The following is a 72,089-nucleotide window of genomic DNA, read 5'->3' on the forward strand; positions in this document are numbered from 1 at the left end:
CCCTCCGCGTCGCTTCAGCTTATCGCACGGTATCAGAAGCAGCAGTACTCATTATTAGCGGCACGATACCTATAGATCGGCTAGCGAGAGAGCGAAAAGATCTATGGAATTTTAAAAAGAGCGAGACAAACGCCATAGGAGACCACACACGCGCCCGCACCAAAACGAGCGCAAAGCAGCAAATTAGAGCACATACACTACAAATATGGCAAGTGCGATGGGAGTCAGAGACGAAAGGCAGATGGACGAAGAGACTTATACCAAATCTAGACAAATGGTATAACAGACAGTTCGGCGAGGTAAACTATTATACCACACAGATGCTATCTGGACATGGATACTTTTACAAATACCTTAACCACATCCTCGTTGCCAACTTGTTTAACGGTTTTTACAGCATAACTATATCCAGTCTGTGCGGTTAAGGAACCTTATTAGGTTGTTAACGTCTAAGCCAGATAATTGTTCGAAATTCTCGAACAGCGATTGGCCCAGGGTTAACATTCTGTCCTTCCATAGGGCAGGGTATTCACAGAGGAAATGGAAGATTGTCTCCCTTTTCTCCGGTTGTTTACAACTGTGACAGTATGTATTGTGAGGGATACCCATTTTGGCTGCTTGTTCTCCGACAGACCAAAAGCCAGTTATGACTGCCGTGAGTCTCCAGGCGTCCCGTCGTTTCATTCTTATTAATGCCAACGATTGCTTGAGGTTGTAGGTGGGCCATAACGTTCTGCTAATTTTGCATTTCGTCTGGACTTTCCACCTACAGTCAGCGACTCGGAGGTATTTTTGGGAAATTGTGCTCTTGACTGCACCTAATGGTGTGAGTACCGATTCTGCAAGAGCGTTATTCATGGCAGATCCCCCTCTTGCCAGTTCATCTGCTTTTTCGTTACCTTCAATGTTCCGATGTCCCGGGACCCAGATTAAGGTAACTTTATGGTTTTCACTCAAGATGGGGAGGCTATTCCTACTTTGTTCCACCACTTTGGAGGTTGTTGTGGCCGAACCCAGTGCCTGGATTGCAGCTTGGCTATCCGAGAGAATAGCGATAATACCCTTAAAAGAGAAATCTGCGATTAGTAGCCTACAAGCTTCCCCAATCGCCAGTACTTCCGCCTGGAAGACACTGCTGGTATTAGGGAGACGCACAGATTTCTCAATTTTAAGTCTGTGAGAATATATACCAGCTCCAACACCGCAGCCCATTTTACTTCCATCCGTATAGACTGTAGTGTCGAAGTTGTTTAGAGAGAATCCCTTATTCCATTCTTCCTTAGTTGGAAAGAGAGTGACAAAATTCCTATTGAAAGTTACCGTCGGGACGATGTAGTCAGTTCTCACCGAGATTAACTGAGGCACCTTAGCGATGCGGAAAATCCAACGGATCGGTCGCTGTAAGCCGATGTTGAGCACGATGACCTTCTCACCATACGTTTCTATTTTGCTGCCGTTTGCAGCTTGAAGTCGAAACTGTGTTTGTGTTGTTTGGTCTTACCGCGAAGGTGATGTAACCGAAATATCCGCGCCGGTATCGACGAGGAATTTCGTACCTGTTGTACGGTCGTATACAAATAATCGACGAGGAATTGACTTGCCACCAGTATCCGCCGTGTCTACTGGCAGCGATTGGCGTTTCCCTGGAAAGTACAAGGCTGCGTGCACTTTTTGGCACGTTCGCCAAATCTCCGATGATAATAGCACGTGGATGTTGAGGTATTGTCGGTGGTGCTGCGAGATACGTTTGTCGAGTTGTTGAAGCGTTTCTGGCTGTCTTCGCCCACTGTCGCTCTGTTAAGTTTTTGTGATAGTTTCTCGATCTGCTTAGCTAGCTCGTCCAGTTGCTTCTGTATCCCACTGCATAAGCCTGTTTGCTGTCTGTGCGAGTTTAGCATTGTCCTGTTCACCAGTGGCGGCGAGTGCTAATTGAATCTGTAGAGGAATTCGATCCAGCCGCATCGATTAATTTCTGGCAACAGTTCAGTAGGACGTCGTTCCCAGCATTTTGAACCGGCGCTCCTGCGGAATTTCAAAACGGTGGACCAGAGCCTCCTTTAACGCAATATACTTATCTGATGAGGGTGGGTTCGCAACGATGTTCTCCACCATCATCAGCGCGTCTTGGTCAAGGCGGGCGACTACTGCATAGTATTTCGTTGCGTCCGCTTTGATCTTCCTGAGCTGGAACTGCGCCTCGATTGCGGCAAACCATACTTGGACTTGTTGGCTCCAAAACGGTGGCAGCTCCAATCGTTCGAACCGGTCAATGTGTGCGGCCAAGGGTGTTTGTGGCTGGGAGGTATTAATTGATTCAAAAATTTCTTCGTTGGACGCTCCACTGTGTACGACGGGGTCAGTATCGCCAGTTTTCTCAATGTCTGTTTGCCGTGTTTCCATGATGCGTGTTGGTAAATTGTAGGGGTCACCAATTATGTGGGGGAACAAAACTCCACATATACTTTTCTATTAAAATTAACACGCTTTATTTCCTATGAAAGCTCAAGATTAAGATGAAATATATAACTTGTAAAAGAACTCAATTTTTAAATGTCTTGTAGTTGCAAGAACGCTTCTCGAATGATCTATTTCTTCGAATTCATAACGACGTTAAATTCAGTTGAATAGTGAATAAAAATGAATAATGAAATCAGTGTGGCCTCACTGATAGGTATAGGTGTGTTCCCGTACGACACTCTCACCTGTGTTCCCACATTACAATGGAATGCATCAGCTGTTTTTTGTTTACATATTTACACTGATGGCGATTAAACGATGATTTTATAACTTGTGGTGTACACTGTCAATATTTTCCGCTGGTTAAACTTGCACTTCAATTTGATGTGTGTGGTTTGCTATTTTATTAATTTGGATTATTTCATATTGAATTTCAAAATAAAACTATTTTAGCTTACATACGTAATCATATAGCTTTGAGTGTAATATTTATGTAGCTAAACAAGCATTATTATCTAGGCATGGCGTAGTTTTTAAAGCTTTTTTTTTAACTAAAATTGATAATTCGCTTATTTTGATGGACTGTTTACTTACCGATAAAGCTTTACCAATAAGAGAATGCATTCAATTCAGCAATACCTCTATCGTTGATAATATAAATTCGTTTCTATTTCAAATGGTCTAACCCCCATTTTTCTCTAAGCTCATATTTTTTCTAGGAGTACTAAATACTAACTTCATTAAACTTTTTAAGAAATTTTGGTATTCTACCATAAATGCGTCCAGTGATATGCAGTATGATAAATCCCATTTGTATAGGAGGTGTCACGCCCCATTTCTAGCTATCACCAGTTTTCATGCAGGTGTTAGGTATTAACCTTATATTATATAATCTCTTAACAAATTTCAGTTGTCTAGCCCAAATACTTCCGGAGATATGGTCAATGAAAAATTGCATTTATATGGGAGGTGCAAGCCCCATTTTTCGTTTTTCTCAGTTTTCTTGGAGGTGTTAGAGATTAACTTCATATAACCCCTTCCCAAATTTCATTGGATTAACCTAAATACTTCCAGAGATATGGACTATAAAAAAATCCAGTTGAATGGGAGGAGCCACGCCCCCTTTTTCGTTATACGCAGTTTTTCTGGATGTGGTAGGGATTAATGTCACATAACCCTTTACCAAATTTCAGTAGTCTAAAGTAAATACTTCCAGAAATACGGACTGTTAAAAATTCTATTTGTATGGGAGGTGCCACGCCCCCTATATACATCAAAATATTTTTTAGGCCATGACCATTCCGGTAAGGTATCCAGTTCGTGTTTCAAATTTGGTTACGATCGGTTTATGCGTTTAGGACGCAAGTCGATCTATAGATACCTACATACATAATTTGAATTTTATATATGTATATAGATTATATTATATTATATTATATGTATTATATTATTGTATATTAAATTATATTATATTATATTATATTATATTATATTATATTATATTATATTATATTATATTATATTATATTATATTATATTATATTATATTATATTATATTATATTATATTATATTATATTATATTATATTATATTATATTATATTATATTATATTATATTATATTATATTATATTATATTATATTATATTATATTATATTATATTATATTATATTATATTATATTATATTATATTATATTATATTATATTATATAGGACTATGAATAAGTTCGTGCGGTTTTTTTTCGAAATTTGAAACTTTATTGACGTAAAATGGTTACAAATTTAATATTCAAAGTATTGTCCATCGCTTGCTACTACTTTTTCCCATCTTTCTGGCAATTCACGGATTCCCTTTGTGAAAAATTCGGTCGGTTTTGCCGCAATCCACGAATCGATCCATTTTTTGACTTCATCGTAATTACGGAAGTGCTGGTCAGCCAGGCCATGTTGCATCGATCGGAAGAGATAGTAATCGGATGGCGCAAGGTCTGGACTATACGGCGGGTGGGGTAGGACATCCCATTTGAGCGTTTCTAAGTATGTTTTGACCACTTGTGCAACATGTGGCCGAGCATTGTCATGTTGCAAAATAACTTTGTCGTGTCTATCGGCGTATTGCGGCCGTTTTTCTCGCAGTGCTCGGCTCAAACGCATCAATTGTCGTCGGTAGACATCCCCCGTAATCGTTTCATTCGGTTTCAGTAGCTCATAATACACAACACCCAGCTGGTCCCACCAGATACACAGCATAACCTTCAGGCCATGAATATTCTGCGCCGACGTCGATGTTGAAGCATGGCCAGGGTATCCATACGTTGCCCGACGTTTTGGATTGTCGTAATGGACCCACTTTTCATCGATGCAAAAAACCCTTTCTTTTGTGCCGTTGAAGCAGTTGTTCGCATGCCATAAAACGGCGTTCAACGTCTCTTGGCTTCAATTCATACGGCACCCAATGGCCTACCTTTCGGATCATTCCCATGGCTTTTAAACGTTTGGAAATGGTTGATTGATCAACTCCCAAAGTTTTTGCAACCTCTTCTTGCGTTTGAGCCGGATCTTGATCGAGCAATTCCTCCAATTCGGTATCCATGAACTTTGGCGGCGCACCCTCGCGTTCTTCGTCTTCCAAGCCAAAATCACCACTTTTAAAGCGTGCAAACCACTTCTGGCACGTTCGCTCAGCTAGAGCATGCTCACCATAAACTTCCACCAAGATACGATGACTTTCGGCTGCTTTTTTCTTCATATTAAAATAATGAAGGAGAATTCCCCGCAAAAACACATTATTTGGCACGAAATTCGACATTTTCAAGTGTGGTAAAAATATTGTTGTTTACGCTTCAAATAAAAAACTTATACTGACGTTTGTGCCTTACGACAGTAGCTCTCCAATGAATGTTTGGAAATGTGGATCGATGGAATAATAATCAAGTTACGCCATCTGTTGTAAAACCGCACGAACTTATCGATAGACCTATATTTAAATCTCAATTAGTAATTCCTCCTTAAAAGTAAAAAGACCCCTAATCAAATTTACCATTTCTCATTAAAAAAAATTCAATGAAAACAGCTTATTTCATTTCAAATGTTTTCATTGAATTCAACTGCTTATATAAAATCAACACAATAAATATAAATTATTAATTAATTAACTTAATAATAACTAAAATTAATTAAAAAATTTAGTTTGATCTATTAATTTAATAAATTCTTAATAACAACTATTTGAGTATAAAATATTTAAACTAAATTTAAAATTTAATAAAACATTTTAGTATTTCTTCCTTAAAAGTAAAGACCCCTAATCAAATTTACCGTTTCTCATTAAAAAAAATTCAATGAAAACAGCTTATTTCATTTCAAATATTTTCATTAAATTTAATAAATTAATAAAACTTAAATAATACAAATAATTAAATTAATAGAACTAATAAGTATAAAATAATTATATTTAATTTAAACTATTTAGCATAAAAAATAAAATTAAATTAATAATTAACAAAATAAAATTAAATTAATAATTAAGAATTTATTAAATAAATAGATCAAACTAAATTTTTTTTTTTTTTTTTAATTTTCATATTTATTAAATTTCAATATTTATTGATAAATAATCCTCTTATTTTTTAATTTTAAAAAAATTTTTTTTTTCTAAATAATGTATTTTATAATAATAAGACGTATACTAAGTTAGATCAATAAATATCTATATGTATATAAATATTTAATTAATTAATAGATGCCTATTAATTTTGTTAAAAAACCCCTTTAAATTAGAAAATGCAGAATTGTATATTAAATTTATAGGCACATACTTTGATCTAACGTTAGACATTTGTATAAATTAATAATAAAAATTAAATTTTTTATATTCATCTATATATTTATCTATGAGTTGTGATTTTAACTCTCGGAGATGTCTATATTGGAATTTTTAATTATCTAGATAAATAAAATATTGTAATAATTAATTTACTATATTTAATTATTATAATAAAATAGGTAAATTTAATTAAATTTATCCCGTTTTTAATAAATCAACTATTTAAAAAAAAAAAAAAAAATTCAATGAAAACAGCTTATTTCATTTCAAATAAGTTATTTTCCTTTAATGAATTGCCTGACAAAAAGGGTTACCTTGATAGGGTAAATTATGTAATAACTTTACATTCATTATATTTAATAGAATTAAACTATTTCTAAAAGTATCAAAAACTTTTGTGCATCATACACCAAAATATAAAACAATTATTAATAAAAATAATAATAAAATAAATCACAAATAGTTTGATCTATTTATTTAATAAAAAGAAAAAGATAAGCTAATTAAGCTACTGGGTTCATACCCCATTTATAAAGGTTTTAATCCTTTTCTTTTTAATTTTCAATAATTCTGCCAAAATCATATTTTTTTTTATTTTAATAGTAGGAACATTAATTACAGTATCATCTAATTCTTGATTAAGAGCTTGAATAGGTTTAGAAATTAATTTGTTATCTTTTATCCCCCTAATAAGAGATAACAACTTAATATCAACAGAAGCCTCTCTTAAGTATTTTTTAACTCAAGCAATAGCATCTGCTGTTTTATTATTTGCTATTATCATAATATACCTTAATAATTTCCCTATACTACATTCAAATTCAATATATAATGATATAATTATCTATTCTTCTCTTTTATTAAAAAGTGGGACAGCTCCTTTCCATTTTTGATTCCCTAACGTTATAGAGGGATTATCATGAATAAACGCTTTAGTATTAATAACATGACAAAAAATTGCCCCAATTATATTAATTTCATATATTACAATTCAACAAAATATTTTTATTTTTTCAATTATTATTCTATCAACAATTATTGGATCAATAGGAGGATTAAATCAAACATCTTTACGAAAATTAATAGCATTTTCATCAATTAATCATCTAGGATGAATATTAGCTGCAATACAAGTTAGTGAATCAATATGAATAATTTATTTTTGTTTTTATACATTTTTATCTTTTAGTTTAACATTTATCTTCAATAATTTTAAAATATATCATATTAATCAATTATTTAATTCATTTTTTAACTCAAAAATTTTAAAATTTATGTTATTTCTAAATTTATTATCCTTAGGTGGTCTTCCGCCATTTATTGGATTTCTACCAAAATGATTAGTTATTCAATTATTAGTTTTAAATAATCAATATACTCTTATAACAATTATAACCGTAATAACTTTAATCACATTATTTTTTTATTTACGCTTGTGTTTCGCTGCTTTTATATTAAACTATAATGAAAATAATTGAACAAATTATATGCAAGTCAACAAAATTTCATTTAAATGCATAATAATTTTATCTTTAATTTCCACATTTAGATTAATTTTAGTATCTATTATCTACATAACTTTATAATGTCCTTAAAAGCTAAATCAAAAATTTAATACTTTATAAAAATTTTAGTTTATTATAAAATAAAGAAAGGCTTTAAGTTAAATAAACTGATAACCTTCAAAGCTATAAATATAAGTTAAATCTTTTAAGCCTTAGTAATACTATATTTATACTCCTTTAGAATTGCAGTCTAATGTCATTATTGACTATAAAGCTCTAAATTTTAAATTTAGTTTGATCTATTTATTTAATAAATTCTTAATTATTAATTTAATTGTATTTTGTTATTTAAACTAAATTTATTATAGTTAAATTTTTGATTAAAAAGAATTTATTCTTATAAATAGATTTACAATCTATTGCCTAATCTTCAGCCATTTAATCTATTTATTACTTATTTAATAATAAAGAATATTTTAATTGTCTTAATCGCGACAATGATTATTCTCAACAAATCATAAAGATATTGGAACATTATATTTTATTTTTGGAGCATGAGCTGGAATAGTAGGAAGATCTCTTAGAATTCTAATCCGGACTGAATTAGGACATCCAGGAACCTTAATTGGAGATGATCAAATTTATAATGTAATTTAATTTGTAATAATTTTTTTTATAGTAATACCTATTATAATTGGGGGATTTGGAAATTGATTAGTACCTTTAATATTAGGAGCACCTGATATAGCATTCCCACGAATAAATAATATAAGATTTTGATTATTACCTCCTTCTCTTACACTATTACTAGTAAGTAGTATAGTAGAAAACGGAGCTGGTACAGGATGAACTGTTTATCCTCCATTATCATCTCTAATCGCTCATGGAGGGGCTTCAGTAGATTTAGCTATTTTTTCATTACATTTAGCTGGAATTTCATCAATTCTAGGAGCAGTAAATTTTATTACAACAGTAATTAATATACGATCTACTGGTATAACATTTGATCGAATGCCTTTATTTGTATGAGCTGTAGTATTAACAGCACTATTATTACTTTTATCTTTACCAGTACTAGCTGGTGCAATTACTATATTATTAACTGACCGAAACTTAAATACATCTTTTTTTGATCCTGCTGGAGGAGGAGACCCAATTTTATATCAACATTAATTTTGATTTTTTGGCCACCCAGAAGTTTATATTCTAATTTTACCTGGATTTGGAATAATTTCTCATATTATTAGTCAAGAATCAGGTAAAAAGGAAACATTTGGTTCTTTAGGAATAATTTATGCAATAATAGCAATTGGACTGTTAGGATTTATTGTATGAGCTCATCACATGTTTACTGTTGGAATAGACGTAGACACACGAGCATATTTTACATCAGCTACTATAATTATTGCAGTACCAACAGGAATTAAAATTTTCAGTTGATTAGCTACACTACATGGAACTCAATTAAATTACTCACCAGCAATATTATGAGCTCTAGGATTTGTTTTTTTATTTACAGTAGGAGGATTAACTGGAGTAATACTTGCTAATTCATCTGTAGATATTATTTTACATGATACTTATTATGTAGTAGCACACTTTCATTATGTATTATCTATAGGAGCAGTATTCGCAATTATAGCTGGATTCATTCACTGGTACCCTTTACTTACTGGATTAAATATAAACCCTAGATGACTAAAAAGTCAATTTATTATTATATTTATTGGAGTAAATTTAACATTCTTTCCCCAACATTTCTTAGGACTAGCAGGTATACCCCGACGATATTCAGATTATCCAGATGCATATACAACATGAAATATTATCTCAACTATTGGATCTTCTATTTCATTATTAGGAATTTTATTTTTCTTATTTATTATTTGAGAAAGCATAATTTCCCAACGACAAGTTATTTACCCTATACAACTAAGTTCATCAATTGAATGACTTCAGAATACCCCTCCCGCTGAACATAGTTATTCTGAATTGCCACTTTTAACTAATTTCTAATATGGCAGATTAGTGCAATGGATTTAAGCTCCATATATAAAGTATTTCACTTTTATTAGAATCATAAATATAAAATACTTATTTATTTAATAAATTCTTAATTATTAATATATGTATATAATAATATAATACACATATTTATACACATAATGACAACATGAGCAGCCCTTGGCCTTCAAGATAGTGCCTCTCCCTTAATAGAACAATTATCATTTTTTCACGATCATACCCTTATAATTTTAGTAATAATCACAACTTTAGTAGGTTACTTAATATTTATATAATTTTTTAATTCCTATACAAATCGAAATCTACTTCATGGACAAACTATTGAAGTAATTTGAACAATTTTGCCAGCTATTATTCTATTATTTATTGCTTTCCCTTCTTTACGACTTTTATATTTAATTGACGAAATTAATGAACCTTCAGTAACTCTAAAAGCTATTGGACACCAATGATACTGAAGTTATGAATATTCAGATTTTATAAATGTAGAGTTTGATTCATATATAATCCCAACAAATGAATTAACAGCAGATAGATTCCGATTACTAGATGTAGATAATCGTGTTATTTTACCAATAAATTCGCAAATTCGTATTTTAGTAACCGCCGCAGATGTAATCCATTCATGAACAGTACCCGCTCTTGGAGTAAAGGTAGATGGAACTCCTCGACGATTAAATCAAATTAATTTTTTAATAAATCGACCAGGATTATTCTACGGTCAATGTTCTGAAATTTGTGGTGCTAATCATAGTTTTATACCTATTGTCATTGAAAGTATTCCTGTTAACCATTTTATTAAATGAATTACAAATAGAGTAAATTCATCATTAGATGACTGAAAGCAAGTATTGGTCTCTTAAACCACTCAATAGTAAATTAGCACTTACTTCTAATGATTTATAAATTATATTTAATAATAATAAAAAAAAATTAGTTAAATACATAACAATAGTTTGTCAAACTAAAATTATTAAACTTATTAATATTTTTTAATCCCACAAATAGCCCCAATTGGTTGATTAAGTTTATTTAATATTTTTTCTATCACATTTATACTTTTTAGAATAATAAATTATTACTCTGACTCAACTAAAAAATCTTCAACTCAACCTCTTAATTGAAAATGATAACAAATTTATTCTCAGTTTTTGATCCCACCTCAAGTATTTTTAATTTATCTCTTATATTAATTGAATAAGAACTCTTTTAGGATTAATAGTAATCCCTTCAACATATTGATTAATACCTTCACGATATCATATTTTCTGAAATTCAATTTTATTAACTTTACACAAAGAATTTAAAACTTTATTAGGATCTACAGGACATTCAGGGTCAACTTTTACTTTCGTTTCTTTATTTTCACAAATTTTATTTAATAATTTTATAGGATTATTCCCTTATATTTTCACAAGTACAAGCCATTTAACATTAACTTTAACATTAGCTTTACCTTTATGATTATGTTTCATAATTTATGGTTGAATTAATCATACCCAACATATATTTGCACATTTAGTTCCTCAAGGAACGCCAGCAATTTTAATACCATTCATAGTATGTATTGAAACAATTAGAAATTTAATTCGACCAGGAACTTTAGCAGTACGATTAGCAGCTAATATAATTGCAGGTCACTTACTATTAACTCTTCTAGGAAATACACTTTCATATACTATTATTTCGCTATTAATTATTGCTCAAATTGCTTTATTAGTACTTGAGTCAGCTGTAGCAATTATTCAATCCTATGTATTCGCAGTATTAAGTACTTTATACTCTAGAGAAGTAAATTAATTTTAAATAATGTCAACACACGCTAATCATCCATTCCATTTAGTAGATTATAGTCCATGACCTTTAACAGGAGCTATTGGAGCAATAACATCAGTTTCAGGTTTAGTTAAATGATTCCATCAATATGATATTTCATTATTCTTATTGGGTAATATTATTACTATTTTAACTGTCTATCAATGATGACGAGATGTTTCTCGTGAAGGAACTTTCCAAGGATTGCACACCCTACCTGTAACATTAGGCCTACGATGAGGAATAATTTTATTTATTTTATCAGAAGTTTTATTTTTTGTATCATTTTTTTGAGCTTTTTTTCACAGTAGATTATCTCCAACAATTGAATTAGGAGCTTCATGACCACCAGCCGGAATTAAACCTTTCAACCCATTTCAAATTCCTTTATTAAATACAGCTATTTTATTAGCCTCAGGAGTAACTGTAACATGAGCTCATCATAGTTTAATAGAAGGTAATCATTCTCAAGCTACACAAGGGTTATTCTTCACAGTATTATTAGGAGTATATTTTACTATTTTACAAGCATATGAATACATTGAAGCACCATTCACAATTGCTGACTCAGTTTACGGATCTACGTTTTTTATAGCTACAGGATTTCATGGAATTCATGTATTAATTGGAAAAACTTTCTTATTAATCTGTTTAATCCGACATTTAAATAATCATTTTTCAAAAACACATCATTTCGGTTTTGAAGCAGCAGCTTGATACTGACATTTCGTTGATATTGTTTGATTATTTTTATATATTTCTATTTATTGATGAGGAGGATAATAAAATAATATATTAATATTTACAATATCTATATAATATATAAAGTATATTTGACTTCCAATCATAAAGTCTACTAATTAGTAGTATAGATAATTTTCTCAATTATTATTATAGCTCTAACCCTAATAACAATTACAAGTATTGTAATAATTTTAGCTTCTATTTTATCAAAAAAAAGTATAGCAGATCGTGAAAAATGTTCACCATTTGAATGTGGATTTGACCCAAAATCATCATCACGTCTTCCATTCTCTATACGATTCTTCCTAATTACAATTATTTTTTTAATTTTTGATGTAGAAATTGCATTAATTTTACCAATAATTTTAATTATTAATTTATCAAATATTATAATATGAACAATTACATCAATTATTTTTATTATAATCTTAATTATTGGTTTATATCACGAATGAAACCAAGGTATATTAAATTGATCTGACTAACATTATAAATAATATAAATAAAATAGGATTGTAGTTAATTATAACATTTGATTTGCATTCAAAAAGTATTGAATTCCGTAATTGAAATCCCTGGGGCTTAGGATATAAACTCGTGCTAAACAAGCTCGGACCAAGGCAGCCACCTCCTGAACTAAGCGAAGCCACTATGGAAAACATAGTGAATACACTCTTCCCCATACATGACCTCATGGCAGATAGAGTAGACGCTCTTCACGGTAGAGGAACTGAGAGAAGCAGCTGCAACTCTCAAAAATAACAAAGCGCCAGGTCCTGACGGGATTCCATCGGAGGTTTTGAAAATTATCGCAGTATAGCGCCTACAAGCGCTTCTCCACATGCACAATGCCTGCTTATAAGAAGGAACTTTTCCAGAAATTTGGAAGGGGCAAAAGTTAGTCCTCATAAGCAAAGGGAAAGGAGACCCTGAAACCCCATCAGCGTATCGCCCTCTGTGCATGCTCGACACGGCAGGGAAGCTGCTGGAAAAATTGCTGAAACCTCGAATGGTAGCAGCGATAAGCGAATCGGGAGGCCTCTCGGATAGGCAACCCGGCTTTAGACCGCGAAGGTTCACAATTGAGGATGTAATAAAGAGCATAGTAAAATCACGTAGCATAAATCATTTGTCCCGACCAATCGTGCTCCTCGCTACAATCAATGTAAAAAACGCTTCAACAGCACAAAGTGGAAAAATATGATAGACGTATTGGAGAAGCGGTTCAAAATACCCTAACACCTCATGAAGATGATCCGCAGCTACCTCAAAGATCGCGTACTCATTCATGGTACAAGAAGAGGACAACCGACAAAAATGATAACCTTTGGCGCGGCCCAAGGGTCCATACTAGGCCCCGATCTCTGGAGCGTCAGTTATGACGGCATCCTCACCATCGACATGCCCGACGATTGCTACCTAGTAGGATACGCGGACGATGTTGCAGGAGTAATTACCGCACGGGATTTAGACGCAGCAAGGCGGAAATTTACACAAACGATGACAAGAATCAAGACGTGGCTCGATTCGCAAGGCCTTAGCTTAGCTCCGGAAAAAACAGAACTGATCCTATTCACGAGAGCGCGCATACCTGTGGAAGTGACAATGCCAGTCTATACAGAGAACAAAACAACCTCAAACGTGGTGAAATATCTGGGCATCATACTGGACAACAAGCTGACATACTGGGCACATATCCAGTACGCTGCTGAAAAATCCACCAAAACAATCTCAACGCTATCACGACTAATTGCTAACATCGGAGGACCCATCGCAAGCAGGCGGAAGCTGCTCATGGACACGACGGTGTCCATTTTACTATACGGATGTGAAGTATGGGCGGACACACTTAAAACTGAGTGCCGCCGCAAGATCCTGGTCAAGGCCCAAAGAACCGCCGCCTTCCGCGTCGCTTCAGCTTTTCGCACGGTATCAGAAGCAGCAGTACTCATTATTAGCGGCACGATACCTATAGATCTGCTAGCGAGAGAGCGAAAAGAACTATGGAATTTTAAAAAGAGCGAGACAAACGCCATAGGAGACTACACACTAAAACGGTCGCAAAGCAGCAAATTAGAACCCATAAACTGCAAATATGGCAAGAGCGATGAGAGTCAGAGACGAAAGGCAGATGGACGAAGAGACTTATACCAAATCTAGACAAATGGTATAACAGACAGTTCGGCGAGGTAAACTATTATACTACACAGATACTATCTGGACATGGATATTTTTATAAATACCTACCTTAACAAAATAGGGATGTCAGAAACCACTAAATGCATCTTCGGAGATACACTTATTGATGACGGAGATCACACTTTCTTCAACTGTTAGAGATGGAAACTAGATCTCAAAGCTGTAGAAGGCAGACTAAGCCCCTTAAGAGCTGATAACATCACTGATGAAATGATAGAAAGTTGGCAAATTATTCGCACGTATATAGAGCGAGTCCTACGTGCCAAAAAACTTGACATGGACAGAGATGCTAATATACTTGACTAGAAGATAAGCCGACAACATCAAGCCCCGCAGATAGAGACAAAAGAAGACGAGCCTATAGCATGAATACTGGCTACAAATATGGTGGACCCAGACGTGGGTGAATAGAATTGGTCCTTTTCATGGACACCGTTCTGGGTCCCCCCGAAGTAATGCACAAAACAGTTCCGGAGTCTCCCCAGGAGAGGAGGAGGGACTGTTTTAGAGGCCACACCACACGACGCAGTAGACGACGGTCGCTGTAAGTGCGAAAGCATTTTGAACCCTACCTCACTCTCCACTATTCACCCACGTCTGGGTCCACCATATTTATAGCTAGAATTCATGCTATAGGCTCGTCTTCTCGTGTCTCTATTTGCGGGGCTTCATGTGGTTGGCTTATCTTCTAGTCAAGTATAGTAGCATGTCGGTTAGGCATCTCTGTTCATGTCAAGTTTTTTTGCACGTAGGACTCGCTCCATATACGTGGGAATAATTAGCCAATTTTCTGCGCTTTCTATTATTTCATCAGTGATGTTATCAGCTCTTAAGGGGCCTAGTCTGCCATTGACAGCTTTGAGATCTAGTTTCCATCTCTAACATTTGAAAAAAAGGGTGATCTGCGTCATCGATAAGTGCATCTCCGAAGATGCATTTAGTGGTTTCTGACATCCCTATTTTGTTAAGGTATTTCTAAAAATATCCATGTCCAGATAGTATCTGTGTAGTATAATAGTTTACGTCGCCGAACTGTCTGTTATACCATTTGTCTAGATTTGGTATAAGTCTCTTCGTCCATCTGCCTTTCGTCTCTGACTCCCATCGCTCTTGCCATATTTGCAGTTTATGGTTTCTAATTTGCTGCTTTGCGATCGTTTTAGTGTGTAGTCTCCTATGGCGTTTGTCTCGCTCTTTTTAAAATTCCATAGTTCTTTTCGCTCTCTCGCTAGCAGATCTATAGGTAGCGTGCCTTTAATAATGAGTACTGCTGCTTCTGATATCGTGCGATAAGCTGAAGCGACGCGGAGGGCGGCGGTTCTTTGGGCCTTAGCCAGGATCTTGCGGCGACACTCAGTTTTAAGAGTGTCCGCCCATACTTCACATCCGTATAGTAAAATGGACACCGTCGTGTCCATGAGCAGCTTCCGCCTGCTTGCGATGGGTCCTTCGATGTTAGCAATTAGTCGTGATAGCGTTGAGATTGTTTTGGTGGATTTTTCAGCAGCGTACTGGATATGTGCCCAGTATGTCAGCTTGTTGTCCAGTATGATGCCCAGATATTTCACCACGTTTGAGGCTGTTTTGTTTTCTGTATAGACTGGCATTGTCACTTCTACAGGTATGCGCGCTCTCGTGAAAAGTATCAGTTCTGGTTTTTCCGGAGCTAAGCTAAGGTCTTGCGAATCGAGCCACGTCTTGATTCTTGTCATCGTTTGTGTAAATTTCCGCCTTGCTGCGTCTAAATCCCGTGCGGTAATTACTCTTGCAACATCGTCCGCGTATCCTACTAGGTAGCAATCGTCGGGCATGTCGATGGTGAGGATGCCGTCATAACTGACGTTCCAGAGATCGGGGCCTAGTATGGACCCTTGGGCCGCGCCAAAGGTTATCATTTTTGTCGGTTATCCTCTTCTTGTACCATGAATGAGTACGCGATCTTTGAGGTAGCTGCGGATCATCTTCATGAGGTGTTAGGGTATTTTGAACCGCTTCTCCAATACGTCTATCATATTTTTCCACTTTGTGCTGTTGAAGCGTTTTTTACATTGATTGTAGCGAGGAGCACGATTGGTCGGGACAAATGATTTATGCTACGTGCTTTTACTATGCTCTTTATTACATTCTCAATTGTGAACCTTCGCGGTCTAAAGCCGGGTTGCCTATCCGAGAGGCCTCCCGATTCGCTTATCGCTGCTACCATTCGAGGTTTCAGCATTTTTTCCAGCAGCTTCCCTGCCGTGTCGAGCATGCACAGAGGCGATACGCTGATGGGGTTTCAGGGTCTCCTTTCCCTTTGCTTATGAGGACTAACTTTTGTCTCTTCCAAATTTCTGGAAAAGTTCCTTCTTATAAGCAGGCATTGTGCATGTGGAGAAGCGCTTGTAGGCGCTATACTGCGATAATTTTCAAAACCTCCGATGGAATCCCGTCAGGACCTGGCGCTTTGTTATTTTTGAGAGTTGCAGCTGCTTCTCTCAGTTCCTCTACCGTGAAGAGCGTCTACTCTATCTGCCATGAGGTCATGTATGGGGAAGAGTGTATTCACTATGTTTTCCATAGTGGCTTCGCTTAGTTCAGGAGGTGGCTGCCTTGGTCCGAGCTTGTTTAGCACGAGTTTATATCCTAAGCCCCAGGGATTTTGGTTTATATCTCGCCGAAGCTCCTCCCATTTTTCTTTCGTGCTTTTCAGGATGGCCGTCTTAAGGCAGCTTTTTGCAGCTTTGTATTCGGCGTGCTCTGTTGTGGCTAGGCTGGTTCTTCGTGCTCTTGTGTACTTCCTTCTTTTGCTGATGCACGTATGCCTCAGATCGCGGATTTCCTTTGTCCACCAGTACACGGACTTCTTTGGGTGTGCATTTTTTATCTTGGGCATTGCTGCTGATTACGCTTGCGTTATCCTTCTCAGCATCATCTCCACTTTGTGTCTGGTGCTACTTGGCTCTTCGTGGTGTGGCTGGCCCTCGCCAATTTAAGCGATAAGTCTTGCTTTGTCAAGTTTTGATGTATTCCATTTCCGCGAGCTTTTGATGCGTTTCGTTGCGTTTGCGTTTGTTTCTCCGGCGCAGTAGGTAATATACTGTTGGTCACAGCCATTGTAATCTTCCAGAACTGTCCATTCACGTATTTTGTTTGCCTAGCTTTCAGACACTAGAGCTATATCCGAAATTTTACCTTCACACCCTGGTTTTCGAAAGGTAGCTTTATTGCCCACGTTTGCAACGGCGAATCCTAGTCTAGCGGCCATGTCTATTATTCGCTGGCCTCTCGGGTTTCTTGTTTGACTGCCCCATTCCATGGCCTTAGAGTTAAAGTCTCTGGCGATGATAGTGTGCCAACAGTCTTTTACCCTTTCTTTTACTTTAGTCAAAGCACCGGTAGCATTTCGTTTTGTCAATACAGAGTCTCATTTTGCAGTTTATGCATTCTATTTTAACGAGTTCCTTCTGGAGAATTTTGTATGCGCTTTCTGATGATAGCGTCACATACGCTCTTGGTTGTTCTCGGCTGTTTGGTGCTGATAGTTTAACAGTGGTTTCCTCGTTGGTCTCGTCTAATTATTGCTTAACAGCCGTTGCAACTTCGTCTGCTGTGGTCAGTGAATCTAGGTCCCGTATCTGTATCGTTGTTTTATTTTTCAGCTCACTTTCGGAAGCGATATCTTTCATCTGGTTTCATCCTGGTTTTATACCTTTGTCTAGTTCAAGGAGGAGTGCGCCCGTTTTGGTTTTTCTGATTGCCCGAGCTTCCACACGGTTCTCGATATTTAACATATTGGCGGAGGCTTTGCAGAACTTCGCCGTAACTTCGTCCTTCCGCTGGTTTGAAGAGTACTGCTTCCGACAGCTGTTTGGGTTTTCTTTCGTCCTTTTTTGTCTGAGGTCTCTTGATTTGTGTTTCTGCGTATTGTTTCTTCGTCTTTTTTCTAGGCACTGTTTGCCAATCAGTTTTGCCAATCTCACATACTCTTTTCCCGTACCTTGCTCTGCCGGGTTCGAGGCCGTCCGTTTTGATAATACAGCTGTCGGAGTGAGCAAATTACTTGGGTCACTTTGGGCTTCTGCTGGTTTCACCGACCATACTTTTTGGCTTCTTGTTCCGCTTTAGTCCAGTTTCGTCTCAGGCTTTCGTTGTTGAAGAGCTCGTCTAGTTCGGATACACCGTTTTTTACGTCGATACTTATGTTTTTCTGCTTCAGCATTGCCAGTTTCATTTTCCCTAGCGTGAGGCGGCACTTCATGAGAGCTTCCTCTTCTCCTGTCCTCATCTTTGCTATAAACTTCTGCTTTGGTGAACTTTTCTCGGAGGGCAGGCCCTGTTCATCAGTAGGGCATCCTTTTTGTTTATTTCTGGTAAGGATGGGGTCAGAGAGGCATCAACTCTCTCGTTGCGTCCGATTTTTCCACCCAGAATTCGCGGCGGCGAATGTTTAATTTTGCTTCTTCTTCTGAACGCTTCCAGATAGCATAATTCAGGAATTTCTCATCTGAGCCTGTACCGCCAACTTTATGGCGAAGTAGTTTCGAACGTACTTGAAGACGCGCCACGGGTTTAACAGGACGGAGGCGGTCTACAACATTTACCTGTGAGCCATTTCCATAGGGTTTCACTCCTATGTACTAAGGTAACAGACTGTTGCAGCCGTCAGCCCAAAATCATCAAATCCAAAACGTTTGTTAAAATCTATATCCGTTTCATTGTCAAGTTCGTTTGTTTCATCACAATTTCTGTGTGATGATGTGGAAACAACCGCTCTAATTTGGAGAGCAGACGCTGACCAGGGAGTCGCTCGCTTTGAGTCATATGATTCTGGTTTTTTGTATGTTCATCATGCCCACGCATTTTTATTGTAGTGCTTTATAATATACAATGAGTTTTGTTTGATTACCTGTTGAACATACAAACAAATCTGATGGTTTTCCTCAATTCGCCTGTAATTTGTTCTTGAATTTGGAAATTTAATTCATTTACATCTATGTTTTTTGCAGCCATTATAGACCGTTCGCTCAACCAATCATGGTTTCTGTAATTTTGAGCAACATCTGGAAACACGTTTTGAATAAGTTCGTCCTTTGATCGAGTTAACTGACGAAAACTTTGAGGAAAGTTAATGCAACCAGTCAAGGTGTTTATAGGAAATTCGCCATTACCAATGCCAAAGAGTTGTTTAGAGAATATGTCTCCAAATTGGTCATTTTGCAACCCGACACGTATATTCTTGCTTAAGCGTAATACCTTGACATGATTTCACAAATTGGAGGACTTTAAACATGCATTGAGCTCATCAGCTGGCGTTGATCGTAGAATCCCTGGCAATGTTTGACGAAAATCTCTTGCTAATAAAATCATTGCACCCCCAAATGGGTTATGATTGCTCCGTAGATCTTGTAAGGTTCTATCTAAAGCCTCCAAAGATTTTTTATGTGGCATCGTGCATTCATCCCAAACAATCAATTCACATTGCTGCAAAACCATTGCCATTGCAGAGTTCTTCGAAATGTTGCAGGTTGGAGTTTCGATGATTTGTATGTGTAATGGCAATTTTAGTGCTGAATGAACCTTCAAGCAATGTTGCTGCGATTCCCGAAGAAGCGAGTGCAAGTGCAATTTTATTTTGTGAGCGAATTGTTGCTAATATTGGATCAATGAAATCAAAAATGTTTTTCCTGTACCACCAGGTGCATCTAAAAGTAAATCCCTCCAGTTTTATCATTTGTTACTTTCATAAGTGTATCAAATACATACTTCTGTTGTTCATTCAATAGTGGAAGATTTGTTTGAATTAATTCTTTCAAAGTGCTGAGATCATACAATTTTTCTCGGTGCAACTCTTGGTTAAAAGCATCATGCATTAGACGATTGGGCGTGGCCAGGCCTAATTGAAATAATAGTTTGTTTGACATCATCAAGCACATGCCCTCAATTGAAATCAATGCTTCATTGTAAATCTCTTCGCTTATTTACATATTTGGATTTCCCTTTCTAATCCGTATTTGATACAAAATATCATCACACATATTATCTTTGTACTTGATCAACAAGTCATTTGGGTTTGATGGGAAGAATGTAGATATGATTATAGAAAACAATGTTCGTATTTAATGAGCTTGTGATGATATTACAGCATGAGCGTAATTTCCTAGCAATTGCAAACGTTGGCAGGCAGGCTTCTCTGTATGATCCACACAAATCACCATCAACAGTTCGTAAATGTTATAATGATGTTGGGCCACGTACATTGACTAATAGCAGTCCTAAGTAAAAACATTCATCATTGCTTGGATGTACTGAATAAATTCGACCAATCGCATCGGTAGAATATACATCTCGTTATCCTGGAACTGGTTTTCCTTGTTTCCGTCGTATAAATCTCCTTGAGAATTGATTCCAAGTATAATATTTTAACATTTCAGAATATAACAATGTTTGAGCAAAAGCATCGTTTTGGAATATCTCAAAAAAGTGGTTAATGTAGTAGATGGTGGCTGAGCAGCTCTTTGTACTGCGTTCTGTGCTGTAAAATATACTCTTTGTACAGTGTTTTTCAATAGGTGCGCTTCAACTTTTTTCCGATAGGGAGGGCGAACGACGCAATATTTTTTATTTTTCGCTTGTCATTTGTAAACTTCATTAGTATACATTTCATCATTGAACGCTACACACTTGAGCAACGATTGCAAATCGTGCAAATTTTTTATGAAAATAATCGTTCTGTTGCTGCTACTTTAAGAGCATTACGGCCATTTTACGGATCTTCAGTGGTGAAGCTCACTTTTGGCTCAATGGCTTTGTCAACAAGCAAAATATGCATTACTGGGCAGAAAGCAATCCACACGTGATTCATGAGGCACCGTTGCATCCCGAAATAATCACTGTTTGGTGCGGTTTACATGCCGGCGGCGTAATTGGCCCATATTTTTTCGTTGACGAGAACGATCGCCACGTTACTGTGAATGGAAATCGATACCGCGACATGATAAACGATTATTTTTGGCGAAATGACGTTATTTGAAAGCAATTGTTATATTGTTGAATATTTTACAAAAAGTGTATGAAATCTGGTCCTATTCCGGAAACCAATGAGTACCATGGCTCTGGTGGTGGGTCCAATGGTATAAATTTCATTATTTGCGGAACACAATCCACTGGCTTCATTTTTGTATTTTAATGCCTTACAATGAGAGCAAACCAAGTTCATTGACAAATCGTAATTGAGAGCAGCTCGATTCAAACTTGCGCGATCATTAGTTGAATTTCTCGCTCTCGCTTCCCGCGTTCGTGATATATGAATTCTTTCACGTTCATTTCGGTCGTCACGTTCTTGTGCAGTATGATTATATCGGTAATTAGTTTGGTTTGTAGCATTTCGGGTTCTTCTACCTAAATTATTGTACTTCGTCTTATAGGAGTCATATCGAATATATTTACCTAAATTATGTCACATGCAATAATTATTAATCACAAATATTAAAACACTTTGCACAATACACGACATAAAACAATCAAAATTAATTATTAAAGATAATAAACGCTTTTTAATGCGTTAATTTACGTCGCGTTTTGAAACTAAAACAAAAGAAAGAATAAATCTATAGTTCTTACGTTTTTTGACTTTTCAATTTGGTCGGGTCCACGATATTATCACTTTTGTGTGAACGCATTAGATCCTCCAACGCGAACACGAACGCACACCCATATACGAGTACATTTGATTGAATTTGAACACACCTACATTGTTTAGACAACAAAGAATGCTTGTAATTTAATATCAACTTTATTGAATAGCAATAAAGTTGAAATTGACTCTACATTTAGTTAGAAAATATTTGTATGGGGAAAAGAAAAGGGCTGTTTTAGGGGTTTCCCGGAAATTATTCAAATTTTTGTCGCCGTAAAAACCATCCTTGGACTTCAAGGAACAAAACAAAAATTGTTAAGATTGGTCCATGCGTTGTTGAGTTACGCGCTTACCAACACATTTTGCGATTCATTTTTATATTATAGATATTGTATTGTATTATAATATATTATATATTTTATACCGGAGGTCCACGCTCCTTCTGGATCGGGCGGCTAAGCTGGGCCCCAAGCCACCGGGGGGGTCGGCAGGTTGTGGATCGCCGGAAGGCCTGCAATTGCAGGGTAGTTGTGAAAAAGTGTTAACAAGTTTGCAGGGTAATTGTGAATAAGTTTTAACAAATAAGCAACCCCCGACAAGGAGCGGCTGGAACAGAGGACGCGGTACAAAAGCTAGCTAGTCCGATGAAGTTTCAGTGACAAAGGCGAATAGACACCGCCTTTCCAAAATTATGTGTCCCCTTCATCACGCGTGGGCATGATGAACATACAAAAAACCAGAATCATATGACTCAAAGTGAGCGGCTCCCTGGTCAGCGTCTGCTCTCCAAAGTAGAGCGGCTGCCTCCACATCATCACACAGAAACTGTGATGAAAAAAACGAACCTGGCAATGAAACGGATGTAGATTTTAACAAACGATTTGGATTTGATGATTTTGGGCTGACGGCTGCAACAGTCTGTTACCTTAGTACACAGGAGTGAAATCCTGTGGAAACGGTTCTGAGGTAAATGTTGTAGACCGCCTCCGTCCTGTTAAACCCGTGGCGGGTCTTCAAGTACGTTGGAAGGTACGTCGCCATTAAGTTGGCGGTACAGGCTCAGATGAGAAATTCCTGACAAATGCCATCCTGGCTCTGAACGCAACAGCCCATAAGGTTTTGCGTCAACCCTTTGCGCGGCCTCCCTGCAATGCATAGATAACCGCTCGGAAAAAGCGGGGAAAAAGCAGGAGTTCATAGCAAAGATGAGGACAGGAGAAGAGGAAGCTCTCATGAAGTGCCGCCTCACGCTAGGGAAAATGAAACTGGCAATGCTGAAGCAGAAAAACATAAGTATCGACGTAAAAAACGGTGTGTCCGAACTAGACGAGCTCTTCGACATTATTGAAAGCCTGAGACGAAACTGGACTAAACCGGAACACGAAGCCAAAAAAGTAAGATCGGTGAAACCAGCAGAAGCCCAAAGTGACCCAAGTAATTTGATCATTCCGACGGCTGTATCATCGAAACGGGCGGCCTCGAACCCGGCAGAGCAAGGGACGGGGAAAAGAGTATGCGAGAGTGGCAAAACTGATTGGAAAACAGTGACTAGAAAAAAGACGAAAAAACAATACGCAGAAACACAAATCAAGCAGAGACCTCAGACAAAAAAGGACGAAAGAAAACCCGAACAGTGGTCGGAAGCAGTACTCCTCCAGCGGAAGGACGAAGTTACGCCGAAGTTCTGCAAAACCTCCGCCAATATGTTAAATCAGACGAGAACCGTGTGGAAGTTCGGGCAATAAGGAAAACCAAATCGGGCGCACTCCTCCTTGAACTAGACAAAGGTATAAAACTAGGACCAGAGTTCCATGAAGCTCTGAGGAGCAAGATGAAAGATATCGCTTCCGTTAGCGAGCTGAAAAATAAAACAACAATTGAGATACGGGACCTAGATTCACTGACTACAGCAGACGAAGTTGCAACGGCCGTTAACCAACTATTAGACGAGACCAACGAGGAAACCACTGTTAAACTATCAGCACCAAACAGCCGAGAACAACTAAGAGCGTATGTGACGCTATCATCAGAAAGCACAAACAAAATTCTCCAGAGGGAACGCATTAAAATAGGATGGATCAACTGCAAAATGAGACTCTGCATTGACAAAAAGAAATGCTACCGGTGCTTCGAAACCGGACACTTAGTATGGCAGTGTAAAGGGCCTGATAGAAAGGGTAAAGGACTGTGTAACCGATGCGGGAAGCCAGGACACAAAATTAAAGAGTGCAGCAGCCCACCGGATTGTTGTATATGCCGACGTAAAGGTGTTTCTGACACAGGACATATGCTAGGCTCAGTACGATGTGCGCTACAATGAAATCATGTCGAAATGATAAAGATTCTACAAGGAAACATGCACAGGAGCACTACGGCAGACTTACTCCTGCCGCAAATTATGCTGGAACAGGAAGCAGACATAGCGGTTCTAAGCGAACAGTACGCCTTTCCAAGTGTTGGATGGTTTACGGAAGATCCCCCTTCTACAGCAGCAATATGGCGCAAGGATAACACGAAACTCCAAGTGACGAACAGTGGAACCGGAAACGAGTACGTCTGGATGAGGAGCAAATGTCTCACAATTATTAGCTGCTACCTTACACCAAGCGATAACATTGCTGACTTCCAAACTAAACTGGACAATATTGAAGACACAGCTCGCCAAATGGGCGGGCACACCAGCATCGCCAGAGACTTTAACTCTAAGGCCATGGAATGGGGTAGCCGAAGAACAAACCTGAGAGGCCAATGAATAATAGACATGGCCGCCAGACTAGGATTCGCCGTTGCAAACGTGGGCAATAAAGCTACCTTTCGAAAACCAGGGTGTGAAGGTAAAATTCCGGATATAGCTCTAGTGTCTGAAAGCTACGCAAACAAAATACGTGAATGGACAGTTCTGGAAGATTACAATGGCTGTGACCACCAGTATATTACCTACTGCGCCGGAGAAACAAACGCAAACGCAACGAAACGCATCAAAAGCTCGCGGAAATGGAATACATCAAAACTTGACAAAGCAAGACTTATCGCTAAAATTGGCGAGGGCCAGCCACACCACGAAGAGCCAAGTAGCACCAGACACAAAGTGGAGATGATGCTGAGAAGGATAACGCAAGCGTAATCAGCAGCAATGCCCAAGATAAAAAATGCACACCCAAAGAAGTCCGTGTACTGGTGGACAAACGAAATCCGCGATCTGAGGCATACGTGCATCAGCAAAAGAAGGAAGTACACAAGAGCACCAGCCCTCCGCGTCGCTTCAGCTTATCGCACGATATCAGAAGCAGCAGTACTCATTATGGAATTTTAAAAAGAGCGAGACAAACGCCATAGGAGACTACACACTAAAACGATCGCAAAGCAGCAAATTAGAACCCATAAACTGCAAATATGGCAAGAGCGATGGGAGTCAGAGACGAAAGGCAGATGGACGAAGAGACTTATACCAAATCTAGACAAATGGTATAACAGACAGTTTGGCGACGTAAACTATTATACTACACAGATACTATCTGGACATGGATATTTTTAGAAATACCTACCTTAACAAAATAGGGATGTCAGAAACCACTAAACGCATATCCTTTTCTTACACGTATGCACATGCGTAGGTACATATTGCTGTTTAATTAGGTCTTTGAACTTAGATTTTATTTACTGCTTTGTTATTCATCCCGCAATTACCGCATATTTTACCGCTTATGTTTTTACCGCATAACTTACCGCTTTAGGGATTGCATATAAATGCAACCGCGCTAATTGTTAAATTATAATATAAGAATCTATTGAAACGAAACGGTTGTGTTTTTCTTTAAGCGATCCGCGTCAACAATATTATATTATATTATATTTTATTATATTATATTATATATTATTATATTATATTATATTATATTATATTATATTATATTATATTATATTATATTATATTATATTATATTATATTATATTATATTATATTATATTATATTATATTATATTATATTATAAAATATTTCAAATCCAATGAGCCAAGTTTTTATAGGAAGTATGCTCAAATATGTGGAACGGAAAACAATAAACAGAGAAGCAATCGATGCTATTAATACATATTCATACATAGTATGCATGTACCCAAGTATTAATGCGCGCAAATAACTTTGATCTTCGCCAAACTCAGGTCAATGAAGAAGCTAAATTGTTACGGGCCTAACATTTATGCATTACTGCCTAAGCACTGAGCAGGTGTATGGTAAACGTATGTGCATATGGATAGACATATATTCATGCATATTTGTATGTACACAATAATCATGATTCACTAGTGACATTCGACTTCTGACACTCCCTTACAAAAGGTTGCATTTCAGAAGGTGAATAAAGTGGAAAATATTAAGTCCTTTTTGGTAAAAATTGTAGCAAAAAAGTATTTTCTTAGCATACTTAAATGGAAACAAACAGCGAACGATTTAAAAAATTAACCTAACCTAAAAATTAATTTTAATTATATTAATATTTGAATATAAATAATGGTACAAATAGAATTTATTAGCGGAAATTGCCAAGCCTAATATTAAAACAAGAAATTATTTCACTTAATCCAAGATTTTATTTTGTGAATTAATTTTTAAATTTAAAGCCGATCGCGAAGTTGCGAAGTTTCGCCAATATGAAACTATTTTGTTAAAAATAAATGATAAGCACGTACAATTCTGTTAGGTGTTTGGCCGAGATCCTCTTTCTATTTGTAGCGCGCGTTCCACAAATGGAAGGACATACAGTTTTAAGCCGATTCCGGCAGATGGTTTTTTATGAGAAGCTTTTTTATGCTGGTACTGTGCTTTGTTAAGCCTCCTCTGGATACTCCATCTATCCATGGGAAGGTGGGCTCATTGGAAATAAGTGGAATAAGTTTATAATGAAGTATGCAATGTTATCGATCGCGTCGGGACTATCCAATTATTCTCACTGTCGTAACTCTTTCGGAAATGCTAGCTCTTTGCAAAACATGAATTCCGTCTAAATCACCACATCATAAGAAATAAAGCTTTGTAAATTCCCCACTCATCGACCTCGGATTGCGTCAATTACTCTACCATGTGCTGACTTAAGCGGAACTCTTTAGCGAGCTGTTGCTCGTAAGCAGACCATTTTGAAAATGAAATGTGTTTCCGAAAAATTTTACTTTTCCACCACTTTTACTCAAAATTTCTTGAGCTAGCAACCCAGTGTCTGGCTAAGGGAGCCGATTTGTCAAGAGGGAATGAGAAAGCTGCTTACTGAGCAAACCTTTTATTATTGAATCATGCACAATAATCATATAATATTTGATGCTATGGCAAACTTTTGATTTGCCTATTTTTGATTTTTGGAAATTTTTTACATAAAGCATTTTATTTAAGTATTTATGTCGCATGAAAAGAGATAATTGTTTATCTACCATACATTACCATTAAAAGTTCTGCACCAAATAGGAGTTAGAGGAACTTATATATCAAGAGATGAAAGATTAGCCTTAATAATGAAGAATGTACATACATGTGCATACAAATCTGAATTTATTTATAAAAGTTAATAAAATAGATGCCCTTCATTATTTACTTGATGAAATTCGCCGTCCCCCAGTGGATATTAAAAATATTGTAATATACTTACAAAAACAGGCGCAGTAGCAGCATTGTGAAATGCAAGCGCATATTTCTCATAGCATGGCTCGATCCTTCATAAAACGAGCCCACTCCATTTTCCCTCAAGCGTCTGAGCTGTCCATAAGCCTATTGTTTTGAGGAAGACAAAATTGTGTGGGGAACCGCCAATTTCTGCCGGCATTTTCGCTTACACATACATCCATATGTATGTATGTAAATATGTCTTCTAAATGCGAGATAGAATGGCGAGAGTCGTAGCGAATGGGGAGTCGTAGCAGCTGTGTGTCAAGTGCCCGCAGAAGAAGCTTAAAACAAGTTTACGTCTTCGAGATTTCGTAATATTGAAAATTTAAAATCCATTCCTTTTTGTTCCCTTAAAGAAGATAAATACTTCATTAAAATATATCTTAACGTATGGGATTATCCAATTTACAAAAACTGTACGAAATAAGCAATATAGCCGTGAAGTTAGAAATTTACTTCGTAGTATATCTATTTTTACATATACATACATTTTTCTGTGAGCCCGGCGCAGAGCTTACATGGCTGCGGCGTACAGTGTCTTCTTCGTGGTCATAAATAAAATGTTTTATTGTCCGAAATATAGACGCATTTAGATTGTTGAAACGCTTCAGAAAAAAACATTTTCAAACCTCATTTTAGACTTAATTTCATCGGAAATATAGAAACTATGAAACACCAATAGGAGGCTTTTTTTCAAAATTCATTCATTTTTGCTTACTGTTTATATTGAGCGTTTACTCTGTGTTTACGAGCAAAGCTATCATTGGTCGCCTTTACTACTCGGTACGATGATTTGCGTATCTTCATATGCTGAGTAAATAATATTTTGATATTACCACGTGTAGAACCAACAATTTCAATAAAAAATAAAAAGTGAATGTACGGATATGCCGGTCCCAAGATTTGAACCTGGTGACAAACATCTAGGGACCTTACAAAAGCAATCATTGAGCAAGTGCTAACTCAATTAAACAATAAATATTGTAGCCACCAGCGTGTTGCAAGTATTAGAACGACCTCACACATCTAACTTATAGGTATATCGAACTCACACATCAACTGACCTCTAAAACATGCAAAATTTTTCAATTCCCTGATCATTCCACTTGATGCCGAATTATTCTCATACGTCTCAAGAATGAGTCACGCAGCATGTTGGAGTAGAAAGGGGGTGCCATACAAAATATTTTTTTTTCGAGATTGTGACTTTCTGTTATACTTACTCAATGCTTTATGCCTCTATATGTGTATGTTTCCAAAGCCTTGCGACTACAATAACAAAATACATTCATAGGGCAGCCGTAGCGGCCATGATTCTTTTAGTCGCGACGACGCTGAACAGTTTCAAACCATTTGAACCCTGCAAACCCCCCCGTGCGCACGGGCCTGGGGTCAACAATTGTTTTTTGTCCTCTGATAGTAGGTAAATAATTAATTTGTATGCTACTTTGAATATGTAGTTCTCCAATTGATAAAAAGTGCACTAAAACATATGGATATAGCTGGAAAGTTAGAAATTTACTATGAGTGTGGCTTATTTGGAGATTACTGTACGTATATTAAACCTTTGGATGATGAAGCCGAAAGTGTCGAGCATTTAATATTCAATAAGTCAGTGAAGTTTTTTGAGCTGTGAGACCAATATGCACTTTTTATTTCTAAAATGTGTTATATACTTTTCCTGTTGAACATTAAAACTCACATATTGGGTAATAATGCACTTTTTTTTTCGAGACAATTAGCAAGTAAAGAAGAAATCTGAGTAGATCCACAGAGCCGGAACAGTGCTCGGTTCTGGAGACATCCGTGAAAATGCGAAAACATGTCTGGAGGGCTCATTTTCAGAGTTTGACCACAATTGAGCCTCTGGCAGCACCACACTGTATCTCTTGTCATGCACGACTCTTGATGGCAAGGAGTCAAGGGGCATGGAGAGAATCTTTGAATCGAAGTCCATGCCTGTTCTCTGTTCTCCAATGCCGGACAGGGGTTGTAAGGGTTCCCATAGTGTTTCAGGCTGCAGAAGGTCTCCAAGGCCTCTCCTTGTATGAAAGGATCAAGTGGTGGCTCCGGTGCGACAGATGACCACAGTGCGTGGTAGTCTTCATAAGGTCTTCCTGACCTAGGTTATATTCCAAATAGCTGGAAACTTGTTAGAGTCGTCTTCATACCAAAGGCAGGTAGAGGAGGACATAAATCAGCGAAGGTCTGTAAAAACCTGTCTGTAAAAACCTTGGAAGGGCTTTTAGATATGCACATTAGAACTTCGCTGGGGAGTTCTAGTATATCAACTGCACAACATGCTTTCCTCAAAGGCAAATCGACGGAGACAGGTAATCGACGCTTCATGAGGTAATCCGAACAGTAGGGGGGTCTCTAGTAAACAAACAGAATACCATGACAGCTTTTCTAGCCATAGAAGGCGCTACCCATAAGGCGTTAATAGACCTAGGGGTGGAAAATTGTATCAGCTATTGGATCATCTCTATCTAGGAACCAGGATCATCAAAGCTAACATGGGTAATATCAACATAACTAAGAAAGTCCATAGGGGTACTCCACAGGGGGGAGTATTACCTCCACTCCTTTGGTTATGTGTGATTAGCAAAATCTATTAAGGTGGGGTCAAAGCGGGGGCGTACGCTGATGATGTGGTGCTAATGGCGTCAGGACTGTGCCCTAATACATGGGCATCTTTCAAAGAGCATTAGGCGAGCTTAATTCTTGGGAAACAGGTTGTGGCCTAAATTTAAACCAGCGTAACACAGAACTCATGCTGTTTACCACCAGATATAAGGTGCCAATCTTTACCCTCCCAAATATTAACGGACAAACCCAGTGCAAAGTACTTAAGGGTAATTTTGGACTCCAACCTTAGCTGGAAATTAAACGTCGAAGAACGGGTAATGAAAGCTGAAATTGCTTTATATGTCTGTAAACGTATGCTTGGAAGAAGATGGGGTCTTCAACCTAAGCATACATTATGGTTGTGTAAGGCGGTTATACGACCAATTTTATCGTATGGTTCGGTAGTTTGGTGGAAAGCTCTAGAGAGAGATTACAATACCAAATTACTCGGCAGAATACAATCAAACCATGTCCTAGGGAGGCTCTCAACGCACTGACACACGTTATTCCAATAGACCTACTCATTAAGAAGACGGCAACCATGAGTGCATTTAGGTTAAACGAAGCGGGTCGCTGGAAAGCAAAACTTATGGTCATGCCAGTCTACTATTACGACAAACTCAGTTAACCCCTGTGAGGACTGACTACATCGTCCCGACGGTAACATTCAACAGGAACTTTGCCACTCTCTTTCCATCTAAGGAGGAATGGAATAAGGGATTCTCCCTAAATAACTTCGACACTACAGTCTATACAGATGGTTCTAAAATGTTTTGTCGTGTTGGAGCTGGTATATACTCTCATAGACATGGAATTGAAAAATCTGTGCACCTCCCTAATGCCTGCAGCGTCATCTAGGCGGAAATATTGGCAATTGGGGAAGCTTGTAGGCTACTTATCGCAGATTTCTCTTTAAAGGGCAATATCGCTATTCTTTCGGACAGTCAAGCTGCAATCCAGGCACTGGATTCAGCTACAACAACCTCTATAGTGGTGGAACAAAGTAGAAATAGCCTTTCCACCTTGAGTGAAAACCATAATGTTACCTTAATCTGGGTCCCGGGGCATCGGATTATTGAAGGTAACGAAAAATCAGATGAACTGGCAAGAGGGGGATCTGCCATGAACAACGCGCTTGCAGAATCGGTATTCACACCATTAGGTGCAGTTAAGAGTACAATTTCATTAAAATACCTTCGAATCGCGAATTGTATATTAGATGGAGAGACGAGACGAAATGCAAAATCAGCAGAACGTTATGGCCCACCTACAACCTCAAACAATCGTCAATATTGTTAAACATGAAATGACAGGACGCCTGGAGACTAACAGCAGTCATAACTGGCTTTTGGTCTGTCGGAGAACAAGCAGCCAAAATGGACATCCCTCACAACACATACTGTCACAGTTGTAGCCAACCGGAGAAAAAGGAAACAATCCTGGGCAAACCGCTCAAACAACTGTCTGGCTCATGTGTCAACAACCTAATAAGGTTCTTGAACCGCACAGATTGGATATAGTTATGCCGTAAATAACTGGTAAACAAGTTGGTAGCGAGGATGTGGCAACAAAATGGTGCGGAAGCGCTAGGCATATTCTAGAACAATTACCACTCAAACCAACCAATCGTCAACGCAATGTTGTCTGTGTATCCAATTGTTTGCACTTATCTCGGTATTGGTAGTCGCAGTACCCGATCACATGGGACATTCCATAGGATCGGGTCCAGTACAACTGCTCAGTATTTTTCGTCACCATGCATCCCCCTTCAATGGCCTTGCTTGCAATGCTTGTCACTTTCCTGACGACGTCGATGGTTAAACGACCTTTTCGGAAGCCGAACTGATGTACGGATAGTTCAGCTGACACTTTCTTTAGGTGCTACTCCAGGCGCGTGCAAATTAATTTCTCCAAGACTTTACCCATAGTATCTATCATGCAGATTTGCCGATATGAATTTGGATCACCCTCCTTTGACCTTGGCCATAACAAGTTTTTAGCCATCACCCCACGGGTTTTCGTCCCCATTCTGGCACTGTTCTTTAAAGCTGGCTGCCTTACTGCTTTTAATGGCTTTCTTTAATTCTTTCCGTTTATTTTAAAAGCTCTCGCGGACCCTGTAGTATTCTACTATCGTTGGTGCTAGTCGGGTTCTCCTCTAGCATGATTTGGAACAGTTCTTCGTCAAGCTTCTCCACCCTATAGCGCTTTTTCTCTATATTCCGTACGTAAAGTCCACTATAATGGCAAGGAGGTCACTGCCCGTGTAAAAATCACACACTTGACAGCTTTCTGATCGTACTAGAGCCTTGCTAGTGAAAGTGATGTTTTTTCCTCTAGTGTTTAGTAGAACCGCAACAAGCAATGATAATGCCTTAATCAAGACATCACCCCTTTCATTAATGTATGTGCTGCCCCATTCCAAGGCCCATGCATTAAAATCCCTCGGAATCACGTTTCGCTTGGTACCACGAGCGTTTTGGACAAGCTCAACCAGCAGGTTCTCAAATTCTGCTTGCGTCAACTTCGGTGGCGCGTAACAACTGTAGAAATGGATGTCACATATGTTTGCTCGTTTGCTCCGGTATAATAATCTCTGTCGGTGTGCAGGTTGTCCTGCAAGGTATTTCTTCCGAGACTCATGTTCTGGAGATAAGGTTTTCATGCTGGTCGCTAACTAGCACCACATCCATCCTATTTTTGTTTTTCCTTTGTTTTAGCAGCTCTTGCGCAGTCTCGCAATGGCTTAGGTTGATCTGCCCAATCCTCAGTTCTTCGCCTTAACGTACGCCGCTTGATACAGAGGACATTTTCTGCTTCCAAACTGGTAACTTCTATCCTCTCTTCCGTTTCTTTTACACGCTCTGTATATGTATGGCTCAGTATATGTAATAAGGCGGCCGCCGTACACGAATGGGTTGGTGCGTGACTACCATTCGCAATTCACAGAGAGAACGTCGGTTCGAGTCTCGGTGAAACACCAAAATTAAGAAAAACATTTTACTAATAGCGGTCGCCCCTCGGCAGCCAATGACAAACCTCCGAGTGTATTTCTGCCATGAAAAAGCTCCTCATAAAAGTATCTCCCTTTCGGGGTAGGCTTAAAACTGTAGGTCCCTCCATTTGTAGAACAACATCAATACGCACGCCACAAATAGGAAGAGGAGCTCGGCCAAACACCCGAAAAGGGTGTACGCGCCCATATATATATATGTACATATATGTATATGAATTCACGTATTTGAATTTGCATATGCCATCTTCCTAAGTGCCTGATAATGAATAATTTCTCTATGAAGGAATTAATTTGATCTACTTCGAGGAATTTAAAAAATCCGGATTTATATTTACATATAAACGTGCATATACATATATGCATAAACGTGCTTATATATAGACAACAATCCCACAGTTTCTCCAATATTTGAGGCTATTTTCACAAGAAACAAAAAAAAGCCAGTGCAAATAACTAATAACTAATTTAAACTACACTTTTTCATACTTGCGTGTCAGTCTTTCCCTCTCCGGCAGCCATATTAATTAATCTCTTCCTCTTCTTCTTAATTGGCGCGATAACCGTTTACGCGATTTTGGCGGAGTTTAACAAAGCCCGCCAGTCGTTTCTTTCTCGTGTTAACCGGCACTAATTGGACACACCAAGTGAAACCAAGTCCTTCTCCACGTGATCTTTCCAACGCAGAGGAGGCCTTCCACCTTCTGCTACCACCAGCTGGTACCGCAGCGAAAACTTTCAAAGCCGGAGCGTTCGTATCCATTCGGATGACATGACCCAGCCACCGTAGCCGCTGGATCTTTATTCGCTTCGCTATGTCTATGTCGTCGTAAAGCTCATACAGCTCATCGTTCCATCGCCTGCGATATTCGCCGTTGCCAACGTGCCAAGGTCCAAAAATCTTGCGCAGAATCTTTCTCTCAAACACTCCAAGCGTCGCTTCATCGGATGTTGTCATCGTCCAAGCTTCTGCGCCATACGTTAGGGCGGGCATGATGAGAGTCTTGTACAGTGTTAGTTTTGTTCGTCGAGAGAGGACTTTACTGCTCAATTGCCTACTTAGTCCAAAGTAGCACTTGTTGGCAAGAGAGATTCTACGTTGGATTGCAAGGCTGACATTGTTTTCGGTGTTAATGCTGGTTCCTTAATAAACGAAGTCTTTTAAAACCTCGAAATTATAACTGTCAACAGTGACGTGGGTGCCGATACGCGAGTGCGCCGACTGTTTGTTTGAAGACAAAAGGTACTTCGTTTTGTCCTCGTTCACCACCAGACCCATTTGCTTTGCCTCCTTATCCAGTTTGGAGAAGGCAGAACTAACAGCGCGGTTGTTAAGGCCGATGATGTCAATATGATCGGCATACGCCAGCAATTGTACGTTCTTATAAAATACTGTGCTTGAGTGATTAAGTTCTGTGGCTCGTACGAACTTCTCCAACATCAGGTTAAAGAAGTCACACGACAGCGAGTCAACCTGTCTGAAACCTCGTTTGGCTGAAACGGCTCGGAGAGGTCCTTCCCAATTCTGACGGCGGTGCTCGTATTGAGCAACGTCATCTTACATAGCCGTATTAGTTTTGTGGAGATACCCAATTCAGACATCGCGGCATACAGATAACTCCTCTTCGTACGGTCGAATGCAGTTTTGAAATCGACGAAAATATGGTTTGTGTCGATTCTCCCCTCGTGGGTCTTTTCCAAGATTTGGTGTATTGTAAATACATATTTGGTCGATGGTAGACTTTCCAGGTCTAAAGACACACTGATAAGGTCCAATCAGTTGGTTGACGGTGGGCTTCAGCCTTTCACACAATACGCTCGCTAGAACCTTATAGGCGATATTTAGAAGACTAATCCCGCGGTAATTGGCACAAATTGCAGGATCGCCCTTCTTATGGATTGGGCAGAGCACACTTAAATTCCAATCGGCAGGCATGCTTTTATCAGACCATATTTTGCATAGGAGCTGATGCATGCACCTTACCAGCTCCTCGCCGCCATGTTTGAATAGCTCAGCCGGCAGTCCGTCGGCGCCCGCGGCTTTGTTGTTCTTTAGCCACGTTATCGCTATTCTCACCTCGTCATGATCGGATAGCGGAACGACAATTCCGTCGTCAACGATTGGGGTATCGGGATTTTCACATTCTCGGTGACATGCGCAGCTGTCACTGTTTAATAGAATTTTCGGGAGTTGTTTCTGTTGGCCAGCATCTCAAGCTCCTCGCACTCATGTATTTCGGCCTCTCGTTTCTTGTTTCGGGTAATACGTCTCTCTTCCTTTTTTAGATCTCTGTAGCGATCCCACATGGCTCGCGTTGCGCCCGATCGCAGCGTGGCTCTATAGGCATCCCTTTCTACGTCAGCGTGACATTCCTCCTCGTACCAATTCTTTTTTCGGGCTCGCCGGAATCCGATTTCTTCTTCTTCGGCGTTACGTAGGGAACGAGAAATGTAGCTCCATTGCTCGTGCATGCCGGTTTGTTGGGCAGTACTCTCTGAGAGCAGGAGAGAGTGTCGAGGGGCGAATCTTCTGGCTGATTGCAGCTTTTCGATGTCGAACATTCTCTGCGTAGATAGATGTACGTTTTTTGCTGCACAGAGGCGTGTGCGCAGCAGAGGCGATCAGCCTCTGTCCGTTACCGGATGTTTCATTATGCAGGCTGAATTTTCCGATTGTGGGACCAAAAATTCCCTCCTTGCCCACCCTGGCGTTGAAGTCGCCAAGCACGATTTTTATGTCGTGGTGGGGCAGCGCTCATAGGAACGTTCCAGGCGCTCGTAGAAGGAATCTTTGGTCGCATCGTCCTTCTCTTCCGTCGGGGCGTGGGCGTAAATTAGCGAGATGTTAAAACATCGCGCTTTGATTCGGATTATTGCGAGACGCTCGTCCACCGGAGTGAACGACAGTACTTGGCGACGAAGTCTCTCTCCCACAACAAATCCGACACCGAATTTGCGCTCCTTTACATGGCAGCTGGAGTAGACGTAGCAAGGTCCTTTTCTTGCCTTGCCTCGTCTATCGCATCTCTTGGATGGCAGTGATGTCAGCCTTTACTTTCACGAGGACATCAACCAGCCGGGCAGAGGTACCTTCCCCATTAAGGGGACAGGGACATTCCAGGTGCATGCCCTCAAATCGTATTCCTTATTTCGTTTGCAGAGGTCGTCATCAGTAAAGGTTGTTCTCATCCGAGGCTTGTTAATTCTTTTCACTGGGGGCGATTTTTAAGTGGTGGGTCCCAAACCCAGCGCACAACCAGCTATCCTGGAGTGCTTCGTCTTCTCACGTTAGCTCACTCCCGAACGGGTGTTCGGAAGCTACCCAGAGAATACGTGGGCTTGCCCAGGACGGTGTGAGCTGCTAGAACCATATGCAAAAGAATCGTCCTGGCCACTCCCAAGTGAAAGGCGATCAGTAACTTTCCCCAAAGCGTGCGCTATCTGCTGTCGTCATTAAGGTTTATTCATGTTTTTTTTTTGGCCTCTCGTTCGTTATTGTTGCCAGTTGGTTCGCGAAACTTCGCTATTGTAACAATCAGCCCAATCCTAAATATTCTCGCGGAATTTCTCCTTTTCACATTTTTAATTTCCCTAAGAAAAATTCTTCCAATTTTAAACCCTTAGGGAAAGGGAATTTTTTGGAGTAGGATTTTTTCTCACTTGTGTTTTTCGAAATCAGCTGTTTTGCTTATTGTTGTCAATTTTGCAATGCGTTTAAAATGTGAATATTGTTTATTTTTGCGAAATATAAATTGCATTCAAATAGGAAACTGAAAAATGAATAGCTTAGCATTAAATATGTTAGTGAGTGAAATAAATGAAGAGGAAAGGGAGCAATTAAACGGGCCACGAGTGGCGAGGAGGAAACTCCGGGACTTAATGAAACCCTTGGAGATGCCTCAATCTTTGTAAGTAAACGAGTGAAAAAAGTGTGTTAAAATAACTGAACTTTTTTTAATTGTTTAAACAGATTTCAGAAGTATTTCAGGTTGAATAAACCATCGTTTGAGTACTGAGCTAAAAGTGGTGACTACTCATACACGACCAGGAAGGCGGTTACCAGACGGGTATGGGAAAAGACCACGACGTGGGGCTAGCGCAGTTTCTGCAAAGCACTTGCGGACGTCCTCTTTATATTTCAACAATATCTATGTCCAAGGTGGATACAGTTTCCACTGACAGCCGAAGAAAAAAGTAAAATTGCGACTGCTTTTTACATTAAGCATAAAATTCCATCTGTTGTCGGTTGCGTTGATGGAACGCACGTTAAGATAATTGCGCCATCCGAAAATAGTCACCTATCCTACAACAGAAAGGGTTATTACAGCTTAAATGTTATGCTGGTAAGTTATTAAATCCTTTCTGAAGTACATTTAATGATTCTTTATAATAATAGGTATGTGACCATGAATTAAAAATACGCTACGTCGACGCTTCTCATCCGGGTGCTAGTCATGATTCACTAATTTGGAATGTTAGCGAATTACGTTCACATTTTGAGACACAATTTTCCAACCACCAAAGAACTGTTTGGTTGCTAGGTAAAATTTTACATTTGTAAAAATTGTTTATTTCTTAAATTTTATTTTATATTATATTATTATATTAAATTATATACTCACATATTTATAAATGTATCTTAACCGAGAACATCTATTTCCAATTATTTATTAAGGTGATGCTGGGTATCCGTTAGAACCATGGCTTATTACTCCTTATCGGACGCCGAACCAAGCAGAAATTAAGTTCAACGAAATGCATTCAAAATGTCGCAACATAATTGAAAGAACTAATGGTGTTTTAAAGAACCGATGGAGGTGCATTCTTGGTGGACGAGAACTACACTACGCTCCAGAGAAAGCAGCACAAATTGTAGATGTTACTTGTTGCTTGCATAACATCTGCATTCATTTCAGAGCGAGTATACCCGATACACCCGATGCCGAAGCGGAGTTAAACCTTCCTGAAATTCACGACGTCCATTCCAACATACCAACACAAAATATGGAGGTTGCGAGATCAATAAGAAATAATATCCGTGATTCCCTCAATGACTAAAATGTAAGAACAGAAATGTTTGCTATTTCTACGCTCGATCATTTAATTTTCGTAAGTTTAGTTATAAGTAAAATGCTTATGTTCTAATAAAAAATCAGTCATATAAAAAATTACATTAAATAAAAAACAAAACACAGGTAATTCATTTACATAAAATCTTAGCTTATAAGTCTCATTATTAAATTAATTAATTGTTTTGGCGTTTGCATGTTTCCAGTTCTTGTATTCCAAGCAGTCTTTTATTTTTTTCTAATTTGTGTTCAATCTCTTTCCTTCTCATTTGTTCCATTACATAGTTATGCCTTTTATTTTCTTCCAGCTTTTCTCTTTTGATAGCGTTAGCAATTTTGATTTCCCACAGTTTCTCCTTTTTAATGGTCGCGATTGCCTTCAAATGCGTCTTCTTTAGCTCATATAATTTATCTAGCCTGCATGAAGGAAAATGTTTAATTACTTATAAATTTTTGTAAAATAAATATTAACCTCTGGTATATTTTTTTTAAGTTTTCAGGTTGCTCGTCCTGGTTTGTAACCGCAGTCTTTATATTAGCGCTGATCTCCCTTTGTATTTTTATTTCCTCTTCTAGTGCATATAAGGAACTTTCTTTTTTCGAAGCCTTTTGGCTAGAATATGCTTTTTTACTTGATGATGCCACTTCGCTTTTATCTGCAGAGGGGTCTTCATTCGTAAACGCCAACGAATCTACAGAGACAACTGGTGCACTTATAAGACTTACTCCGCTGATGTCCCTAAATCCATCCAATGCGCCAGTTTGGGTCAGATTTAGTGACTCCACTTCTGGGCAGTTTTCTTCACAGGACATATCCAAGTTCTCTCGAATTCCAGACTTCTTAACCGCCAGCCCCTCTACTGACTGCTTAATGCCAATCAATTTGAAAATTGCTTCTTCAAGGGGGGAAAGTACCTTCTCCATATTTGGGCCGCCCCCAGTACCTTTTTGCATTTTTATATAATATTATTCGCCACTTTTTGGAGAACATATTTCTTCTGGTCTGCCCATACCTAAATAAAGGTTTCAACAATTAAACAATGTACGCATTTGTATAGTTGAAGCATTTACAAATTATTCTCCCAATTTTGCATGCATACACTGATTAACTATTTGAAACATTGGCAACTAACGAATCATTGCCACTAAGAACTTATAAATCTTCAAGTTACCTTTTTCCATTCCACAATTATTTTAATTGGGGACCTGCCGCATTCAGCTCCACATTCACCTTTTCCCAAAATCTGGCGGCCTCCTCCTTACTTCCCTTAAAAAATCCCCGCGCAATAGCAGGATTACCTTCCATCATATTTACCAGCATTCCCATTTGCGTTTTATTTGTTGATTTCGTCCTTAAACCAACAAATTTTGTATTTTTCTCTCATTTTATTTAAATACTCACATTTTTGCTGCAAATTCCCTTTCAAAATACAGATGAAAAATTTCTAACGGAATGTGAAGAGTTTCCGCAATTATTTCATGTTCAAAATACCTACTTTTCGTGTTCGAAATTTTTCGAAGATGTTTAGGATAGGAAGATAGCGGAAAGTGGGATATTCCGTAAAAACATTTTTATTTAGGATAGTAGGATTACGGAAAGAGGAAAAACTCGTTCGGAAATTTTATTTAGGATTGGGCTGAATATCTAAATATATAGGGTTATTCAATAGGTGCGCTTCAACTTTTTTCCGATAGGGAGGGCGAACGACGCAATATTTTTTATTTTTCGCGGAGTTTAACAAAGCCCGCCAGTCGTTTCTTTCTCGTGTTAACCGGCACTAATTGGACACACCAAGTGAAACCAAGTCCTTCTCCACGTGATCTTTCCAACGCAGAGGAGGCCTTCCACCTTCTGCTACCACCAGCTGGTACCGCAGCGAAAACTTTCAAAGCCGGAGCGTTCGTATCCATTCGGATGACATGACCCAGCCACCGTAGCCGCTGGATCTTTTTTCGCTTCGCTATGTCTATGTCGTCGTAAAGCTCATACAGCTCATCGTTCCATCGCCTGCGATATTCGCCGTTGCCAACGTGCCAAGGTCCAAAAATCTTGCGCAGAATCTTTCTCTCAAACACTCCAAGCGTCGCTTCATCGGATGTTGTCATCGTCCAAGCTTCTGCGCCATACGTTAGGGCGGGCATGATGAGAGTCTTGTACAGTGTTAGTTTTGTTCGTCGAGAGAGGACTTTACTGCTCAATTGCCTACTTAGTCCAAAGTAGCACTTGTTGGCAAGAGAGATTCTACGTTGGATTGCAAGGCTGACATTGTTTTCGGTGTTAATGCTGGTTCCTTAATAAACGAAGTCTTTTAAAACCTCGAAATTATAACTGTCAACAGTGACGTGGGTGCCGATACGCGAGTGCGCCGACTGTTTGTTTGAAGACAAAAGGTACTTCGTTTTGTCCTCGTTCACCACCAGACCCATTTGCTTTGCCTCCTTATCCAGTTTGGAGAAGGCAGAACTAACAGCGCGGTTGTTAAGGCCGATGATGTCAATATGATCGGCATACGCCAGCAATTGTACGTTCTTATAAAATACTGTGCTTGAGTGATTAAGTTCTGTGGCTCGTACGAACTTCTCCAACATCAGGTTAAAGAAGTCACACGACAGCGAGTCAACCTGTCTGAAACCTCGTTTGGCTGAAACGGCTCGGAGAGGTCCTTCCCAATTCTGACGGCGGTGCTCGTATTGAGCAACGTCATCTTACATAGCCGTATTAGTTTTGTGGAGATACCCAATTCAGACATCGCGGCATACAGATAACTCCTCTTCGTACGGTCGAATGCAGTTTTGAAATCGACGAAAATATGGTTTGTGTCGATTCTCCCCTCGTGGGTCTTTTCCAAGATTTGGTGTATTGTAAATACATATTTGGTCGATGGTAGACTTTCCAGGTCTAAAGACACACTGATAAGGTCCAATCAGTTGGTTGACGGTGGGCTTCAGCCTTTCACACAATACGCTCGCTAGAACCTTATAGGCGATATTTAGAAGACTAATCCCGCGGTAATTGGCACAAATTGCAGGATCGCCCTTCTTATGGATTGGGCAGAGCACACTTAAATTCCAATCGGCAGGCATGCTTTTATCAGACCATATTTTGCATAGGAGCTGATGCATGCACCTTACCAGCTCCTCGCCGCCATGTTTGAATAGCTCAGCCGGCAGTCCGTCGGCGCCCGCGGCTTTGTTGTTCTTTAGCCACGTTATCGCTATTCTCACCTCGTCATGATCGGATAGCGGAACGACAATTCCGTCGTCAACGATTGGGGTATCGGGATTTTCACATTCTCGGTGACATGCGCAGCTGTCACTGTTTAATAGAATTTTCGGGAGTTGTTTCTGTTGGCCAGCATCTCAAGCTCCTCGCACTCATGTATTTCGGCCTCTCGTTTCTTGTTTCGGGTAATACGTCTCTCTTCCTTTTTTAGATCTCTGTAGCGATCCCACATGGCTCGCGTTGCGCCCGATCGCAGCGTGGCTCTATAGGCATCCCTTTCTACGTCAGCGTGACATTCCTCCTCGTACCAATTCTTTTTTCGGGCTCGCCGGAATCCGATTTCTTCTTCTTCGGCGTTACGTAGGGAACGAGAAATGTAGCTCCATTGCTCGTGCATGCCGGTTTGTTGGGCAGTACTCTCTGAGAGCAGGAGAGAGTGTCGAGGGGCGAATCTTCTGGCTGATTGCAGCTTTTCGATGTCGAACATTCTCTGCGTAGATAGATGTACGTTTTTTGCTGCACAGAGGCGTGTGCGCAGCAGAGGCGATCAGCCTCTGTCCGTTACCGGATGTTTCATTATGCAGGCTGAATTTTCCGATTGTGGGACCAAAAATTCCCTCCTTGCCCACCCTGGCGTTGAAGTCGCCAAGCACGATTTTTATGTCGTGGTGGGGCAGCGCTCATAGGAACGTTCCAGGCGCTCGTAGAAGGAATCTTTGGTCGCATCGTCCTTCTCTTCCGTCGGGGCGTGGGCGTAAATTAGCGAGATGTTAAAACATCGCGCTTTGATTCGGATTATTGCGAGACGCTCGTCCACCGGAGTGAACGACAGTACTTGGCGACGAAGTCTCTCTCCCACAACAAATCCGACACCGAATTTGCGCTCCTTTACATGGCAGCTGGAGTAGACGTAGCAAGGTCCTTTTCTTGCCTTGCCTCGTCTATCGCATCTCTTGGATGGCAGTGATGTCAGCCTTTACTTTCACGAGGACATCAACCAGCCGGGCAGAGGTACCTTCCCCATTAAGGGGACAGGGACATTCCAGGTGCATGCCCTCAAATCGTATTCCTTATTTCGTTTGCAGAGGTCGTCATCAGTAAAGGTTGTTCTCATCCGAGGCTTGTTAATTCTTTTCACTGGGGGCGATTTTTAAGTGGTGGGTCCCAAACCCAGCGCACAACCAGCTATCCTGGAGTGCTTCGTCTTCTCACGTTAGCTCACTCCCGAACGGGTGTTCGGAAGCTACCCAGAGAATACGTGGGCTTGCCCAGGACGGTGTGAGCTGCTAGAACCATATGCAAAAGAATCGTCCTGGCCACTCCCAAGTGAAAGGCGATCAGTAACTTTCCCCAAAGCGTGCGCTATCTGCTGTCGTCATTAAGGTTTATTCATGTTTTTTTTTGGCCTCTCGTTCGTTATTGTTGCCAGTTGGTTCGCGAAACTTCGCTATTGTAACAATCAGCCCAATCCTAAATATTCTCGCGGAATTTCTCCTTTTCACATTTTTAATTTCCCTAAGAAAAATTCTTCCAATTTTAAACCCTTAGGGAAAGGGAATTTTTTGGAGTAGGATTTTTTCTCACTTGTGTTTTTCGAAATCAGCTGTTTTGCTTATTGTTGTCAATTTTGCAATGCGTTTAAAATGTGAATATTGTTTATTTTTGCGAAATATAAATTGCATTCAAATAGGAAACTGAAAAATGAATAGCTTAGCATTAAATATGTTAGTGAGTGAAATAAATGAAGAGGAAAGGGAGCAATTAAACGGGCCACGAGTGGCGAGGAGGAAACTCCGGGACTTAATGAAACCCTTGGAGATGCCTCAATCTTTGTAAGTAAACGAGTGAAAAAAGTGTGTTAAAATAACTGAACTTTTTTTAATTGTTTAAACAGATTTCAGAAGTATTTCAGGTTGAATAAACCATCGTTTGAGTACTGAGCTAAAAGTGGTGACTACTCATACACGACCAGGAAGGCGGTTACCAGACGGGTATGGGAAAAGACCACGACGTGGGGCTAGCGCAGTTTCTGCAAAGCACTTGCGGACGTCCTCTTTATATTTCAACAATATCTATGTCCAAGGTGGATACAGTTTCCACTGACAGCCGAAGAAAAAAGTAAAATTGCGACTGCTTTTTACATTAAGCATAAAATTCCATCTGTTGTCGGTTGCGTTGATGGAACGCACGTTAAGATAATTGCGCCATCCGAAAATAGTCACCTATCCTACAACAGAAAGGGTTATTACAGCTTAAATGTTATGCTGGTAAGTTATTAAATCCTTTCTGAAGTACATTTAATGATTCTTTATAATAATAGGTATGTGACCATGAATTAAAAATACGCTACGTCGACGCTTCTCATCCGGGTGCTAGTCATGATTCACTAATTTGGAATGTTAGCGAATTACGTTCACATTTTGAGACACAATTTTCCAACCACCAAAGAACTGTTTGGTTGCTAGGTAAAATTTTACATTTGTAAAAATTGTTTATTTCTTAAATTTTATTTTATATTATATTATTATATTAAATTATATACTCACATATTTATAAATGTATCTTAACCGAGATCATCTATTTCCAATTATTTATTAAGGTGATGCTGGGTATCCGTTAGAACCATGGCTTATTACTCCTTATCGGACGCCGAACCAAGCAGAAATTAAGTTCAACGAAATGCATTCAAAATGTCGCAACATAATTGAAAGAACTAATGGTGTTTTAAAGAACCGATGGAGGTGCATTCTTGGTGGACGAGAACTACACTACGCTCCAGAGAAAGCAGCACAAATTGTAGATGTTACTTGTTGCTTGCATAACATCTGCATTCATTTCAGAGCGAGTATACCCGATACACCCGATGCCGAAGCGGAGTTAAACCTTCCTGAAATTCACGACGTCCATTCCAACATACCAACACAAAATATGGAGGTTGCGAGATCAATAAGAAATAATATCCGTGATTCCCTCAATGACTAAAATGTAAGAACAGAAATGTTTGCTATTTCTACGCTCGATCATTTAATTTTCGTAAGTTTAGTTATAAGTAAAATGCTTATGTTCTAATAAAAAATCAGTTATATAAAAAAATTACATTAAATAAAAAACAAAACACAGGTAATTCATTTACATAAAATCTTAGCTTATAAGTCTCATTATTAAATTAATTAATTGTTTTGGCGTTTGCATGTTTCCAGTTCTTGTATTCCAAGCAGTCTTTTATTTTTTTCTAATTTGTGTTCAATCTCTTTCCTTCTCATTTGTTCCATTACATAGTTATGCCTTTTATTTTCTTCCAGCTTTTCTCTTTTGATAGCGTTAGCAATTTTGATTTCCCACAGTTTCTCCTTTTTAATGGTCGCGATTGCCTTCAAATGCGTCTTCTTTAGCTCATATAATTTATCTAGCCTGCATGAAGGAAAATGTTTAATTACTTATAAATTTTTGTAAAATAAATATTAACCTCTGGTATATTTTTTTTAAGTTTTCAGGTTGCTCGTCCTGGTTTGTAACCGCAGTCTTTATATTAGCGCTGATCTCCCTTTGTATTTTTATTTCCTCTTCTAGTGCATATAAGGAACTTTCTTTTTTCGAAGCCTTTTGGCTAGAATATGCTTTTTTACTTGATGATGCCACTTCGCTTTTATCTGCAGAGGGGTCTTCATTCGTAAACGCCAACGAATCTACAGAGACAACTGGTGCACTTATAAGACTTACTCCGCTGATGTCCCTAAATCCATCCAATGCGCCAGTTTGGGTCAGATTTAGTGACTCCACTTCTGGGCAGTTTTCTTCACAGGACATATCCAAGTTCTCTCGAATTCCAGACTTCTTAACCGCCAGCCCCTCTACTGACTGCTTAATGCCAATCAATTTGAAAATTGCTTCTTCAAGGGGGGAAAGTACCTTCTCCATATTTGGGCCGCCCCCAGTACCTTTTTGCATTTTTATATAATATTATTCGCCACTTTTTGGAGAACATATTTCTTCTGGTCTGCCCATACCTAAATAAAGGTTTCAACAATTAAACAATGTACGCATTTGTATAGTTGAAGCATTTACAAATTATTCTCCCAATTTTGCATGCATACACTGATTAACTATTTGAAACATTGGCAACTAACGAATCATTGCCACTAAGAACTTATAAATCTTCAAGTTACCTTTTTCCATTCCACAATTATTTTAATTGGGGACCTGCCGCATTCAGCTCCACATTCACCTTTTCCCAAAATCTGGCGGCCTCCTCCTTACTTCCCTTAAAAAATCCCCGCGCAATAGCAGGATTACCTTCCATCATATTTACCAGCATTCCCATTTGCGTTTTATTTGTTGATTTCGTCCTTAAACCAACAAATTTTGTATTTTTCTCTCATTTTATTTAAATACTCACATTTTTGCTGCAAATTCCCTTTCAAAATACAGATGAAAAATTTCTAACGGAATGTGAAGAGTTTCCGCAATTATTTCATGTTCAAAATACCTACTTTTCGTGTTCGAAATTTTTCGAAGATGTTTAGGATAGGAAGATAGCGGAAAGTGGGATATTCCGTAAAAACATTTTTATTTAGGATAGTAGGATTACGGAAAGAGGAAAAACTCGTTCGGAAATTTTATTTAGGATTGGGCTGAATATCTAAATATATAGGGTTATTCAATAGGTGCGCTTCAACTTTTTTCCGATAGGGAGGGCGAACGACGCAATATTTTTTATTTTTCGCGGAGTTTAACAAAGCCCGCCAGTCGTTTCTTTCTCGTGTTAACCGGCACTAATTGGACACACCAAGTGAAACCAAGTCCTTCTCCACGTGATCTTTCCAACGCAGAGGAGGCCTTCCACCTTCTGCTACCACCAGCTGGTACCGCAGCGAAAACTTTCAAAGCCGGAGCGTTCGTATCCATTCGGATGACATGACCCAGCCACCGTAGCCGCTGGATCTTTTTTCGCTTCGCTATGTCTATGTCGTCGTAAAGCTCATACAGCTCATCGTTCCATCGCCTGCGATATTCGCCGTTGCCAACGTGCCAAGGTCCAAAAATCTTGCGCAGAATCTTTCTCTCAAACACTCCAAGCGTCGCTTCATCGGATGTTGTCATCGTCCAAGCTTCTGCGCCATACGTTAGGGCGGGCATGATGAGAGTCTTGTACAGTGTTAGTTTTGTTCGTCGAGAGAGGACTTTACTGCTCAATTGCCTACTTAGTCCAAAGTAGCACTTGTTGGCAAGAGAGATTCTACGTTGGATTGCAAGGCTGACATTGTTTTCGGTGTTAATGCTGGTTCCTTAATAAACGAAGTCTTTTAAAACCTCGAAATTATAACTGTCAACAGTGACGTGGGTGCCGATACGCGAGTGCGCCGACTGTTTGTTTGAAGACAAAAGGTACTTCGTTTTGTCCTCGTTCACCACCAGACCCATTTGCTTTGCCTCCTTATCCAGTTTGGAGAAGGCAGAACTAACAGCGCGGTTGTTAAGGCCGATGATGTCAATATGATCGGCATACGCCAGCAATTGTACGTTCTTATAAAATACTGTGCTTGAGTGATTAAGTTCTGTGGCTCGTACGAACTTCTCCAACATCAGGTTAAAGAAGTCACACGACAGCGAGTCAACCTGTCTGAAACCTCGTTTGGCTGAAACGGCTCGGAGAGGTCCTTCCCAATTCTGACGGCGGTGCTCGTATTGAGCAACGTCATCTTACATAGCCGTATTAGTTTTGTGGAGATACCCAATTCAGACATCGCGGCATACAGATAACTCCTCTTCGTACGGTCGAATGCAGTTTTGAAATCGACGAAAATATGGTTTGTGTCGATTCTCCCCTCGTGGGTCTTTTCCAAGATTTGGTGTATTGTAAATACATATTTGGTCGATGGTAGACTTTCCAGGTCTAAAGACACACTGATAAGGTCCAATCAGTTGGTTGACGGTGGGCTTCAGCCTTTCACACAATACGCTCGCTAGAACCTTATAGGCGATATTTAGAAGACTAATCCCGCGGTAATTGGCACAAATTGCAGGATCGCCCTTCTTATGGATTGGGCAGAGCATACTTAAATTCCAATCGGCAGGCATGCTTTTATCAGACCATATTTTGCATAGGAGCTGATGCATGCACCTTACCAGCTCCTCGCCGCCATGTTTGAATAGCTCAGCCGGCAGTCCGTCGGCGCCCGCGGCTTTGTTGTTCTTTAGCCACGTTATCGCTATTCTCACCTCGTCATGATCGGATAGCGGAACGACAATTCCGTCGTCAACGATTGGGGTATCGGGATTTTCACATTCTCGGTGACATGCGCAGCTGTCACTGTTTAATAGGCTTGAGAAGTGTTCCCCCCATAATTTAAGATTGTTCTGTACGTCAGTCACCAGATCGCCGTCTTTGTTATTACAGGAAAACGCAGCGGTGTTAAAACCTTCTGTAAGCCGCCGAACTTTCTGGTAGAATTTTCGGGAGTTGTTTCTGTTGGCCAGCATCTCAAGCTCCTCGCACTCATGTATTTCGGCCTCTCGTTTCTTGTTTCGGGTAATACGTCTCTCTTCCTTTTTTAGATCTCTGTAGCGATCCCACATGGCTCGCGTTGCGCCCGATCGCAGCGTGGCTCTATAGGCATGCCTTTCTACGTCAGCGTGACATTCCTCCTCGTACCAATTCTTTTTTCGGGCTCGCCGGAATCCGATTTCTTCTTCTTCGGCGTTACGTAGGGAACGAGAAATGTAGCTCCATTGCTCGTGCATGCCGGTTTGTTGGGCAGTACTCTCTGAGAGCAGGAGAGAGTGTCGAGGGGCGAATCTTCTGGCTGATTGCAGCTTTTCGATGTCGAACATTCTCTGCGTAGATAGATGTACGTTTTTTGCTGCACAGAGGCGTGTGCGCAGCAGAGGCGATCAGCCTCTGTCCGTTACCGGATGTTTCATTATGCAGGCTGAATTTTCCGATTGTGGGACCAAAAATTCCCTCCTTGCCCACCCTGGCGTTGAAGTCGCCAAGCACGATTTTTATGTCGTGGTGGGGCAGCGCTCATAGGAACGTTCCAGGCGCTCGTAGAAGGAATCTTTGGTCGCATCGTCCTTCTCTTCCGTCGGGGCGTGGGCGTAAATTAGCGAGATGTTAAAACATCGCGCTTTGATTCGGATTATTGCGAGACGCTCGTCCACCGGAGTGAACGACAGTACTTGGCGACGAAGTCTCTCTCCCACAACAAATCCGACACCGAATTTGCGCTCCTTTACATGGCAGCTGGAGTAGACGTAGCAAGGTCCTTTTCTTGCCTTGCCTCGTCTATCGCATCTCTTGGATGGCAGTGATGTCAGCCTTTACTTTCACGAGGACATCAACCAGCCGGGCAGAGGTACCTTCCCCATTAAGGGGACAGGGACATTCCAGGTGCATGCCCTCAAATCGTATTCCTTATTTCGTTTGCAGAGGTCGTCATCAGTAAAGGTTGTTCTCATCCGAGGCTTGTTAATTCTTTTCACTGGGGGCGATTTTTAAGTGGTGGGTCCCAAACCCAGCGCACAACCAGCTATCCTGGAGTGCTTCGTCTTCTCACGTTAGCTCACTCCCGAACGGGTGTTCGGAAGCTACCCAGAGAATACGTGGGCTTGCCCAGGACGGTGTGAGCTGCTAGAACCATATGCAAAAGAATCGTCCTGGCCACTCCCAAGTGAAAGGCGATCAGTAACTTTCCCCAAAGCGTGCGCTATCTGCTGTCGTCATTAAGGTTTATTCATGTTTTTTTTTTGGCCTCTCGTTCGTTATTGTTGCCAGTTGGTTCGCGAAACTTCGCTATTGTAACAATCAGCCCAATCCTAAATATTCTCGCGGAATTTCTCCTTTTCACATTTTTAATTTCCCTAAGAAAAATTCTTCCAATTTTAAACCCTTAGGGAAAGGGAATTTTTTGGAGTAGGATTTTTTCTCACTTGTGTTTTTCGAAATCAGCTGTTTTGCTTATTGTTGTCAATTTTGCAATGCGTTTAAAATGTGAATATTGTTTATTTTTGCGAAATATAAATTGCATTCAAATAGGAAACTGAAAAATGAATAGCTTAGCATTAAATATGTTAGTGAGTGAAATAAATGAAGAGGAAAGGGAGCAATTAAACGGGCCACGAGTGGCGAGGAGGAAACTCCGGGACTTAATGAAACCCTTGGAGATGCCTCAATCTTTGTAAGTAAACGAGTGAAAAAAGTGTGTTAAAATAACTGAACTTTTTTTAATTGTTTAAACAGATTTCAGAAGTATTTCAGGTTGAATAAACCATCGTTTGAGTACTGAGCTAAAAGTGGTGACTACTCATACACGACCAGGAAGGGTTACCAGACGGGTATGGGAAAAGACCACGACGTGGGGCTAGCGCAGTTTCTGCAAAGCACTTGCGGACGTCCTCTTTATATTTCAACAATATCTATGTCCAAGGTGGATACAGTTTCCACTGACAGCCGAAGAAAAAAGTAAAATTGCGACTGCTTTTTACATTAAGCATAAAATTCCATCTGTTGTCGGTTGCGTTGATGGAACGCACGTTAAGATAATTGCGCCATCCGAAAATAGTCACCTATCCTACAACAGAAAGGGTTATTACAGCTTAAATGTTATGCTGGTAAGTTATTAAATCCTTTCTGAAGTACATTTAATGATTCTTTATAATAATAGGTATGTGACCATGAATTAAAAATACGCTACGTCGACGCTTCTCATCCGGGTGCTAGTCATGATTCACTAATTTGGAATGTTAGCGAATTACGTTCACATTTTGAGACACAATTTTCCAACCACCAAAGAACTGTTTGGTTGCTAGGTAAAATTTTACATTTGTAAAAATTGTTTATTTCTTAAATTTTATTTTATATTATATTATTATATTAAATTATATACTCACATATTTATAAATGTATCTTAACCGAGAACATCTATTTCCAATTATTTATTAAGGTGATGCTGGGTATCCGTTAGAACCATGGCTTATTACTCCTTATCGGACGCCGAACCAAGCAGAAATTAAGTTCAACGAAATGCATTCAAAATGTCGCAACATAATTGAAAGAACTAATGGTGTTTTAAAGAACCGATGGAGGTGCATTCTTGGTGGACGAGAACTACACTACGCTCCAGAGAAAGCAGCACAAATTGTAGATGTTACTTGTTGCTTGCATAACATCTGCATTCATTTCAGAGCGAGTATACCCGATACACCCGATGCCGAAGCGGAGTTAAACCTTCCTGAAATTCACGACGTCCATTCCAACATACCAACACAAAATATGGAGGTTGCGAGATCAATAAGAAATAATATCCGTGATTCCCTCAATGACTAAAATGTAAGAACAGAAATGTTTGCTATTTCTACGCTCGATCATTTAATTTTCGTAAGTTTAGTTATAAGTAAAATGCTTATGTTCTAATAAAAAATCAGTTATATAAAAAATTACATTAAATAAAAAACAAAACACAGGTAATTCATTTACATAAAATCTTAGCTTATAAGTCTCATTATTAAATTAATTAATTGTTTTGGCGTTTGCATGTTTCCAGTTCTTGTATTCCAAGCAGTCTTTTATTTTTTTCTAATTTGTGTTCAATCTCTTTCCTTCTCATTTGTTCCATTACATAGTTATGCCTTTTATTTTCTTCCAGCTTTTCTCTTTTGATAGCGTTAGCAATTTTGATTTCCCACAGTTTCTCCTTTTTAATGGTCGCGATTGCCTTCAAATGCGTCTTCTTTAGCTCATATAATTTATCTAGCCTGCATGAAGGAAAATGTTTAATTACTTATAAATTTTTGTAAAATAAATATTAACCTCTGGTATATTTTTTTTAAGTTTTCAGGTTGCTCGTCCTGGTTTGTAACCGCAGTCTTTATATTAGCGCTGATCTCCCTTTGTATTTTTATTTCCTCTTCTAGTGCATATAAGGAACTTTCTTTTTTCGAAGCCTTTTGGCTAGAATATGCTTTTTTACTTGATGATGCCACTTCGCTTTTATCTGCAGAGGGGTCTTCATTCGTAAACGCCAACGAATCTACAGAGACAACTGGTGCACTTATAAGACTTACTCCGCTGATGTCCCTAAATCCATCCAATGCGCCAGTTTGGGTCAGATTTAGTGACTCCACTTCTGGGCAGTTTTCTTCACAGGACATATCCAAGTTCTCTCGAATTCCAGACTTCTTAACCGCCAGCCCCTCCACTGACTGCTTAATGCCAATCAATTTGAAAATTGCTTCTTCAAGGGGGGAAAGTACCTTCTCCATATTTGGGCCGCCCCCAGTACCTTTTTGCATTTTTATATAATATTATTCGCCACTTTTTGGAGAACATATTTCTTCTGGTCTGCCCATACCTAAATAAAGGTTTCAACAATTAAACAATGTACGCATTTGTATAGTTGAAGCATTTACAAATTATTCTCCCAATTTTGCATGCATACACTGATTAACTATTTGAAACATTGGCAACTAACGAATCATTGCCACTAAGAACTTATAAATCTTCAAGTTACCTTTTTCCATTCCACAATTATTTTAATTGGGGACCTGCCGCATTCAGCTCCACATTCACCTTTTCCCAAAATCTGGCGGCCTCCTCCTTACTTCCCTTAAAAAATCCCCGCGCAATAGCAGGATTACCTTCCATCATATTTACCAGCATTCCCATTTGCGTTTTATTTGTTGATTTCGTCCTTAAACCAACAAATTTTGTATTTTTCTCTCATTTTATTTAAATACTCACATTTTTGCTGCAAATTCCCTTTCAAAATACAGATGAAAAATTTCTAACGGAATGTGAAGAGTTTCCGCAATTATTTCATGTTCAAAATACCTACTTTTCGTGTTCGAAATTTTTCGAAGATGTTTAGGATAGGAAGATAGCGGAAAGTGGGATATTCCGTAAAAACATTTTTATTTAGGATAGTAGGATTAAAGAGGAAAAACTCGTTCGGAAATTTTATTTAGGATTGGGCTGAATATCTAAATATATAGGGTTATTCAATAGGTGCGCTTCAACTTTTTTCCGATAGGGAGGGCGAACGACGCAATATTTTTTATTTTTCGCTTGTCATTTGTAAACTTCATTAGTATACATTTCATCATTGAACGCTACACACTTGAGCAACGATTGCAAATCGTGCAAATATTTTATGAAAATAATCGTTCTGTTGCTACTACTTTAAGAGCATTACGGCCATTTTACGGTCCATTTAACAAGCCGTCCCGTTTTGGGGTTATGTAAAGTCATTGGTCTACAGTAACAAGCCGGCGACGATTTGTGAGCACAGAGCCAATATTGAACGCGAAATTGCTGGAATTTCGGCCGATTTATGCAAAAGAGTGGTCGAAAATTGGGTTCAACGATTGGACTTCGTAAAAGGTGCACGCGGTGGTCATGCAAAAGAAATCGTTTTTCATACTTAAATGTATATGTTCAAACTCGATAATAAAAAAAGAATTAGTTAAAAAAGTCAAACCGTTTGTGTTTTATTCAAAAAAGTTCAAAAGTTGAAGCGCTCTTACTGAAAAATCCTATATGTAGTTTACCACCCACTTAGTCCTGTACTATCAAGTACGACTCTTAGGAAATATCTTTCTAGTAATTATTAACATTATACGTTATATTTATAGTAAACTTAAGTTGAATAAAATTTTTAACTATGTTAAGTCTTTTGAATTGCTTTTTCCTTCGAGACTCATGTGATCGCCGAAGACAGGCAAACATTTTTTCACCTTTTCAAAAATTTTTAGCTACACTGAATTGATGTTTCTAAAAGCAGAAAAGCTGGTCGGGTCAGTGAACGATGCTTTTTGTATATAAAAAATGTTTATGTTTATAACCCAAAGTCTAGCTTGGTTGGTAGGGATATTATTTTGTCAGTCAATATATTTACCGGTAGGTTCTGCTTCATACTCTGATACATAAACTGTACAAGCTGGGAATCTGCTTTAAGGATTTTGCAACGTTTTTGGAAAACCTTAAACCTACTTTTTTCTTTATTGTTGGAGACCTAAATGCACACGTTGGTGAGGGGCAAAACATAGACAAAAAATCATTATCTTCCCTGACAGGTAGGAAAGGTGAACAAATACTGAAATTAATTAGGATGGAATTGTCACTTGCGAAGTGAACGAAAACATAGGCGAATTTAACAGTCACGAGTTGTGAAATTTGTCTACTGCTTATTCTGTTCGCATTACAAAAAAAGGGAGAGAAGAAGGTGAGACACTTAGAGTGGTCTTATCAGACGGCCTTGAAAGTGATTGTAAATATGCGAAACGCAAGTACTGCGAATCCATTGAATCCGAGAAGGATTCTGCCATTCTAAGCAATGTTTTCATACCCACAGCAGGGAAGCGGGGTCACGACATGGCCAAGGACTTCAGGCTTCTAAGTCTTACCTCATTTATCTTAAAGGTGTTTGAAAGATTGATTCATTATCATGTCCGACAGCACATCGAAGCCAAATTCTCTCCAGCATAACATGTTCATCTAAAAGGGAAATCCACGGAGTCCGCCTTACGCGAGGTTGTAGGTAATGTGGAAAACTCTCTGGAGGGCAAACAATTCACTTTGGCGGCCTTCATAAATATAGAGGGCGGTTTTAATAAGATCAGGACAGAGTCAATTATCACTGCATTAGACAGCCTAGAGGTGGAAAAATCTGTCTTTCTCTGGATTTCGTCCCTGCTTGGTTGCATCACTAGATTCATTCACAGGGTGACACTGCGGGGTGGTGTTCTTTCGCCCCTACTTTGGCTAGTTGCTATTGACGAAGTTTTGAGAATGCTAAATAAGGGTGGGGTTAAGGTAGTAGCATACGCCGATGGGGGCAATGGGGGTGGTTTCCCTCAGTCATGCCTGCCAGTTGTGGCCACCCAGTCAACTCTGACAAAACGGAGCTGGTGCTATTTACCAGAAAATATAAACCTCCGCACGTTATACTTCCCAAATTAAACAACCACGTTCTCCCGTTTTCACCGAAATTTAGGTATCTTGGAACGATACTTGACTTCAAACTCCATTGGAAGCTACACATTGAAAATCGGGTAAAGAAGGCCAGTAGAGCCATCTGTTAATAGAAATCTATGTTCAGCAAAAACTGGAAACTCAACCCACAGGTCGTGCTGGGGATGTACAACGTAGTGGTTCTGCCAATTTTAACGTATGGATGCCTGGTTTGATTGAAAGCTCTTCGGAAGGGCTATAGTATCACTAAACTGGGGAGGGTGCAAAGGACTGCATGTATTGCAGTTTGTTTATGTACACAGAGAATCGCCTGCCACATTATCTATCCAAAATTGTTATAAAGAAAGAAGTCTTCTGGATTAGAGATTTAAAGAACTTGTTTAGTAAAAACGATGCCATCTGGCGAGATAACATACAATAAGAAAGCTGGATAGAAGATGCAAAATTGCTTTTAACAAACCACAACCAGGCAAGAATGAATTTGTACATGCAAAAAGCCTTGAGTACTTGTAGGATATAAAAGGAGGTTTCCTCAAAATCATCCCATTTATATATAGATCCTTTAAACTGCCGAATACTGCTAGTGTTTTTCAGGCAGAAGTCTTTGCGATCCTGCAGGCATACAAAACGCTTAGGGAACGTGGGACCGAGGGAGATATTAACATTTTCTCCGATAGTCAAGCCGTGATTAAGGCTCTGTCGACGCCATGGTGCAAAACCAAACTAGTAAACTCTTGTAAGAAGGAGATCAAATCCCCCGTGGGGACAGGTACCATTTCTCGTATCTGGGTTCCAGGACATAGTAACAAAGAGGGAAATGAAATTTCGGATGAGCTTGCAAGGAAGGGTACTGAATTGGCCTCAGGACCGCCCGGCCGATCACCTGACAGTTGTTAAAGGGGAATTGCACAAATTATTTCTTAGGAAAGCGCAGAAAAGATGGAGCTCCATTTCTTCGTGTGCTATTACGAAAACCTCTTGGTCCCAGTACAATATACGGAGGACTCAGAAAGTTTTGGCCATTCAATTTCCAATAGCTGAGTTTACTGGTCACTGGACGATCGGACAAGACGCGGAAAAGCTAGGTTTATCATTTCAGCCACATTGCAGAAGCTGTGGGGACCTTTTAGAGAAGGAGCCTGTTGAGCACTTTATTTGTAAATGTCCGTGCTTGGCAGCTAGACGAAAAAGGTTACTGGGTGCTCCTTTCTTCGACAGCCTGGGGCAGTGCGCCAACCTAAATCCCATCAATCTTCTCCATTACATCAACAGCTCTGGTTTGCAGTAGATATCTTCTTGTTGTAGGTCTCATAATGGTTTCAAAACAGCGCTTTAGTGCTACTTGGGGAGCGCCAGTGTGGTACCTCAGCCATTTACCTACACTTTAATCTTATGTACATATAAACTATTCAATAAAATATATGTATTATAATTTTCAATACAAAATGGACAACAGCGCAGCAGTTACAAAAGTTGGTAGAAGTAATGAAGAAAACCCCAGCCGTAGCCAGAGGAATAGAAAGTTTCTGCTTAACTAAAACACAGAGCAGAACTGTGGGACGAGTTCGCCACCGAACTTAAGACCATTAGTCCTCCAATGCGTAGTGGATACGAGTGGACTATGGTAAGAATTAAATTACTTTGTGAAATCGTAATTTCCTACTTGCGTGTACTATTTAGATTTGATTGGACTACAAACTTAAGCGAAATATTTCGACAAACCGACGCGTAACTGAGGCCTAGGAGGAGGGCCGTCCACGCAGCGCAGCTTAATGCCATCGGCAAAAAGCAGCCAAACGTCACAAACGTTGTGTAAAGCACAACATATGTGTATAAGTGTTGCCAGTTTAGCAGGATTGAATCGCATTTTTCGATCACTGAATACCCATCGAAAGTGGCATTTCAGAACTGGAATCATGCGTTTAACCACGTTTCCAGCTTTCGCGTGCTGCTTGTTGAATATTTTTTGCTTGGCGGAAGGGTGTCTGTAAATAAGGACTGAGTGGATATCCAGAATCACCTGCAAGTGAGTGATTTTTTAAAATAGCAATGTAATAACATTGATTTTATTGTTAGAGTTGTGATCTCCACGTTGATGCATGTCCTCTAAATATAATTTTAACGAACTATTGTTCCACACGAATGAATCGTTGTAGAACCAGCAAATCTCGCATCCATAAACCGAATGTTCATTTCATTCAAATTTATTATTATCATTACAAATTCTTTTTCAATGTTAAAGTAATTATTTCTTAAAAACTCACAATCATCGCATTTATGCTGAAACTCCCTTTTCTATTCAGATAAAGGTGTTTGTTTCCAGTGGGGACATAAATTGCAATCACATTTGGTATTCCCGATCTAGAGAAATGTTTGCTCCTTGCTTGTTGCTTCTCCTCTTCAGTCATTTCTGTGCTTATCCAGACACTGCAAATTTCAGTTTCCAAAATGGATAGTATCATCTTTAAAATAAACGAAACTATGGGCTGAGCAAAACCCAACTGAAATTCATTACCCACTGGTTGTTGGTAACTGTCATGTGCAAAAAATCTTAGCACACAACACAATTTTAGCATTGGCATTGGCGTTATAGATGATGACTGGCGGAAATGAAATTTATCCTTAATTTTGTCCAGCAATAAAATATATGCGTCCTTCTTATTCTTCTTCTTCTTAATTGGCGTGATAACCACTTACGCGATTTTGGCCGAGTTTAACAAAGCGCGCCAGTCGTTTCTTTCTCGTGCTAACCCACGCGAGTTGGACACACCAAGTGAAGCCAAGTACTTCTCCACCTGACCTTTCCAACGCAGAGGAGGCATTCCTTTTTCTCTGCTACCACCAGCTGGTACCGCATCGAATACTTTCAGAGCCGGAGTGTTTGTATCCATTCGGACGACATGACCCAGCTAACGTAGCCGCGGGATCTTTATTTTGTCGTCGTAAAGCTCATACAGCCTATCGTTCCATCGCCTGCGATATTCGTCGTCGCCAACGTGCAAAGGTCCAACAATCTTCCGCAAAATCTTTCTCTAAAACTACGCCTCTGCGCCATACTTTAGGACGGGCATGATGAGAGCCTATTAGAGTGTTAATTTTGTTCGTCGAAAGAGGACTTTACTACTCAGTTGCCTACTTAGTACAAAATAGCACTTGGTGGCAAGAGAATTTTTACGTTGGAATTCTAGGCTGTCATTGTTATAGGTGTTAATGCTGGTTCCTCAATATACGTAGTCTTTTCTTCTTCGTGTTAATTGGCGTGATAACCACTTACGCGATTATGGCCGAGTTTAACAAAGCGCGCCAGTCGTTTCTTTCACGTGGTAACCCACGCCAGTTGGACACACCAAGTGAAGCCAAGTACTTCTCCACCTAACCTTTCCAACGCAGAGGAGGCATTCCTTTTTCTCTGCTACCACCAGCTGGTACCGCATCGAATACTTTCAGAGCCGGAGCGTTTGTATCCATTCGGACGACATGACCCAGCTAACGTAGCCGCGGGATCTTTATTTTGTCGTCGTAAAGCTCATACAGCCTATCGTTCCATCGCCTGCGATATTCGTCGTCGCCAACGTGCAAAGGTCCAACAATCTTCCGCAAAATCTTTCTCTAAAACTACGCCTCTGCGCCATACTTTAGGACGGGCATGATGAGAACCTATTAGAGTGTTAATTTTGTTCGTCGAGAGAGGACTTTACTATTCAGTTGCCTACTTAGTCCAAAGCGATTAAGTTCGTCCTCTCATATGAACCTCTCCAACATCAGCTTAAAGGAGTCACACGACAGCGAGTCACCCTGTCTGAAACTTCGTTTGGTATCAAACGGTTCGGAGAGGTCCTTTACAGGAGTCCGTTCTTATGGATTGGGCAGAGCACAATTAAATTCCAATCGGCAGGCATGCTTACCAGCTCCTCGCCGCCATGTTTGAATAGCTCAGCCGAGAGTCCGTCGTCGCCCGCGGCTTTGATGTTCTTTAGCAGCGTTATCGCTATTCTCACCTCGTCATGGGCACGTAGCGGAACGACAATTCCGTCGACAACGTTTAGGGTATCGGGATCTTCGCATTCTCTCTGACATGCGCAACTATCACTGTTTAACAGTTTCAAGAAATGTTCCCTCCATAATATAACATTGCTCATTATGTCAGTCACCAGATCGCCGTCTTTGTTCTTACAGGAACCTTACTTAATCGAAAATTCACTACGATCTACAAAAACCAATTATGAAAGTACATATCTAAAAGGAATAATTTGTTTAAAAAAATGCTTGTTTCTTTGAATCGGTTATCTTCACTAAATATGATACTTACACCGCAGTTGGCAGCTTCATAGGATTGGAGTAATATCTTACGGAACGCCTCGGACGAAGAAGGTGAACTCGTGATTCCACGTTATAACTATCTTCGATATAAAGATCAGAGTTATTAAAGATTTCCGCTCTTTCAATTTAAGTTCATATAAGTGGCACTCACAATGCAAATTTTAATTGTGTTCCCGAAACCGTTCACTTCGCCGCATTTGTTCGCTTCGCAAGTGACAATATCAGCCTTAATAACTTTGGACATGTTATTCTTCACGGTAGACTTTGCGAAGATACCTTGGGGAAAATTACGTATTGCGGCTCTGTTGGAAAATCGGTCATTGATTATGACATCTGTTCCTTTGATATGCTGTCCTATGTACACAATTTTAGTATAGGCAACGAAGAATACTCAGATCATATGCCCGTAGCTATTACTCTAAAAACCTCATTTTGTGTGAGGGAGACGGACGATGTATTTTCACCCAAACTGGTCTGGAGGCCCAACTTAGCTGAAAAACCGGGAGTTAATTGTAGCCACGTGCGATAATAAATATGTGCACTCGAAGATATCTATCGATGAAATAGAGAAACGAGCTGTAGATGTAAAGCCAAAACCGTTGGATTTCTCTCCACAAAATGTCTGGTTCCAATGTCAAAACATGCGCAAGAAAATTTGTGGTTTCCTGGATTCTGTTAGAGAATCTAACAACAATCTAACAAATTGTTGAGGTATCCGTGCCAAGACCTGCATAACTAGTAGTGCGCAAATAACCGGTCTTTAAGGGTCCTCTCCAGAGGACACAGACAACGTCGGTTGTAGCAAGTGTCTTACCGCGGTATGCTGGCTCCGCCGCGGCGGTCCATTTCCTTCCGGGCATACTCATGGGACAAAAATCAATTATGGAAACTAAAACAAAAATGAAACAAGAAAAACTCAGAGTGCGCTGGGCACACAAAAATCGTCGGAACCAGCCAGCGGCGTTGAGGGCCCAACAACTAGTGCGGTGGTTGCGGCTGCGAGGGTTGCTTATAGCGAGGTGGCCAGGTTCACCTCCATGTTTCCCAATAATAAATTGAACAGGCAAACTTTTTCCTACTCATCCACTGATCAACAGACTGGACAAGAAGGTGAGACACTTAGAGTGGTCTTATTAGACGGCCTTGAAAGTGAATTGCCCGGTATCTTTTAGCAAGGAGGACTTTCCTCCCTGGTGGAGCAAGACGCTGACGACTTGAAAGAGAAGATTAGGAGGGTTTTTAACGAATGCAACCAAACTAAAAACTTTGAAAATTACCGTGTATTATAAATGAATACAAAAAAGCCATTCAATATGCGAAACGCAAGTACTGCGAATCCATTGAATCCGAAAAGGATTTTTGCCAGGCTAAGCAAGATCCTTTCGAGAGACCACTCCTGCAGAACTCTTGTAAAAAGAGAGGATGGGGAGTGGGCTGAACCAGCAGAAAAATGTTTGACTATCCTGTTGAATAATCACTTTCTGGAAAATTCTATTACCCCACGTGACATTGTCGACACGAGTCGACAAGTAAGGCTACTCGATTTTTCCCTGAAATCTATTCTGTCAGTTGACAAGATCTTCTGGATTCTCTGAAAGTGGAACAAGAGGTCGCGAATTTATTATAGCTGTTATTTGACATACCAAAGTACGCAATTCGTCAAATCCAAGAATTGAGAACCCAACTGAACGATATAGATGCTGCTTGGCTGTTTTAACCGCTGCCTCCCATAGGCCCACAAAATGCGGCGAACGAGGCGGTATGAAGCGCCACTCAAATCCATTGCTAATGCAGTAGTTATTAACTGCGCTACGATGATTTTCATTGAGGACTAAATTTCGTAAGTCGTTTAACTCGTTTCTAGCGCCTACAAAGTTTGTGGCGTTGTCTGACCAGATGCAGCTAGGTATGCCGCGCGTAGCGACGAAGCGTTTGAGAGCGCCTAAAAAGGCGTCAGTAGAAAGATCTTTTACTAGTTCTATCCAAATTGCCTTTGTTGAAAAGCAGATGAAGACACTCAGGTAACATTTTTGTGGAGATTTGTTGCGAATTTCAGACTTATAATAAAATGGGCCACAATAATCTACCCCAGTTATCATAAAAGCCCGTGTAGTCTGAATGCGCTCTTTAGGTAAGTCAGCCATGATATGCTCGAGAAGACGCGGTTTTGATCTACAACATATGATACACCTTCGTATGGCTCGGGCAGTAGTTTTCCTTCCTCCTATGGGCCAAAACTGCATGCGAAGAGAAGCAAGCAAAGACTGCGGACCTGCATGGTGGTACTTACGGTGATAATGTGTTATTATGGCGAATGTCAGTGGGTGATCCCTTGGAAGGATGCATGGATGACGTGCTTCAAAGCTGAGCGTTGAATGTCTTAGTCTGCCACCTACACGAATAAGGCCAAATCATCTAAAAATGGCGACAGCGAAGCGATGGGGCTTGAGGCGTGAACAAACTTATTGTTTTTCAAAGCCACATACTCGGACCACAACTGCGCCCTTTGAACGATGCGAATCAACAATTGTATACCGCGATGAATATCCTCAAACGTGAGTTGCGAAGTTCTTGGTGAGATTCTGCTTGTTATAAACTTGTTTACATATCCAAAAATACGTTGCATCTTGCCAAACGAATTTATGTACTTAAAGGATAGTGTTAAGTCGGTTCGATCATTTGACAAGAGCAACACCCTTTGTCGAAGTTCTATAATTTTAGTTTTAGGTGCGCAAAATTGGGGCCAATTGTTGTCAACTTCTCGCAAGAACGAAGGCCCGTGCATCCAAAGTGGAGATTGTGAAAGTGTCGTTGGTGAGGCTCCCTTCGACAAAATGTCAGCAGGGTTTAATTCTGTAGGAATGTAATGCCATTGCATACCCTCTGTAAGTTGCTGTATCGCGCTTACCCGGTTAGCAACAAACACATTAAATTTAGATGGCTCTTCACGCAGCCATGAAAGCACAATCGATGAATCCGACCAACAGTGAAAGCGGCCGGCGAAAAGTTTCATTTTGAATATCCCATTTACTAATTCCGCAAGCAAGGCAGCAGCGCAGAGTTCCAGTTTGGGTATCGTAAGTATCTTCAATGGAGCGACGCGAGCTTTGGAACACAGTAGATGCACTTGCGCGCGGTCATCCATTATCGAACGAATGTAGATACAGGCACCGTACGTTTCGATACTTGCATCACAAAATGCATGAATTTCGACGGTGGCTCCAGGCTGCAGTACGTACCGAGGGAATGATAAATGCTGCACTTCGACGAACTCGTTGCGAAATGTAGACCAAGCAGTGTTCAGTGAGTGCGGTAAGCCTTCATCCCACTCCAGCTTATCCCTCCACATGCGCTGTAAAAGAATTTTTCCTCTGGTCAAAGTGGGGTCAATGAGTCCAAGCGGATCATAACAACGAGCTAACGTAGACAACGCCGATCGCTTGGAGTTTTTGCAACATTCAGGTTGCGACGTAAACGAAAATAGCAGATTGTCATCAAACGGCTTCCAGATCAAACCCAATGCCTTGGTGATGTCGCTGCCGTCATTAAACTTAAGCAAGTCTTATTTATCAGCATCAGGAATATTACGAAGAACATCTGGACTATTGGAACACCATTTCCTTAGCTGGAAGTTACCTCGAGCGAGAATATTCGTTGTTTGTCGTTTGATTTCTTCTACTTCTTCCAAAGTATCGCCACCACTTATCAAGTCGTCCACGTAAAAGTCTCGAATGATGGTTTGCGAACCAAGTGGATAAACTGAGGATTCATCCGACGCAAGTTGGTGCATTGAACGAATCGCTAGGAATGCTGCAGATTTAGTTCCATATGTTACAGTGTCTAATTTATATATATTTAAGTCATCTTCAGGAGAATCACCCCACAATATACACTGGAGCATGCTATCCGGTGGATAGATCCGGACGCATCTATACATTTTGCAGATGTCTCCAGTGAGTGCAATCGGAAACGTACGAAAACGAATTAAAATATTGAAAAGTTTGGGCTGAATTGTTGGCCCAGTCATGAGTAAATCATTAAGTGACAAACCCGAGGTTGTAGCTGCAGAACCGTCAAAAACAACTTTTAATTTGTTGTAGTACTTTCGTCTTTAATGACGCAATGATGCGGCAGAAAATATTTGCACTCATGGATGGCAGAGTTTGGAACTAACGACATGTGATTGAGGTCACGATACTCTTTCATGAATGCACAATATTTCGCCTTGAGCTCAGGATTACGTACGAGTTTTCTTTCTAGGTTTTGAAATCGGCGTCGAGCTTGTGAGTACGACTCACCTAACGAATTTAAATTTAGCTTTGTTGGCAGGCGAACCGAATATGCGCCTGAGGCTAAACGAATGAAATTTTGCTTGAAATGCAACTCACAGTCAAGCTCCTCTTTAGAATTTTTAGAAATCGGTTCAACGACATGATCGATCTCCCAAAACTGCCGGACTAAATCATCCAGCCGATCATCAATACTGATATCTGTAGTTGAGCTGTGACTTGCTACGAATGTTGAAAGTTTGGGGGCTTGTTGCTTACCGCCAGACAGAACCCAGCCAAGACGAGTTTTTTGAAGTAATGGTATTTCAGGTGCTAATTGAATCTGTCCTACGCAAAGTAGCTCATAGAAAAGTCCTGCTCCGATGAGCAGATCGATACGCTGGGGCACGTTAAAACCAGGATCAGCTAGTTGAATGTTTGAGGGTATGTTCCAATTAGCGATGTTTATTGAAGCCACTGGTTGACTATCGGTAATTGTTTTCACCACAACAGCAGTGATATTTGTACAAAAATCTGAAGTCCGCGACTTCAGAACTATATCAACGGAGCACCCATCAGTCGAAAAGCTTGCATCTCCAATGCCGGAGACTGCGACCAATGATTTCGTTCTAGTAAGCTGTAGCTGGTTAGCGAAACGAGTTGTAACGAAGTGAAGCTGCGAGCCCGAATCTAGGAGGGCGCGGCAAGGTACGAAGGTTCCAGCACGATTCTTAATTAGAACAATTGCAGTGGCGAGAAGCACAACATCAGGAGAAGGAGTATGTGCATGGGACGTGACAGATAATGATGCAGTCCTAGCATTCGATTCAGAAGTAGTGCAAGGTGCTTGGCACTGAGTAGCTGGTGAAATGGATAACCGATCAAAATGTAACAGTGTATGATGCTTCGCTTGACAGCTGCGACAGGGTCCCGATTTGCAGTCACGAATCTGATGACCTTTCTTCAAACAATTAAGACATAGGTTGAGCCTTTTAGCTTCTTTCTGGCGTAGATTTGGCGACAAATTGACGTAGCGTTGACAACGGTAAATTACATGTTCGGGGGATTCGCAAAATACGCAACTACCTACTGAGCTATTCGAAGCAACAAAAGATTTTCTTGGATTTGTACTCACGCTTTTGATGACTTTTACCGGAATGCTAGCTTGTGTCTGCAATGCATATTCGACGTTTTCGAGTGTACGACAGCGTTTTTCTAAAAATCCAGCTAGTTGGTTCCAAGAGGGTAGGTCGTTGCTTGCCGAATTCTCCTCCCATTTAGCTTGCGTCACCTTGTCTAACCTTTGCACTATCAACTGAATGAGGATGTTATCGGATATTTGTTCCTTTGAGCCGATAGATTGTAGAGCGCGCATGTGCGCGATTGCCTTGTCTGTCAATGCCCGCAACGTGTATACGGACGAATACACCTTGTCCAACTCAAATATTCCCCTGATGTGTGCCTGAAAGATAAGACGTTTATTATCAAATCGTTTTTGTAAAAGTTCTAATGCAATTTTGTAGTTAGTGTCGTTTATCTCGAGTGATCCCACGGTGTCCAGGGCAGCACCACTAAGGCAAGACCGCAAATGTTGAAGCTTGTCCACTTGTGTCAGTTCACTGTCTTTGTCGATTACAGATGTGAACATTGCGTAAAAATGTGTCCACTCCGTGTAAGCCCCACTAAATTTGGGCAACGTTCGTAGTGGCACACGCGAACGATTTGCGTTTACAATTATGGACTGTGTGTCCGCGGTGTTCATCCGAAAAGTTGAGCAATGTTGTGAAGTACTGCGCTTCCCGGTCTCCCGTTGCAGAGTGGCTCTGAGATTGACTAGCGTGGTATCGAATTTGGAAGGTACTACTGTGTCCAAAAAATAAGGTGACATTGTATTTATTTTGAAAATTCTTTATTTATTCTTCCAAATCAATTTCATCCCCTTCAAAGTAATCCCCTCCCGACACAATGCACTTATGCCAACGTTTTTTCCAATTTTCGAAACACTGGTTGTAGTCACTTTCCGGGATGGCCTTCAGTTCCGTCTTCGTTGCGGCTTGAATCTCCTCTATCGTGTCAAAACGGTGTCCCCGGAGCGGTCTTTTGAGCCTGCTGAACAGCCAGAAGTCGCACGGTGCCAGATCAGGTGAATACGGTGGTTGCGGAACGATATGGGTTGAGTTTTTGATGAAATGATCACGAATTACGAGTCCAAAAAATTCAATGTTTTCGGTACCAGTCGAGATTTGACGCGCTTGAGGCCCAAAACATCCTTCAAAATGGTATTGACTGAGCCTTTCGATATGCCAACATCATCAGCAAGGTCTCTAATCGTTAATCGACGGTTTTTCAACACCAAATCTTTGATTTGTTGGACGTGAGCTTCGTCAGTTGAGGTTGATGGTCGCCCAGGACGCTCTTCGTCTTCGACACGTTCACGACCGGCTTGGAACTCACTATACCACTTGTAAACATTTTTTTTAGACATAGCCTCATCACCAAAGGCTTTCTGCACCATCCTCAACGTATCCGAAAATTGATTCCGCAAACAATATTTAATGCAAATTCTTTGCTCAACAAATTTCGACATTGCAAAAAACGAGAAACTCACTTTTAGCAGCTCACAAAACGACGCGTATCTCAAACAGTAAATGAATATTTCACATGAAATTTGACATAGATGTCACTCACAGTACTACCAACCTAAAAAAAAAAAGAATTCTTCTAATCCTTCAAAGCGCGCAGTTTAAAATCAAATGTCACCTTATTTTTTGGACACAGTAGTAGGTCACTGGTAATCGACTCGAAGTCCAGTTCCTCCAAACTTGTGTGGGTGACCGAAAAACTGGATTTCAGCTCCACCAATAATTCCAGTATTGCGTTGAGAGCATATTCATCCTTACTGTGCAGATTATCAGGATCCAAGTCGGTGGCTATACTTTCAAGGCGATTAAGTATAGCTTTCGATTTCATCTTCAGAAATGTCACTCGGCCCATAGGCGGACCTATAGTCGGCCCATTGGTTGGACCAACATCACACATATCGTCTCTTGCTGGTGTACCAGTAGCCGGGCTGAATGGCATGGCGAACAATTAGGTTAATTATAACGCTGCGCGACACGTATAAAAAAAATAGGTGCGTTATACTCGACGACAATGTTATACGGTAAATAAATGCACCGTATCTAACTGGCCGGAACAACTGTTTTAATAAATTTCGACACCGGTTAATAAGTTTATTGCACTTTTTACAGGTCCTATTTTGCTGCCTTATGTACTCCGCACTAAGTACACAACAAAAAAAAATGCTCGAAACCGCAACGGGAAAATATGCACTTTAAATTATTTAATTTAAATTATTAAATTAACGCGAAAAAAAACACGGCGATCACGTCGGGGTCACCAAATGTTGAGCTTCCAATATTTTTTGGTAGCTATGTGTTGCGAAATAAAAACTAGGTTTTTTTTAACACGTTATAATTTGTACTTTAATTTATTGCGTGGCCGTGTTTGTAACAAGTTCAACTGCTAATGCTAATTTGCGAATATTTGCACGTATATATATATGTGCATATGTAACTGTATTAGGCAAGCGAAAGGAGAAGTAATGTTATGTATATGTACATATCTTATGCTAAGTAAATGCCTGCGTATACTTTGTATTTTTGTATGCCGTTAAGTGAAAAGGAATATTGTAAGGAATGTATAAAAACTGATAAATAATATAACATGACATTTTAAGGTGACCAGCTAACATAACATTTTAAGGTAACCAGCTTATGGCCGAAATTATAAATATTGGCTATAGTTAAAAAGTTAGTTTGTAGGTTGTAGAACGGGATTAGCTGCTGCTCCGAACACCTCCTTTAAACCTCCTGGCTTTGACGATATTTTGCCTGTGATGCTTCAGAAAACAAGTGCCTTAGTCCTTAGGCTGTCCTTCAAGAAATCTACTTGGCGTGTATCGGTCTTAATCACGTCCCTGGGAACTGGAAGAAAACGAGAGTTGTTTTCATACCCAAAACAGGGAGGCGGGGTCACGACACGGCCATGGACATAAGGCTTATAAGTCTTACCTCATTTATTTTAAAGGTGTTTGAAAGATTGATTCATTATCATATCCGAGAGCACATCGAAGCCAACTTATCTCCAGCATAACATGTTTATCTGAAAGGGAGATCCACGGAGTCCGCCTTACGCGAGGTTATAGGTAATGTGGAGAAATCTCTGGAGGGCAAACAATTCACTTTGGCGGTCTTCATAAATATAGAAGGTGCTTTTAATAAGATCAGGGCAGAGTCAATTATCATGGCATTAGACATTAGACAGACTAGAGGGTTTTTTTTTCTTTTTTCTTTCTCTTTGTTATAGGCGTTGTGGTAGTCAAGTGGTGTTCTGAATCCAGGCTAAGCCTATTTGTCTCCATCCCCTCTCGCCGCGGCACAACCAGTATTACTTCGCGGGGAGGGAAGGCGATTAGTCGCCGTTGCTGAGTCACAGTCTTTCCAGACGCCTCATCTCTTTCATAATCTCGTCCAGTAAATCGCAAGCCGCATTCCACTGTTCTTTCGAGCGCAGCATGTTATGTAGGAATGTTTCCGGCGAAGTAGGTTCTTCAAAGGTTCTATAGAGTCTTTCTTTTGCAGAACGGAAGCGCGAGCATGTGAAGAATATGTGGTAACGTCCTCTGGTAATGTCTCCATCGCCGTAGTCGCAATAAGGATTGTCGTCGTATTTAAACCTATACAGATATGCTTTGAAGCATCCATGTCCACTCAAAAACTGGGTCAGGTAAAAGTCCCCTTCTCCATGTGGCCTCTTTAACCAAAGCTTAAGGTTGTGAATGCATCTGTGTCTCCAACACTCTTTGGCCGAGTTGTCCCAGCTAGTTTGCCACTCGTCGATGCAATTATCGCGTAACGCGGCCCGAGTAGACGGACTTATAGGTCGCTGTGCTCTCGCTATTTGGGCAGATATTACTAAGGCTGCATCATCGGACACCGTTTTAAACGCGCTACATACGCTTAGTGCGCACAACCGGTAGGTAGACTGTAGAGCTCGAAAGTATGATACATGATCCGTTTTATTCGCCCAGATTGGAGCACCATACAAAATTTGGCTTTTCCCGACATTAGCCAGAAGCTGATGGCGAATTTTGTGTTGGTCCTCGTACATTTAACATCAGCCTCGAGAGCGCCGTCGTGGTGGTGGATGCTATGTCTAGCTTATTTTGGGCTAGCCAAGATTGCACGCTGAAAACCGCATGTATCGCATTGTTGCGGATATCGTTTAGATTTTTCGCCGTTACCACAACGGCAATGTTGTCAGCAAAGCCAATTATCTTGGTTCTTTCTGGAATCCTGGCACGGAGAACACCGTCGTACATTATATTCCACAGCAATGGCCCGAGAACCGATCCCTGTGGGACGCCACTTGTTATTTTAACTTTTTTTCGTCCCTTTGAACCATAGAATTCGGCCATCGAAATAACTGCGCAATATTCTCCTCAGGTACATGGAGACCCCAATTCGCTCTAGGGCGTCTAAGGTTTTCGCCCAGTTTGCAGAGTTGAATGCATTTCTGATGTCTAGGGGGATAATCAGGCAGTACTCTTTGGTGCCATTTAGTCAGCGGGTGCCGCTGATTGCTTTCGTTGCAAGATGGATTGCTGAAGATTCTGCATCTATCGTTGACTTCCCCATTTTAAATCCGAATTGATTTTCGGACCGGCCTCCCTTTGATCTGACTTCCGCGTCTAGTCGATCGGGTAAAATTTGTCGAGCACCTTACCCGCAGAGTCGGTTAGACATATTGGTCTGTAGCTCGACGGCTCCTCCGCTGATTTAGCTGGTTTTGGAAGCAAAATTAAATTTTGGCGCTTCCAAATTGACGGAAAGGTGCCCTCCGAAAGCCAACTATTGAATAAGTTGCTAAACACTTTAATGTGTTGTTCGATTGCTAGCTTCAAGCATAAATTTGGCACTCCATCCGGTCCAGGGGCCTTTGAGTCTGCGAAACTGCTTGTAGCCCTTATTATTTCTTCCTCTATAATGAAGTCGAATTGGGGACACCAAACGTTTATGTTTTGGAAATAGCGTATCCACGATTTTAGCCATGAAACATGGGCACATAGGCGCTGCGGATTTGCTGCTCTTAAGCTTTTTGGCTACTATCCTGTATGCGCAACCCCACGGCTGTCTTTCGGCGTCATCGCAAAGTTCCAAAAAGCTGTTTCGCTTACTCTCTTGTATAGCGTATTTAAAAGCTTTTCTTGTAGAAAGTTTACTCTCCCTCTAGACCTTTGGAATTTCCTTCTTGCCTTTAGGCATTCCTTACGAAGCATGGAAATTTTCTCATTCCACCAGTAAACAGCACTTTGCGGTTTACATGCAGTTTTTCTTTTCGATGCATCACAGGCCGCTGTAATATTCCTCATTACGCATTTAGCCATGTTGTTGGCGGAACCCGAACAGAAAGCGTTTTGTAGAATTATCTTAAACACTTCAGTATCAAGCGTGTTGATCTTCCAACCAGATGGCTGCCGAGTAGAGACTGAATGTTTGTTGCTAGTTTTTGTGTCACACCTGAACTAGCAAACGTTAGGTCGATGATCGACCAAAATTCGTTGCGACTAAAGGTGTGCTGCGTACCAGTATTGAGAAGGGCTACGTCTAAATATGCTATATTTTCGAGGAGGATTTTCCCTCTAGCGCTTGTTCTTGGGCAACCCCATTCCTGCGCACAGGCATTGAAGGCGCCAGCAATAAAGAATTTATTCCTACTCTCAGCGTCGATAACCGTCTTCAAGACATTCTGCGTATAGGTATCAATCGGAGCGCTGGGTGGTATATAGACACTATAAATATATAGGTCGTTTACTTTGGCGCAGATAAATCCCGATTCCCTAATGTCGTCCGTCATGGTATTTGTCTGGGTTTTGCAGCACCAAATAGCCGGTTTTCGGCTGGTGTCTTGCAGTCAGTTTGATGCCTTTGGCTTGTAAGGTTCGCTGAGTACCGCTACATCAACGTTAAGTTCCAATGATTTAAGTTGAGTTGTAAAACTTTCATTATTTCCTAAGATTTTGTAAGGCTTCGAGATAAATAGGGCATTCGCTACTCCCAGTGTAATGACCAATATGGGTAGCATTATTTTTAATGCATAATAAGCATTATGGGGAATCGGTGCACTTTTTAGAAAGGTGACCTTTTTCACCACACTTAAAACGAGCGTCTTTGAAAGCGTCATTCCTCGTACAATATCTGGAAGTGTGCCCAGGTCCAAGGTACTTGAAGCATAGCTGGGGTTGAACTTTTTTACGAATGCGACAAACAACCCAACCTATACGTATTTTCCCGATGCTAATTAGTTTCATCCCACAGTCCGTAGGTAGTGTCACAGAAGTTGTTTGGTTGCCACCGTATGCTTTACGCAAAGATCGAATGTTTGACGGCTCTAGGTTAACATTAGCGAGGATGTCATTAACGGCTTGACAGATTTCGTCATGAGTTGTAACATCATCAATGTCACGGATTTCCAACTGTGTGATATCTGTGAGTTTTTTCACCCCTGCTTTTCCACCTAAAATTTGCCCCACTGCATCTTGAAATTTAGAGGTATTTTTCTCAAAATACTCGCTAAGTTGAAATAGCAGATCTCCCTGAGCCGTTTTTCGGATTTTGGACTAGAAGTGCAAGAACCTATCTGTCTCTGGATCTTGTCCCTGCTTGGCTGCACCACTAGTTTTGAAAATGCTAAACAAAGGTGGGGTTAAGGTAGTAGCATACGCCGATGACTTGGTCCTAAGGGTAATGGGGGTGGTTTCCCTCAGTCATGCCTGAGATTTAGGAAAGGTTACTGGTTGCACTCAGTCGCTAAGCTGCAGTTTCGGCCTCCGAGCCAACTCTGACAAAACGGAGCTGGTGCTATTTACCAGAAAATATAAACCTCCGCATGTTATACTTCCCAAATTAAACAACCACGTTCTCCCATTTTAATCGAAATTTAGGTATCTTGGAACGATACCTGACTCCAATCTCCATTGGAAGCTACACATTGAAAATCGGGTAAAGAAGGCCAGTATAGCCATCTGTTAATAGAAATCTATGTTCAGCAAAAACTGGGAACTCTACCCACAGGTCGTGCCGGGGATGTACAACGTAGTGGTTCTGCCAATTTTAACGTATGGATGCCTGGTTTGGTTGAAATCTCGTCGGAAGGGCTATAGTATCACTAAACTGGGGAGGGTGCAAAGGACTGCATGTATTGCAGTTTGTTTATGTACACAGAGAATCGGCTGCCACATTATCTATCCAAAATTGTTATTAAGAAAGAAGTCTTCTGGATTAGAGATTTAAAGAACTTGTTTAGTAAAAACGATGTCATCTGGCGAGATAACATACAATCAGAAAGCTGGATAGAAGATGCAAAATTGCTTTTAACAAACCACAACCAGGCAAGAAATAATGTGTACATACAAAAAGCCTTAAGTACTTCTAGGATATAAAAGGAATAAGGTTGGTCATAAGGTCTGGTTTATTTAAAAAAATATGACATAGAATCAAGCATGTGGATAATGAGGGCTAGAAGTGACATGGTAATTTTAAATAACAACAGATTTGACACAGAAAATAAAACTTGCTCAATGTGTAATTTAGGCGAGCTTGAAAACATAGCACATTTCCTGGTACGCTGCCCATATTAAGAGAATATAGAAAAGTCTTTTCCGGAAAATTTACCTTAAAAAATTCGCAACTAAT

The 72,089-nt window shown here is 39.9% G+C and overlaps 3 protein-coding genes and 2 pseudogenes across 3 annotated transcripts; all 5 read left to right on the forward strand.

The window, feature by feature from the left end:
• The window catches only part of LOC129249887 (NADH-ubiquinone oxidoreductase chain 2-like), an 8,166-nt pseudogene extending 295 nt beyond the window's left edge, over window positions 1–7,871 (forward strand).
• Window positions 7,872–8,282: 411 nt separating this feature from the next.
• On the forward strand, window positions 8,283–9,806 carry LOC129249888 (cytochrome c oxidase subunit 1-like; annotated as a pseudogene).
• A 14,216-nt stretch (window positions 9,807–24,022) lies between these two features.
• LOC129249889 (putative nuclease HARBI1) lies at window positions 24,023–38,544 on the forward strand. The gene is made up of 4 exons (XM_054889560.1): window positions 24,023–24,201; window positions 37,646–37,829; window positions 37,883–38,027; window positions 38,162–38,544. Exons 1-4 carry the CDS (start codon window positions 24,023–24,025, stop codon window positions 38,542–38,544), a joined length of 891 nt encoding a protein of 296 aa, XP_054745535.1.
• Window positions 38,545–38,559: 15 nt separating this feature from the next.
• On the forward strand, window positions 38,560–44,760 carry LOC129249891 (putative nuclease HARBI1). Its single transcript, XM_054889561.1, has 4 exons — window positions 38,560–38,595; window positions 43,926–44,045; window positions 44,099–44,243; window positions 44,378–44,760. Exons 1-4 carry the CDS (start codon window positions 38,560–38,562, stop codon window positions 44,758–44,760), a joined length of 684 nt encoding a protein of 227 aa, XP_054745536.1.
• A 15-nt stretch (window positions 44,761–44,775) lies between these two features.
• On the forward strand, window positions 44,776–51,103 carry LOC129249892 (putative nuclease HARBI1). The gene is made up of 4 exons (XM_054889562.1): window positions 44,776–44,811; window positions 50,269–50,388; window positions 50,442–50,586; window positions 50,721–51,103. Exons 1-4 carry the CDS (start codon window positions 44,776–44,778, stop codon window positions 51,101–51,103), a joined length of 684 nt encoding a protein of 227 aa, XP_054745537.1.
• The last annotated feature ends 20,986 nt before the right edge of the window (window positions 51,104–72,089 follow it).

Source organism: Anastrepha obliqua, chromosome 6, assembly GCF_027943255.1.
Source record: "Anastrepha obliqua isolate idAnaObli1 chromosome 6, idAnaObli1_1.0, whole genome shotgun sequence".
Taxonomy (NCBI): Eukaryota; Metazoa; Arthropoda; class Insecta; order Diptera; family Tephritidae; genus Anastrepha; species Anastrepha obliqua.

Excerpts from the sequence above, each read along its gene's own strand:
- LOC129249889 (XM_054889560.1), top strand. The coding sequence starts at position 24,023 with ATGAAAGATATCGCTTCCGTTAGCGAGCTGAAAAATAAAACAACAATT. Across the intron at positions 24,202-37,645 it reads AGCCGAGAACAACTAAGAGC|GTGGATACAGTTTCCACTGA; the intron begins GTATGTGACGCT and ends TCTATGTCCAAG. Across the intron at positions 37,830-37,882 it reads ACAGCTTAAATGTTATGCTG|GTATGTGACCATGAATTAAA; the intron begins GTAAGTTATTAA and ends TTATAATAATAG.
- LOC129249891 (XM_054889561.1), top strand. The coding sequence starts at position 38,560 with ATGTTTGCTATTTCTACGCTCGATCATTTAATTTTC. Across the intron at positions 38,596-43,925 it reads CGCTCGATCATTTAATTTTC|CATAAAATTCCATCTGTTGT; the intron begins GTAAGTTTAGTT and ends TTTTACATTAAG. Across the intron at positions 44,244-44,377 it reads AAGAACTGTTTGGTTGCTAG|GTGATGCTGGGTATCCGTTA; the intron begins GTAAAATTTTAC and ends TTATTTATTAAG.
- LOC129249892 (XM_054889562.1), top strand. The coding sequence starts at position 44,776 with ATGTTTGCTATTTCTACGCTCGATCATTTAATTTTC. Across the intron at positions 50,389-50,441 it reads ACAGCTTAAATGTTATGCTG|GTATGTGACCATGAATTAAA; the intron begins GTAAGTTATTAA and ends TTATAATAATAG. Across the intron at positions 50,587-50,720 it reads AAGAACTGTTTGGTTGCTAG|GTGATGCTGGGTATCCGTTA; the intron begins GTAAAATTTTAC and ends TTATTTATTAAG.